The sequence below is a fragment of the Lacerta agilis genome, chromosome 1, assembly GCF_009819535.1.
Source record: "Lacerta agilis isolate rLacAgi1 chromosome 1, rLacAgi1.pri, whole genome shotgun sequence".
Lineage (NCBI taxonomy): Eukaryota > Metazoa > Chordata > Lepidosauria > Squamata > Lacertidae > Lacerta > Lacerta agilis.
Window position 1 is genome coordinate 12,081,202 of NC_046312.1, and position 72,089 is coordinate 12,153,290.

Consider the following 72,089-nt stretch of genomic DNA (forward strand, 5'->3'; position numbering starts at 1 on the left):
TCCCGCCATTCCCAAGCGCTGCCGCTCCCTCCATCACCCCAGGAGCAACAGCGCACGGCCGAGGGAGCACCCCGTCCGTGCAGCGCTGCTGCTCCCGGGGTGACCGGCAGCATGGGGAGTGGTAGGAGGGGCCGGCGCTTGTCAGCCCCACGCGCTGCCGCTGGCTCTGTCCCCCCGGGAGCAGCAGCGCACGGTGTGTGCGGTGCTGCTGCTCCTGGGACAACGGAGCGAACGGCGGCACGTGGGGGTGACAAGAGGCAGCCCCTCCCACCATTCCCACGCGCTGCCGCTCCCTCCGTCACCCTGGGAGCGGCAGCGCACGGCCCGACGACGGAGTGCGCCTGCACGCGCAGGCGCACTCTGTCATCGGATCGCCGCTTCCACAGCCTCCTTTTGAGCCGGAGAGCTTAAAAGCGAGCTCTTCGGCTTAAAAGAGGGCTGCAAAAGCGGCGCCGGCACCCCCGGAAACGCCCTGGGGGCGGAGCGTCATGACGTCACAATGTGATGTCGCGACGCCCCGCCCCCGGGGCGTTTCCTTTGCCGCCCCGGGTACCGCGGAGCCTTACTCCGCCACTGGTTATCACCCCTCTTTTATTGTCCATTCTGGGTCGCCCAACCACTGCCACAGTGTCCTTCCTTTTGGCAGATCAAGATGAGCAGGTGACAGCAAAGGTTGCAAGGTTTTTAGCTGGGGCAATCAGAATAAGATCCACTATTTGACTACTGATTCAAAATCCTAAAATGTATTTTATACAATTGACTTTTTATTTGTATTCTGTGTATATCGTATTGTTGTTTTATTGCTATGGCCGATAGCTGATGCAAATAAAGATTCATTCATTCATTCATTCATTCATTCATTCATTCATTCCTGTTCTCATAGGGCCAACCAGATAATAGAGTTATAAGACTATAGAGCCGGAAGGGATCATCTGGTCCAACCCCCTGCAATGCAGATACCGGTGGGAAACCAGCAACCAGGATTCAAGTTCTCTCCCATCCTGTGGTTTAATTCCTGCCGCCGACTGTGGAGCCAAAGCATAGCCATTGTGGCTAGTGTTCATCAATAGCCTTGTCCTCCATGGATTTGCCAAAATCTTTTTTAAAGCGCTCATCACCGACTCCTGTGGGTGTGAGTTTCACAGTTCTAACTTCCAAAATTCTCAATGCCATGCATAATCTTAGAAAGTTTCTATCCTGACTTTTCAGCAGAGGCTGGTCCATTAGGGCAAATAGGGCAGTGGCCCACCGGCCTCATTCTGCCCTCAGCCAACCCATTCTTCTTTGGCGATCACTTGTAGCCGAGTAAGATTGTCTTCCATAAACATGGTTTTAACAATGAGTCTGTAAGCGACCGTGGAGGCCAATTCTGGATCCACACGTCCTTCCACAGTGGGGACATTGGTTTCCTGGCGGGAGTTGATCCCAGTGTGGATTTGCCAAGCGTGTCTTCCTCTTAGCATGTTTCTCCCTTGCGTTCTGAGTTTGAGTGTCTTCAAAGCCCACGACACCTTTGGTAAAGGCATGTTCTGCAATTGGAGCGCACACAGGCAAGTGTTTGCCAATTGTTGGTGTTTATACTACATTTTTAAAAAATTGCCTTGAGAGAGTCTTTCAACCACTTTTGTTGACCACCAGCATTACGCTTTCCATTTTTAAGTTCGGAATAGAGTAGTTGCTTTGGAAAACTCCTGTGGGTGCGAGTTCCACAGTTTTAGCTATCCACTTTCTCAATGCCATGCTTATAACCTTAGAAAGTTTCTATCCTGGCTTTTCAGAAGTGGCTGGTCCATTAGGGCAAATAGGGCAGCGGCCCACTGGCTTCATTCTGCCCTCAGCAAACCCATACCTGCCTACTGTCAGGATGCTGTCAGCGGCTCCCGTCTGGTTGCCCAGGGAAGTATAAAGACAAGGGAAAGTTTCTTACAGTCCTTTTTTTTATTTCAAACTTTATAGAGAGAGGCTATAGAACCCAGCCTCTTGGATAATGGTGTTGTCCCAAGTGAATCTCCACCCCTCCCATCTCTCCCATTCCTAATTCGTCATCATCACCATCATCTCCTCTATGGGTGCTGCTATGTGCCCTCTGTCTTTGAGCTCTTTGCTCTCCTACTTTTTTTTTTTTTTATAAGAATTTATTGGTTTTACAACAAACAACATACAAATATAACACCCACATTAACCCACCCCCAGCTAGAAATAAACAAATACACAAATACCAATAATTCTTCTTATGCTGTAAAAAAAAAAAAAATTTCTTGGTCGAATCTTGGTACAGACTTCCCCTGCCTTTTCACCTTCGGTTCCAATCCCAAATATTACTTTCATAACATCTTATACCATCTTAATCTTAAAGATCCAAATATCTAAAAATTAAAATCAAAAGCTTCCTTTTAACAAATCTTGTTTCATAATAAACAATATTTTCCCATTCTTAACTTAACATAGATCAGATCATGTTATAACTTAATATTAATTCCATACAAGATTCTGGTTCTTATCCACTTATTTTCAAAATAAATCATAACAAATATCTTCATTCACTATAACTGCTGTTAGTAACAAAAATTTAGAATACCTCTTTTCTTTCTCTAAAAACTTAAAGTCTTGACACACCGGTTTCAGGTTACCATAATGCAATCTTTTCCTTTATACCTTAATATCATTCACCCTATCCCCCTTCTGTCCATTTTCTTTGGTCGTCTTGCTCCAGAGCTGCTCCTCGAAGTGTCCTTTTTCTTTACATAACCACAGATCCAGACTAGGTCCAAAGTAGTCCTTGCATAGAACATCAGGGTGCGCACCTTTTCCCCCAGCCTCTCCGGTTCATCATCACATTCTTCTTCTATTTGTAGATATAAACATAAAGTTCTCACCTTCACTCCCAAGCTCTCACCTCGGGAGTTAGTTATAACAATTTTCTCCGTCCTGGGTCTGCCACCCCCAAGGGACGATCCATTACTCCGGAGTAGCCATACCTTTTCATCCTGTTGTTCAATCAGTCCCTTCAGTTCTGTGCCAAGGCTCTCCTCCAATGCAGCCATTTCCTGTACAGTCTCCTCTGTGGGATATAACTTTTTTGACATATGACAGTTCAATATCTCCAATTTTCGGTTGAGCAGTTCCAGTCTCAATAAAATAGTCCTTTCTTCATGGGTCATTTCACAGTTCGTAACCAAGTCAAAAACAAAGCCGAGCATGGCAGAAGCAGGCATAGGTGTCAAATTACAGTTTCGGTTCTCAGACTTCTCCATCTTGCCAGTAACTTTCCATTCAGTCAAAGTCTTTCACGGCCATTTTCCCCGAATCCAGGGTGCAAGAGCCAAAAATTTTAAAAAGAGATACTGTCCACCAGTTTAGTCCCCAAAGGGGAAAACCATAAGTCTCACTTATCAAATTTTGAATACTTTGTTGCCATCGCTGTAACAGCAGTCTCTTAAGCTGGTTATTTTCTATCTCGCGAAGGGAAAGAGGCAGGCTCCCTTTCCAAATGTCCCCCAGGTCGTCAACAAGGCACAAAAACAAGTCCGATCCAGTACTCACGACACCGGGATTCTTAAACTCCAACTTTGACAGGTAGAACGTTAACGCACATCGCGGGGGCAACCGCCGCTTCGCGTCCCGGTTGGGGCTTGTCCCCTGAAGCCCGGCTCCATTTTTCCCTCCTTTGCTCTCCTACTTTTAAGGCTTGCTGGGTTCTGGGAGATGGAGGGTTTGGAGTGATTTCTACTGACAACATGTCAGCCACCTGTTCCTCTGGCTCTCCCATGGTTTCCCAACTTTACCCCTCATCTGCCTCTGAGCTGTGACCTCCCTCAACCCCCCTGTTGTAAATCTAGACTGTCTTCCTCCTCCTCTTCCTCCCTGGAAGGGTCAGGATGGGGAGGCGGTTTCCACCATTCCTGTCCCTGACATCTCCCTTCTTACAGCCAATTTGGGGTGTGTGTGTGTGTGATGCTGGCCATCAGCTTCCTCCTTCTCAGTCTATTTTGCCCTTGTACAACTCAGCAGGGAGGCAGCGAACAGGGACAAACCTAGAATTGGTTGGCCCCAGCTACTCTTGGCCTCTTCACCTTCCATTGCACTAGTCCCACCAGTTCCATTCCACCTGCAGTACCTACTTTTTGGAACTCCCTGTCCATTGATTTTAGGCAGGTGTCTTCACTGCATTGTTTTCAGCATCTGCTAAAAACTATTCAGGCCTGGAATTTTAACATGCCATTGTTCATACACAATATTATTGTGTATATATATATTTTAAAAGTTGCTGATTTTATTTGTTTATGTTTTGCTAAGATTGTGTGCCAGCCTCGTTTAAACATTTGCTTTTATTGTCATTGTTAGACTAATCTTTTATATAGTTCTTTGTAGACCTTTCAGAGGCAGGGACTTTAAATGTATAGTGCAGACAGGACCACAATGTGTGACAAGGAGATTTAGTAACTGTTACCAGCATTTATTCATTCTTAATCATAATTTTACAATACAGAAGGCATTTTTGCATTGTGTTCATTTTTTAAAGAGTCCTGGTGTGATTCCAGTAAGCTAAAAATGGCATCTGTCTTAAGAAACACCTTTTTATAACTAATTTGTATTAGTATTTACAATATTTTATTAAACCACGAACCAATGATAGTGGAGACTGCTGCATTCCTGTAATTTTTAATTGTGTGGTTAGACACTTGGTCGCCTATCTTTTGAAAGCTAGCAGCAACTATCCATAAGCTGACATATATGGAAAAGATTTCAAACCGTGCAATGGATAAAATGTGATGTTTATACATACCACTCACAAATACCCACATTGCTTAACCCTCACCTCAAAATATACACCAGACACAAAGGGGCTTGACTTAGCTCCAGCTAAACACTTTTACTCCCCATTGATTCCAGTGGGAGAGAGTAAAATACACACAGCTACTCTCAGTTTCATCCAAGCCAAAAATTGAGTTGAATTCAAAGGCTCCTCCCTGAAGAAACCGCTGGGGAATTTCAAAGGAAGCAAGTTTTGATAAGGTTATGCACCCTGTCTGTCCACACGTTCCTCTGTAAGCAACACCCAACATTTATCATTTAAAAATAAGTCATTTTTGAAGACTAGTCTTTTGTATGGTCTAGCTCATGGGTTTATTATTATTATTATTATTATTATTATTATTATTATTATTATTATTTTAAGACGTTTGATTGGCAATACTTTGAAATCCTGTTTGCAGCTCCCACACATCCCCAGGTTGGAAATAAAGAATATTCTCAGTACTTCAAGGCTCTTACACAATGGGCCTCTAATTGCAATTGAGATTGCTAGGAGACGATAATGGCATTATGAAAAGAAATGCAGAACCCAAGTGACAGCGATAAGAAAGGAAAAATGCCCACCGTGGGTAGCGTCGCAATTTTGCGAGAAGACAGCTGCTTCATTTTCCGTTTAATTTTTTTTTCTTAAATAAAGAAGCTCCTTTTCTCAGACACATTCGGGCGGTATCCCAGAGGAAGCGAGCCATTGTCCCCAACCCTGCGTGGTTTCCGTGCGCGTGGCTTTCTAGAGCCTCATAAACCAGGCCCAACATATCGCAGCAACGCGCCTGATCTGAAGGAAGGCGATAACAAGCTGGGTGTGGAATTCTTCCAAGACTTTGAAATCTCGCCTCACGTTGCTGTAGTAGAGACTTAAAGCCAAAAGCAGGAGCGCACAAAGGGAAATCCCCAGGAACAAAGGCAGTACGCTTGTGGGCCTCTTGTGCGCTGGGATGTAGTGGAGGAGAACAGAAAGAAGCGAGGTTAAAATTTGGTCCTCCCCAGTCATATTGAAACATCCCCCGCCTCCCCTTTTGCTGGAGAAATCTTACTTTCAGTGTCATATGATATATCACAAGTGTCCTGATTCCACACACACACACACACACACCATGAGGTTGGGGAGGCTGAGAGGTTGCAGTTGACTCAAAGTGACCAATGTAGATGTGGATGTGATGTCTTTGTGTGCAGGAGATCCAACACGGGAGAAACTGAATAGAATAGAATAGAATGTCCCTATTTTCATCTCAGAAATGTTGGAAGGTAGGGTATCACTATCCATTTCTTTTTATTTGGGGGCGATTAAGCATGCTGCTCTCAGAGGAACTCTCTCTGAGGACACTGCCTCCTCCTCCTCCTTGTGGGAATGTTGTGGATAGTAGGAGAGGATATATTGATTAAATATATTGATTAAATATTATCCTTCCTCACTCACGCTAGTGAGCTGCTAGCAGAGTACATCTCCCCTGTATATTGCAGGAAGCTAGTTGGTAAGATTTGTTTGAATCTCTTGAGTTAAGCAATCCAGCCTGGCTTGTCCAGATTGGATTTGTTCCTGGTAAATCCCCTTCGTTCCCTCTTAAAAAGAATGAAGACACAACAGTCTTCTCTTAAAAGTAATAAGAAGTTTACTTACATTCAGTTCACAGTATGATCCTGAATGTAAGTAGTTTGTAGTTACAGAAGAGAGTGTGGGTTCATCCCATATGGGGATTGAGCCCATGTGCTGCTGGCTGAGAGCCAGCAGACAGCAAAAGCATCAAGGTGGAATAAAGTGAAGAAGAAGGGTCAAGAGAGAAGGGAAGATGGCTGTGTCACCAGCCCTTTCATGGTCACCCCCCCCCCCCCCCAAGGTCATGGTACCTTTACCTTTACATGAATTTTGCCTGTTCTTTTAAAGCCATCCAAGTCGGTGGCCATCACTGCCTCTTGTGGCAGTGAGTTCCATGGTTTAACCATCCCTACACCTCAGCTTTTTGGGCAGCCAGGAGGCCTGCTTCTTGAACAGTATAAAGGCAGCACAGGAAGCAGGAGAGAGAGAGAGAGAGAGAGAGAGAGAGAGAGAGAGAGAGAGAGAGAGAGAGAGAGGAGGAGGAGGAGGAGCGTTGATCTGCACATGGAAATGCGACTCTCCCCCCCCCCCACCTCCTGTGCTTGCCCAGGATTTGCTATAAAGCGGCCCTCGCTCAGCTTCTTTGCAGCTGTGTGGCAGCAATTCCCAGGCCTGTCTCTGCCCACTGCATGTGTTCCTCTGGCCTCCTGCCCTCGAATACAGCTCTTTGGCAGGCCTAGCTCAAATAGCAACAACACACACCTCCCTCCGAAAGGGGACTGAATAACAATGATGAAATCTAATGGAGCGTTGAAAGGATTTGATTATATACAACAAGAACAGGATTACCATAATTAATGCGTGCACTTGGATACCCTCGCTGCCATCTTTGAAAAACAAAACGAAAACCTTTCAGCAAAACGTGAGCACTTAAATACTTCTGAACGCTAGGCAGCTCTGGCAAATTATTTAATGCTCATTGGCAGCTTATAAAGAAACGAGATTCCGTGCCTCCTGCCTGTAACACGAGCCCTTTATATCCAGTCCTTTCAAACTGGGAAAAAAGAGAGTTAGTTGCGCACTTGGTGCCGCATAAAATACAAGCAGGCTTAAAATGATCATCCGAGTAAACATTTGACATGTTTTAATTTTCACAGGCTGATCTAGGAAAGCTTTCTCTTTCTTTTAATGAAATGCTCTTGTGTGTGTGTTGTAAGCGTTCATCTTAATTTGTATTAATTTTGGTATTTAATGGCATTTGCAATGTTTCCATTTGCATTCCTATTTCTATTTAAGTTTTCTGTGAAGCCTTTGGGGAGGATACCACTAGTCTCAATACTCTCGTAGAATCATAGAATTGTAGAGTTGGAAGGGGTCCCGAGGGTCATCTAGTCCAACCCCCTGCAATGCTGGAATCTCAACCACCCCTGACAGATGGCCATCCAACCCCTGCTTATAAACCTCCAGGGATGGAGAGTCCATCACCTCCTAAGGGAGTCTGTTCCACTGCTGAACAGCTCTTACCCTCAGAAAGTTTTTTTTTCTGTATGTTTAGTCGGAATCTCCTTTCTTGCAACTTGAATTCATTGGATCGAGTCCTACCCTCTGGAGAAGGAGAAAACAAGCTTATTGTTCCCTCTTCCATGGGTCAGCCCTTGAGATACTAGAAGATGACCATCATATCTCCTCTCGGTCTCCTCTTCTCCTGGCTAAACCTACCCACTTCCCTCAACCGTTCCTCATATGGCATGGTTTCCAAATTCTTGACCCCTGTTGTAAAGGTAAAGGTAAAGGGACCCCTGACCATTAGGTCCAGTCGTGTCTGACTCTGGGGTTGCAGCGTACAGCTTCCGGGTCATGTGGCCAGCATGACAAAGCCGCTTCTGGCAAACCAGAGCAGCGCACGGAAATGCCGTTTACCTTCCCGCCAGAGCGGTACCTATTTATCTACTTGCACTTTGACATGCTTTCGAACTGCGAGGTTAGCAGGAGCTGGGACCCAGCAACGGGAGCTCACCCCATTGCAGGGATTCGAACCACCGACCTTCTGATCAGCAAGCCCTAGGCTCTGTGGTTTAACCCACAGCACCACCCGCGTCCCGACCCCTGTTGTAGGGACAGCCAATTCTGATGCTCACCTTCCAGATGATGATTGACTCCAGCTCTTATCAGCCCTACCCAGTGGCGGAGCTTCATGCTCTGGCACCAGGGGCGGAGAGCAGGCAAGGGCGTGGTGTGCCACATGTGGGGGCGTGGCACCCAGCACGGGGAGGGCAGCTGCGATGGCACCCCACCGGGATCGTGGTGACGGTGGCAGTACGCTCCTCCCACCCCCCTTTTCCTCTGCCAGTGGCCCTACCCAGCTTGGCTGATTGGCAGGGATGACGGAAGCTGCAATCCAGCAACACCTGGAGTGACATCCTGTCTGTGAAGACACTGCTAGTCAGTACAGACAATGGTAAAGTGGGTGAACCAGTGGTAGAAGGTAGCTGTTTATTATTATAGGCTGCGTGGGGTTTAGCCTGGATGATATACATGGGTCCTTTCCAGGCCTGTGATTGCACATCTACAGTAGTGAGGTTTGGAATCTAGCAGAAGCAGCTGTCAGAAAAGTCTCTTTGTCGGGTAATGGCCTTGGCATGGCTGGCTGGCGAAGTGCCCTCATCAGCATCTCAAAGGGTGAGCTACGTTTCCATAGAGACAAATAGGTGGGCCTTTTGCGACCTCACCTGGCTGGGTGCCATGTCATCCTGGGATGCAGAGCAATAGGCCAAGGGAGGTTGTGCGTGTGAGCGGATGTGGGGTGACGCTGGAAGCCGGAGAAACAGAGACATGCCTTGCTCTGTGCTGGATCCAAAACTGTGACCTGGGGCTTCCCTGGAGACCCAAGGGTGAAGCAAGATCTTTGAGAGTGTTGGTGCTGTGAGCCCCTTCGCCCTCTGCTTAGGTTGCATATATGTGTAAATAAAACCATATGTCCCCGAGGACACCACAATCTCTGTTGACCTTCATTAAGTGCAAACTATTTAATTATCAGGGACCCAGGTGGCACTGTGGGTTAAACCACAGAGTCTAGGGCTTGCTGATCAGAAGGTCGGTGGTTCAAATCCCTGCCACGGGGTGAGATCCCATTGCTCAGTCCCAGCTCCTGCCAACCTAGCAGTTCGAAAGCACATCAAAGTGCAAGTAGATAAATAGGTACCGCTCCGGCAGGAAGGTAAACAGCGTTTCCATGCTCTGTTCTGGTTCACCAGAAGCGGCTTAGTCATGCTGGCCACATGACCCGGAAGCTGTCTGCGGACAAATGCCAGCTCCCTCAGCCTATAGAGCGAGATGAGCGCCGCAACCCCAGAGTCGGACACGACTGGACCTGATGGTCAGGGGCCCCTTTACCTTTTACTATTTAATTATCATTTGCTGATTTAAATTTATTCTTTACTATTATATTCTAATGGTGTCAGGGAAAGAGTGCCTCCTCGTGAGGAGGAGGGGGAGAGAGGGCAACAGCCCAGAGATGGGGGGAGAGAAAGTGACTCATCAAGGGAAGAGGGTTCACTGTGTTATAGGGAACCGCAGCCAATAATCTCCATGGACACTTCATCCTCACCCAGCCCACGTCATGAGATATCTCCTGAGGAAAGGGAGGTGCCAGAGCTTGAGAGGGAAGGACAGAGACCCAGCACCGTCAGCCACAGACAGGCGGATGGTGAGATGCCAGTTCCGGAGGAGGACCGGCGGAGAGGGGGAAGAAGGCGACGCAGACATCATCTAAGAATGCCAAGGCTGTGGTGTTGGCAGGCGAACTGATACCGATTGAGCAGACATGTTTTGCAGAGCTCTTGCTGTAAATAGCTAAGGCACAATAAATAGTTATTGTTATTGCAGGTATCGGTGGTTACTCATGAGCAACACACTACAAAGGGAACGAGACCCTGACAAATGGATTATTGAATATTGCTTGATTTGCTATTACATTGTTCATTTGAAAGTTATGTTTTTATTGTGACTTTTTTGTATTGGATCAGATGGTTATTAGGTATGTGATCTTTGCTGCTTATTTTGTTGTTTCTTCAGCTTGTAAACTGCCTTGTGTGTAGCGATTTAGAAAGGTGATATCATACCCTTCAACATTTCTCCAATGGGCATAGGGACACCCCATTACATAAGGAAATTTTTTACTATTTATACCCCACACATCTTACTGGGTTGATCCAGCCACTCTGGGCAGCTTCCAACATATATAAAAACGTAATAAAACATTAAACTTCCCTATACAGGATTGCCTTCAGGTGGCTTGGGGGTTTCAAATAATTCCATACCCTCCAACATTTCTCCAGTGAAAATAGAGACATCCTAAGGAAAAGCGGGACATTCCGGGATCAAATCAGAAACCGGGATGGCTTCTCTAGATCAGGGAAGTCCTTGGAAAATAGGGACACTTGGAGGGTCTGTGGTACGCAAATAAAAAGTGAAATGAAAAAAATGAAAAATGTAATGAAATGGTGTTAAAGGCACAGGAAGGGGCAGAGCTCAATGGCAGATCATGTGATTTGCAGAGAGTTGGTCCTTGGCTCAACCTCTGGCATCTTCAGTCAGGCCAGTTGCTGGTTCTTGTACTTGTGTCCTGCTTGGTAGCTTCCTATGGCCATTGTGAGAACAGGATGCTGGACTAGATGGGCCATTGGTCTGATCCACTAGACTAGTCTCTTCTTATGTTCTACAATCCTGGAAAAGCACTGCCAGTCAGAGTAAAGGAAAAGGACCCCTGGATGGTTAAGTCCAGTCAAAGGCAACTACAGGGTTGCGGCGCTCATCTCGCTTTTAGGCCAAGGGAGCCGGCGTTTGTCCACAGACAGCTTTCCGGGTCATGTGGCCAGCATGACTAAACGGCTCCTGGCACAACGGGACAACGGGATGGAAACCAGAGCGCACAAAAATGCCATTTACCTTCCCCCGGCAGCGGTACCTATTTATCTGCTTGCACTGGTGTGCTTTCGAACTGCTAGGTTGGCAGGAGCTGGGACCGAGCAACGGGAGCTCACCCCGTCGCAGGGATTTGAACCGCCAACCTTCTGATCGGCAAGCCCAAGAGGCTCCGTGGTTTAGACCACAATCAGTGGCGTAGCAAGGGAGGGGTGATGGGGCGGGGCGCCCTGGGTTCCAGGGGAGGGGGGCGACACTCGCCGGCCCCTCCCGCCACTCCCAAAGCCGAGCCCCGCCACCCGGTACCCGGTCCATGCTGCTTTACGGACGGACGGGGCAGCCCCACCAGCCGCCGCTCGCTCGGTGGCTCGCTCGGTCGCCGCGGGAGCAGCAGCGCCGGCCCAGATGGACCACGCATGCGCGGCATTTCCGTGCATGCGCAGTGTGTCCGACATGCGCCGTGACGTCACGCGCGGCGTTTGCAAGTGGCTTCCTCTGCCCCTGACCACAGTGCCACCCGCGTCTCCAGTCAGTGTAGACTGAGCTCAATGGACCAACAGTCTGACTTGGCAGAAAGCAGCTCCCCCTGTTCTTATATGCCCTGTTGGTGATCCTGTGTGAGACACGCCGTCACACCAATGTCTACTGACAAGCTGCTGAGTGAGACAGAACATCGCTCTGACCCAGCGTGGCGATTTTTATGAGAGTTTCATTGCCACTATTTTATAACAACAGCCTTCTTTTATAAAGCTGCTTGGATACGGAAAGCGCTACCAAACGCCCGATCTATGCATCGGATAATAACCTTTTTTTAAAAAAAATACTATACAGAGTTATAACCATTTGCCTGGTATACGAGTGCACCCAGTATGGGTAAGATTAAAAATATACATATAAACGCCGCTGTGGTCTGTATCCTTATGGCTAAAGGTCCGCTGTTCGCTCTGGCCTATTTAAATTAGCTGCTATTACTGGTCCCAGAATTCATGGTAAACAATTAAGCTGTCATAAAGGCAGGCAACCCAACCCATAATAATGTATCAAAAAGTGTGTGTGTTGGGGGGGGGGAGGCAGAATGCTAAGAGCAAATCATTTTAAAGAACCCGAGAAAGCGAATCAATGTTCTCTAATAGAGTCGGGGGGAACTATTTGCAGCAAATGATTTATTCATCTCGAACGAAGCCCTCCTTTCCGCTTGCAAATTATCTCTGAACAGGCTTCCATTTTCTTTGTTAAATCGATTGCTATTTAAAATTACTCTCTTTGTGCTTTCTGTGAATAAATGTCAGCCTGTGGCTCGCTCGCTAACTCCTTCCTGTGAGGGACTGATTCAAATGTTATTGCACTTGTAGACTGAATATATATATATATATATGAATATATATATATATTCAGTCTACAAGTGCAATAACATTTGAATCAGTCCCTCACAGGAAGGAGTTAGCGAGCGAGCCACAGGCTGACATTTATTCACAGAAAGCACAAAGAGAGTAATTTTAAATAGCAATCGATTTAACAAAGAAAATGGAAGCCTGTTCAGAGATAATTTGCAAGCGGAAAGGATATATATACCCCTTCATGGATCACTGCCTTGTCGTGGCGAAGGGGCTTGAATTACTCAGGCAAGCTATGGACAGGTCAAGATGGACAGGTCATAGCGGAGAGTTTGGACCAAACGTGATCCACCTGGAGAAGGAACTGGCAAGCCGCTCCAGTATCCCTGCCAAGAAAACTCCATGGACAAAGACAACAGGCATATAAAAGATATGACGCTGGAAGATGAGCCCCTCAGGTCGGAAGGCGTCCAACTTGCTACTGGGGAAGAGCGGAGGACAAGTACAAGTAGATCCAGAGCTGATGAAGCGGCTGGGCCAAAGCCGAAAGGACGCACAGTTGCGGATATGCCTGGAAGCGAAAGGAAAGTCCAATGCTGTAAAGAAAAGTATTGCATAGGAACCTGGAATGTAAGAACCATGAACCTTGGTAAGCTGGATGTGGTAAAAAATGAGATGGCAAGAATAAACATTGACATCCTAGGCATCAGTGAACTAAAATGGACAGGAATGGGCAAATTCAGTTCGGATGACTATCATATCTACTACTGTGGGCAGGAATCCCGTAAAAGAAATGGAGTGGCCCTCATAGTCAACAAAAGAGTGGCGAAAGCTGTCCTGGGATGCAACTTCAAAAATGATAGAATGATCTCGATACGAATCCAAGGCAGTCCTTTTAACATCACAGTAATCCAAGTTTATGCACCAACTACCAGTGCTGAAGAAACCGAAATTGATCAATTCTATGAAGACTTACAACACCTTATAGAAATGACACCAAAGAAGGATGTTCTTCTCATTATAGGGGATTGGAATGCTAAAGTAGGAAGCCAAGAGATAAAAGGAACAACTGGCAAGTTTGGCCTTGGAGATCAAAATGAAGCAGGGCAAAGGCTAATAGAGTTCTGTCAAGAGAACAAGCTGGTCATCACAAACACTCTTTTCCAACAACACAAGAGACGACTCTACACATGGACATCACCAGATGGGCAACATCGAAATCAGATTGATTATATTCTCTGCAGCCAGAGATGGAGAAGCTCTATACACTCAGCAAAAACAAGACCTGGAGCTGACTGTGGCTCAGATCATCAGCTTCTTATAGCAAAATTCCAGCTTAAACTGAAGAAAGTAGGAAAAACCACTGGGCCAGTAAGATTCAATCTAAATCAAATTCCTTATGAATACACAGTTGAAGTGAAGAACAGGTTCAAGGATTTAGATTTGGTGGATAGAGTACCTGAAGAACTGTGGATGGAGGCTCGTAACATTATACAGGAGACAGCAACGAAAACCATCCCAATGGAAAAGAAATGCAAGAAAGCAAAGTGGCTGACCAATGAGGCCTTACAAATAGCGGGGGAGAGAAGACAAGCAAAATGCGAAGGAGATCGTGAAAGATACAGGAAATTGAATGCAGATTTCCAAAGAATAGCAAGGAGAGACAAGAGGGCCTTTCTAAACGAGCAATGCAAAGAAATAGAGGAAAACAACAGAATGGGAAAAACCAGAGATTTATTCAAGAAAATTGGAGATATGAAAGGAACATTTCGTACAAAGATTACCACAATTAAGGACAAAAGTGGAAAGGACCTAACAGAAGCAGAAGACATCAAGAAGAGGTGGCAAGAATACACAGAGGAATTATACCAGAAAGATATGGAGGTCTCATACACCCCAGGAAATGTGGTTGCTGACCTTGAGCCAGACATCCTGGAGAGTGAAGTCAAATGGGCCTTAGAAAGCCTTGCTAACAACAAGGCCAGTGGAAGTGATGATATTCCAGCTGAACTATTTAAAATTTTAAAAGAGGATGCTGTTAAGGTGCTGCACTCAATATGCCAGCAAGTTTGGAAAACTCAGCAGTGGCCAGAGGATTGGAGAAGATCAGTCTACATCCCAATCCCAAAGAAGGGCAGTGCCAAAGAATGCTCCAACTACCGCACAATTGCACTCATTTCACACGCTAGCAAGGTTATGCTTAAAATTCTACAAGGCAGGCTTAAGCAGTATGTGGACCGAGAACTCCCAGAAGTGCAAGCTGGATTTCGAAGGGGCAGAGGAACCAGAGACCAAATTGCAAACATGCGCTGGATTATGGAGAAAGCCAGAGAGTTCCAGAAAAACATCTACTTCTGCTTCATTGATTATGCAAAAGCATTTGACTGTGTCGACCACAGCAAACTATGGCAAGTTCTTAAAGAAATGGGAGTGCCGGATCACCTCATTTGCCTCCTGAGAAATCTCTATGTGGGACAAGAAGCTACAGTTAGAACTGGATATGGAACAACTGATTGGTTCAAAATTGGGAAAGGAGTACGACAAGGCTGTATATTGTCTCCCTGCTTATTTAACTTATATGCAGAATACATCATGCGAAAGGCTGGACTGGATGAATCCCCAACCGGAATTAAGATTGCCGGAAAAAATATCAACAACCTCAGATATGCTGATGATACTACCTTGATGGCAGAAAGTGAGGAAGAATTGAAGAACCTTTTAATGAGGGTGAAAGAAGAGAGCGCAAAATATGGTCTGAAGCTCAACATCAAAAAAACTAAGATCATGGCCACTGGTCCCATCACCTCCTGGCAAGTAGAAGGGGAAGAAATGGAGGCAGTGAGAGATTTCACTTTCTTGGGTTCCATGATCACTGCAGATGGTGACAGCAGTCACGAAATCAGAAGACGCCTGCTTCTTGGGAGAAAAGCAATGACAAACCTAGACAGCATCTTAAAAAGCAAAGACATCACCTTGCCGACAAAAGTCCGTATAGTTAAAGCTATGGTTTTCCCAGTAGTAATGTACGGAAGTGAGAGCTGGACCATAAAGAAGGCTGATCGCCGTAGAATTGATGCTTTTGAATTATGGTGCTGGAGGAGACTCTTGAGAGTCCCGTGGACTGCAAGAAGATCAAACCTATCCATTCTCAAAGAAATCAGCCCTGAGTACTCACTAGAAGGACAGATCCTGAAGTTGAGGCTCCAGTACTTTGGCCACCTCATGAGAAGAGAAGAATCCCTAGAAAAGACCCTGATGTTGGGAAAGATGGAGGGCACAAGGAGAAGGGGACGACAGAGGATGAGATGGTTGGACAGTGTTCTTGAAGCTACTAACATGAGTTTGGCCAAACTGCGAGAGGCAGTGAAGGATAGGCGTGCCTGGCGTGCTCTGGTCCATGGGGTCACGAAGAGTCGGACACGACTGAACGACTGAACAACAACAACAACAACATATATATATATCGCACTGTAGTAGATAGCATCTGAAACACACAGTGTGAAATTGCTTTTAGACACAGAAAACTGCTCCGTTCTCAATGCTGGAGCTGGGGTTGCTCAAACTGTGTCCTGGGGAACAGTTATTTTGAAGCTTATCAGGGTGGTAAATGATGAACGCTAAAAAACAGGGTGCCCAGCATGACCAACTGTCCCTTAAGATGCAAAGCTATGGGGAAGTGCTATAGGGCACATGAAGATTTGGGTAGCCAATGAAGTGCCCCCCCCCAGCATGATTGTCATGAACTGGTTGGACGCAGAGGAATGGTGGAAGGAACCAACTGAGGAACCGCCAAGGGAAGAAGGTTCAGAGCTTGGAGATTGGGGGTGGAATTACAATGAGTGGTCAGAGGGAGAAAAGGGAGAAGGCTGGGAGGAGAATGGGAAGAGGGGTTAGTAAACTGGGAGAGCCCGTGGCTGAGAGAAATCCAGAATCAGAGGCAGAAGCTGAAGCAAGAAAGTAGGAGGAAGCGCAAAAGGCAGAGTTGAGTCAGGCTGGTGAAGAGTCACGAGGGTCTTCCCCTCCTGCTGCAACAAGCTCCCCTCCCAGCTTGTCTCCCAGAACCAGAAGAGGCATGAAAAGGGCGGAGGAGAGGCTGGTTCACACAGGCGCAGTCTCTGATTGCTTGGGAAATACCCTGGAGAGGCAGGGACTTTCAGTCTCGGCAACTGATCCGTGGGGCATGGGCAAGACCTACTAGGGGTGAACTGTTGCGTTCATTGGGCCCGTCTGCCAAGTCTGTGCATATCATGTTCTTGCTAATAAAGACTTAACTTCAACTTGCACGGTGTGATTTACTGCCGGCTGGCTCCTAACAATGACCAACGGACAGGGATGATGGGAGTTGTAGTCCAGCAACATCTGGAGGGCACCAGAAGTGATGTCAGCTGCTTGACAGGTGGTTGTGGTTGGGGTGGGGGAATGGCCTCATGGGCCAAATTGGATCAACCCAGTGTGGCCCGAGATTAGCCTGCTGTCTGGAGATTAAAAACTTTAAATGAGTCCAACTAGTCCAGCATCCTGTTCTCACAATGGCCAAACAGAAGCTCATGGAAAACATACAAACAGGACCTGAGCACACAATCATTCTCCCCTCCCATGGTTTCCAGCAACTGGTATCCCCAAATATTGCTGCCTCTGACTGTGAAGGCAGAGCACAGACATCATTGCTAGTAGCCATTGATAACTCTATAAGCAACCCACCCCTAGCTAAGTGTCTTTTTTAGAACAGCAGTGCAAGTAGCTCACTATTACCACCCCCATATTATAGATGAAGTATGTCGAAGGAGACCTAATGTGAATTGCTACTCTCAGCTAATGTTTTATTCCTTTTGCAAACCTAGGCTATTAATAATCCAAGCAGCAAGCCATCATCAGTCAGTTCCACAAATGGCCCACGGTGAACACGTTAGAGATTTCAACTTACCAACTATGTAGTCACAGCAGGAAATGTCTAGATAGAAAACAGAATGAAAGGGATGTATTATTAGCACTGCAAAGAAGGAACCTCTTTGGACTAATAAAAAAGGGCAAATTTGGTAGAGGACCTAGCTGCAGGTTGGAAATTGCTCAGCTAAAAGGCAAATGCAGATTTTACACAGTTCACTTGCAAAAATAATGAGCTAGATTTTCACTGAGAAAATAATTAAAGCTGCTTCAGCTGATTCCACTTTCTTCCTATATACCAGGTTGGGTAGGGCTGCCGTATGTCCGGAATTTTTCCTGGCATAGCTGGGATTTGTCTGTCCAAAATGGTGTCCGGGCGTAATTATTGGGGCCAGAGTCAGAAGTGGGTGGGGCAACACATGCCAAAACAACAACAACAACAACAACAACAACAACAACAACAACAACAACAACAACAACGTTTGTATACTGCCCTTTGTCTCAAGGTCACAGGGTGATTTACAGCACCAAGATAGAAAATGAGAACACAAAATACAAAAACAAACCAATAAATGCCCCCCTCCCCAAACACTTTTAAAAGTGTTTAGCTGCTTTAGCTAAGATTCCTGCATTGCAAGGGTCTGGACTAGATGCAGACCCTCCAAGTGCCCCTATTTTCTAGGGACAGCCCTCGATTTACAGAAGACACCCTGGTTTATGGTTTGATCCCGGAATGTCCTGCATCTCCTCAGGATGTCCCTATGTTCATCAGAGAATACCAAAGGCCTGGTTATAGAGGAATGTTCTTGCCTGGTGCCTAAATATATGTAATAAAGGTGACAGGCGAGCCTCCCTTGGGAGAGCATTCAACAATCCGGGTGCCACCACAGAAAAGGCCCGTTCTCATGTTGCTGCCCTCCAGACCTCCCATGGAGAGGGCACACAAATAGATGATATTGCAGGGTCTGGGTCAGTTCTTACGAGGAGAAGCAATCCCTGAGGTATTGCAGCCCTGAGCTGTTTAGAGCTTAATAGGTCAAAGCCAGCACTTTGAACTGAGCCCAGAAACTAATTGGCAGCAAGTGCAGTCAGGTCAGGATTGGTGTAATATGCTCAAACCATTTTACCCTGGTGAGCAACCTGGCGCCACCCAGTTATGCACCAACTGAAGTTTCTGAACAATCTTCTGAGGCAGCCCCACATATAATACATTGCAGTCATCTAGCCTAGAGGTTACCAGAGCAGAGACACCAGGTGTTAGGCCCTCCTTGTCCAGATAGGGGCATCACTGGACCACCAGTCAAAGCTGATGGAAGGCACTCTGTGGTACAAAGGCTACCTGAGCCCCAAGCGGCAACAACGAATCCAAGAGTGTTGAAGCTATATGTTTAACTTACATAAAATATTGTTTTTAATTGCATTGTCTGTAAGTTGTTGTAAAAGAAAGCTTTAGGCATATAGCCATTACTTTTCCATAGGGTGTGTTAAGTCAGGTCGGGACTCCTCTCCTGACTTTGTCACGAGTTAAATCTTAAGACAGTGGGAAGAGATGCAATCTGAGTGCCTTACAAGTGTTTGTAAATGTAGTAGTTTTTTATTATGGTCGACGACCAGCACACACACACACACACACACACACACACAAAGACGCATACAGAATCAATAATAAATGCAATTTAAAATTAATCTGAGATTTGATCTAAAAGGGGTTGGCCGTCTCAAAATTAAAGTACATTAAAATTAATAATTATTGCTTTAAAAGAATAAATTTAAAATTAATTAAAAGAATCGACAATTTAGATTATTATAATACTTAAATCGAAAGAAGGATCAGGAGCCACCTATTTGTGCAGACCGAAGCTTAATAGCGACAGCACAGAACTTTGCCACCGCAGCTGTGACCTTAGGGTTGGCATCTGAGAGGAGCCAATGAGTGTTCTTTGGGACACCCAGTAGCGGAGAGATAAGTTCATTCCGTAAAGCCCTATAAAAGCGGCAACGGAGAAGCACGTGGTCTGTAGTCTCTACTTCTCCGGAGTTGCATGGACAGAGTCTGTCACCCAAAGGAACCCACCTATACCTCCCATCCAATACGGCAGATGGCAGAACATGATTTCGGGCCAGTGTGAATGCCCTTCTGTGGGATGGGACCTCGAGCTGAGTAAAATACCTAGCTGGGAGTTGTAAGTATCTCTGCTCCTCCGGGGTTTGTAAATGTAAATGAGGTTGCATGCAACACAGAGCTGTACACAGTCAGTTGTACATAGTCAGGAGAAAAAGAGACAGTACAGTCGTACCTTGGATCCCAAACGCCTTGGTATTTGGACGTTTCGCCTCCCGAACGCCGCAAACCCGGAAGTGAGTGTTGCAGTTTGCGAACGTTCTTTGGAACCTGAACGTCCAACGCGGCTTCCGCGGCTTCCGCGGCTTCCGATTGGTTGCAGGAGCTTCCTGCAACCAATCAGAAGCTGCGCTTTGTGTTTTCCGAATGTTTTGGGAGTCAAAAGGACTCCCAGAACGGATTCCGTTTGACTTCCGAGGTACCACTGTATGCGATTTTCAGCAGAGAAGCTACATTTTAGTAAAGATGTTTAGAACCTCACCCTGGTATCAGTTTGTAAAACTGAAACCAGTTGCTTTTCTCTTCTTCTTTTGTGTGTGTGCAATGTATCAAATTATCCCTAGCCCCAAAATTGAGAAAAAATAGTCTTGCAAGAGGAGAATAGATGGGTATAGGAATGATTAAGCCCAGAAGTGCCATCTTGGCCCCCACAACTGTGGGTGCCTGGGGCCATGGGTGCCATGCAGCATGCATGGCCCTGGCACCGAAATTTGTGCATGCCCGGCCCCTTCATGGGGAATTTTGTGGGTGTTTGGGCACCCAGGACCCCAGGGAGTTGGCACCTGTGATTAAGCCCAGGGGTCGGAAACCTAAGGCCCATGGGTCACAAGCGGCCCAGGGGGGTCATTTAACCAGCCCACAAGCCACCCCCAAACCGAGCCATCTGCGGGCTGTGCTAAACCGGCACAGCGCGGCACGGGAACTCGCTTCCGCGGCACTGGAAATCGCATCTGTGCAGATGCAGACGATGGAAATTGCGGTCGTGCATTCTCACGCTCACGCACGAGCCGGGCCACAGAGAAATCTCCGCTGGACTGAACCGTCCCAGGCTAGGTAAACCTTGCCGACCCCTGATTAAGCCTCTTCTCTTCCCACCCACCATTCTCCCTTTTCCTGTCTTATTCTGTCCCCCCCCCCCCGCCGTCTCCATCATTAACTCAGCAGCTGTGGGATTCAGACTGTGAGTTTGCTGAGTTAACATGCAGCTTGTCCTTGATGACAATCAGCAGATGTGCCGCTAAACGGAACAGTCTGTTGTGAAAGGGGAAATTCCAACACATGTGTTGGGATCTGTTCTCAGATAAACATTCTCCCGTCTCTGTTGAAGCTTTGTGATGAGACAGAACATACACACACACACGTGCAAGAAGAGCCATGACGGGTGAAACAAGGAAATGGAACTTTCTGAAAACATTACAGGGAGCAGATAATAATGTCATAGTATTTATAGCTGCAAATGGAAAGCATTCTGAGAGTTTATAGGGGTGAGAGGGCTCTTTGGTGCTGTAGGGAAGCTGAAATGTTATTTTTCATTGGAACATCTTGCACAAACACCCACAGGTCTTTGCAAAGTATCGTTTTTAGGGGGAGGGGGAATCCCAATTGTGTCCATCATATCAAAGTGTTTAGATACGTGCCATGAAGGATAGGACTGGCTGCAAGTTCATGGGAGTCGAGGAGTATCGTGCTGTAAAAAATGCCCCCCCCCCCGTCCCCACTGCAACCGATTAAAAAACTGGCGATTTGTAACCCACTTTGACCTATTCTCTCTCCGTCCCTCTGTGCTCCCAGCACAATTTTATATTTATTTTCCAATTATAATACATACACATATTTCCGACAAGACATACACAACCTACAAACATTTTTAAACATCTTAAAAACCAAACACTCCATCATACTTTCCTTATCTTCATCACACTCTACCCACCACCTTGAAAAATTATGTTGAAAAGTTAAATCTCCTATTATAATGAACAAGTTCCGTTACAACTATTGGGTATTAAATAAGTTAGACAACAAAGGGGAACTGTAAATAAACAAGAAATTGGAATAATAGTGTGTTAGAAGAAAGAAAAAAGAAATAGAAATAGAAATAGAAAGAAATTACAGCTGAGTTGACTGGAAGTCATGCACAGGGTGGGGTGTGGGGTGTTGAACGGTGGTGCCCAGCACAATTTTTATAGCATTCGCTTGCCTATGCAAACCCCACCTCCCATGCTAAAATACCAACAACAGCTGCAATTGGAAAGGCAGGAAAACATGAATTGAAAACTTTGCAAGGATATTGATATTCAGAGAATTGAGAACCCTCCCCCCTTTCCCCTCCAAAGAGATTACACGATTTAATTCCTCAGACCCTAGATTATGCATTTGTGGTAGTTATCTTAAAGCTCCGTTTCAGGATTTTAAAACATAATCATGCCCGGCGATTGGAAAGATAGGAGTTTTATTGAATGTCTCGAGCAGAGAATACTTTGGGTAAATGTTCATTTCGTCTCAAAGATGAATGGCAATGTTGATGGGTTTGCTCTTGTTGCAGAAATATAGCCCATTGCAAGAAAACAAGGACTTTGTAACCAGTCCTCTGTATTATTTCCCAAAAGAAAATGTAACACAATAAAATGCTAGGAGGTGGGTGGGTGTGAGGGGAATAAGCTCCTCTTCTTTTTTTTTAAAGCGACTCTTATTACATTGTGGATCTATCATCCAACAGTGTTTTGGAATGGCATTTGTTGATAAAAAAAAAGCACACCCACACAAGTTGAGATTTAGGAAGAAATGTACTGCAAATGGAAAAATGTCTTTGGTGCCAGAAAGTTTTTATTTCCCAATCCGTAGCTCAGCTGTATTGATGGCGTGTGTGTTAATACACAGCAAAATCACATTTGTCAGAGACTGTGTACGCTGAAGCACACAAGTGGCGGAGCTGGCAGCCAAAAAATGAGGATCCTTTACCCTGTTCCCCGCTCCCCTCCCTGTCTTACCAAAACATTTCAGGTGTGAGTTTTCCATTTTGGACTTAGGGCTCCAGATAACTCTATAACAGCTGGTGTAAATGACAGAAGGCAGAATGTGGGTTGAAAAGATGCAGTCCTAAGCATGATGTCTGCTGCTGGGAACTACTGAACTCAGCTCTGTTACTACATAGGAAGCTGCCTTACCGAGTCAGTCCTGTCAGTCCATCCAGCTGAGTATTGTCTACACCAGGGGTTGGCAACGTGCGGCCCATGGACCGGGTACAGCCCACGAAGACCGTTTTACTGGCCCCCAAGCCACCCCTGAGCTGAGCTGCCCACTCAGTGAGTCCCCCATGCGGGGACTCACCGAGTGGCGCCGGAAATCGCATCTGTGCATGCACAGATACTGGAAATCACTTCTGTGCATGCCCAGACGCCGAAAATTGCTTCTGCGCAGGCACGATTTCCATTGTCTGGGCATGCACAGAAGTGATTTCTGGTGCCGCGGACATGCGCAGACCTGATTTCTGGCGTCGCGCTGCGCTGGTCTGCCCACGGACAATCTCTACGGGAGTGATCCGGCCCATGGCCGGTAAGCCTTGCCAGCCCCTGGTCTACACTGACTGACAGTGGCTTTCCAGGGTCCCAGGCAGGAGGCATTCCCAGCCCTACCTGGAGATTCTGGGGATTGAGCCTATGACCTTCTGCATGCAAGCCAGATGTTCTATCACTAAGCTATGGCCCTTCCCAGTTGTAATGTTGAGGTGTGCTGTAGTGCTTATCTTACTGTATGCTTGTGAAACATGGACCACTTATAAAAACCATCTCCAACTCCTCGAAAGATTCCATCAACATTGTCCCCAAAAATGATTACACATCACTTGGGAAGACAGGCCAACTAATGCCAGTGTACTGGAAGAAGCAAAGATCACCAGTGTCGAAGCGATGATTCTTCAACATCAACTTCGTTGGACATGTTGTACGGATGCCTGATTATTGTCTTCCAAAGCAACTACTGTATTACCAACTTAAAAATGGAAAGCATAATGCTGGTCCAGGTCAACAAATGAGGTTCAAAGACTCTCTCAAGGCAAATCTTAAAAAAAAATGTAGTATAAACACCGACAACTGGGAAACACTGGCCTGAGAGCGCTCCAGTTGGAGAACAGCCTTTAAAGATGCTCAAACTCAAGATGAAAGGGAGAAACATGCTAAGAGGAAGACACGTTTGGCAAACCCTCACCATGGTCAACCCCAACCCAGAACCTATGTCCCCACTGTGGAAGGACATGTGAATCCAGAATTGGCTTCCACAGTCACTTACGGACCCACTGTTAAAACCGAGTTTATGGAAGACAATCTTATTTGGCCATGAGTGATTGCCAAAGAGAGAGAGAGAGAAAGAGAGAGAGAGAGAGAGAGAGAGAGAGAGAGAGAGAGAGAGAGAGAGAGAGCTTAGCATCATCTCTATCAGGCAAATTGTTGTACTAGCTTCCTTGGACTGGATGACACCAAGGTTCCTTCCCAAAGCTATGGTTCCATGGCTTACAGAAACACACTCCTGCAGATTCTGTCTCTGTGCATTTCACTCTTAACTCTGGCAGCATAAAGAGGAGAATATGAAACCCGGTCAATATTTGTGAAATTAGAGCAGGCTTTTTTTTTTTTTTTTTATAAGATTTTATTATTTTCCAATAAAACACCAAAGAACAAAATTAAACAACAACACAAGGCATAAAAACAACAATCAAAACAATAACAATAACAATACCAATAAACATAAAAAGAAAAAAGAACATATACATACCTTAACCATTACCTATCTTTGTACTTTCCTTGTTACTAACTTCTTAATTTGGGGACTTCCCCCATTCCCTCCACTGTCGTCAAAGTCAAAAACATCTTAAAGGTAGCTTTATATCTTGTTCATTTAACAATTGCTCGAATTTTTGATATGCTTAACTTTACACAATCAAGATCTTAATCAACTATAAATCTTATCTTAATATCAAAACTTAACTCCTATTTGACAAATAAATCATTCATTCAAAAATTTTCTTTTGCCAATTTTATCAAATATAACCCTACTAAAGCCTCTAATTATCTCTGCTCAAATATTCAATTTTACTGATTTAACTAAATAGTCTTTAAATTTTTTCCACTCTCGTGACACCGTCTCCTCCCTCTGGTCCCGGATTCTGCCGGTCAGTTCTGCGAGTTCCATGTATTCCATCATCTTCATCTGCCATTCTTCCACCGTTGGTATCTCTTCCCCTTTCCATGTTCTTGCCAATAATATTCTAGCTGCTGTTGTGGCATACATAAAAAACACTCTGTCCTGACTGGGTATCTCTTCGTTGGTCATGCTCAGAAGAAATGCCTCTGGTTTCTTACAAAAGGTAACTTTCATTACCTTCTTCAACTCATTGTAAATCTTATCCCAGAAAGCATTTACCGCTGGGCACAGCCACCACATATGATAAAAGGTACCTTTCGCATGTTTACATTTCCAACATACATCTGACATTTTGGTATTCATCTTAGCTATCTTAACTGGTGTCAAGTACCATCTATAAACCATTTTCATTATGTTTTCTCTTAAACTATGACAAGCAGTAAATTTGATACCTTTTTGCCACAATCTCTCCCAGTCATCCATCATGATGTTATGTCCTATATCTTTCGCCCAATCTATCATTGATGATTTAACCAGTTCATCTTTCGTATGCCACTCTAGCAAAAGATTATACATTTTGGAAAGGTTCTTAAAGTTCGATTCTATCAGTTCTGTTTCCAGTTTTGATTTTTCTACTTGAAAACCAACTTTTTTGTCCATCTTAAATGTTTCAAACACCTGATGATAGTGCAGCCAGTCGGGGACCTGGCTTTTCACCTGATCATAGCTTTTTAGCTTAAAAGAGTCCCCTTCCTGCTGCAATATGTCCATATATCTTAACCAGTTTGCAGACATGTTCGGTCTCTTATAGGCCTTGGCCTCCACTGGAGAGATCCATCTAGGGGTCTTTCTCTCTAACAAGTCTTTATATCTAGTCCAAACCTGATACAAGGATTTTCTAACTATATGAGTCTTAAAAGTTCTGTGGATCTTAACCTTGTCGTACCAAAGGTATGCGTGCCACCCAAACATATTATCATGACCTTCCAAGTCCAACACATCGACGTTCTCTAACTTAAACCAATCTTTTAGCCAGCAAAAGGCCGCTGCTTCAAAGTAAAGTCTTAAGTCCGGCAGGGCAAAGCCTCCTCTGTCTTTAGAATCTGTTAAAATCTTAAATTTTATTCTTGGCTTTTTGCCCTGCCATATAAATTTCGATAGGTCCTTTTGCCATTTCTTAAAACAGTCTAGTTTATCCAGAATTGGTATGGCTTGGAATAAAAACAGCATCCTTGGTAGGACATTCATTTTAACCACTGCTATTCTTCCCATTAACGATAGTTTAAGTCTTGTCCAGATCTCCATGTCTTTTTTTATCTCCGTCCACAATTTTTCATAATTATCCTTATACAGGTTCAAGTTCTTATTTGTGAGATTGATACCTAGATATTTTACAGATTTGACAAAATTGAGGCCTGTGGCATCTTGAATTCTTTGAATCTGTTCTGCACTCATATTTTTACCTAAAACTTTGGTTTTCTGCTTATTTAATTTGAAGCCAGCTACAAGTCCAAATTGTTCAATTAATTCCAAAGCTCTGGGGACACTGCTTTCTGGTTCTTGCAGGGATAGCATCAAATCGTCCGCGAAGGCGCGTAATTTGTATTCCTTCTCTCCCACTTTAATTCCTTTTGTCTGTTTATCTTTCCGAATCATATTTAGAAGGACTTCCAGGACCGTAATGAAAAGTAAAGGGGAAATAGGGCACCCTTGTCTTGTTCCTTTCTCTACTTCAATCTCCTCCGATATCACACTGTTCACAATGACTTTTGCTCTTTGTTCTGTATAAATGGCCTTAATGCCATTTAAGAATTTTTCTCCAACTCCCATTTTTTCCAAATTCTTTTTCATAAATATCCAAGATACTTTATCAAAAGCTTTCTCTGCATCAACAAACAATAGTGCTGCATCTGTATTTATGTCTCTCTCCAGTTTTTCTAAAATGTCCACAATAATTCTCGTATTATTACTTATTTGTCTTCCTGGTAAGAAACCTGCTTGGTCTCTATGAATATGGTCTTTCAGCACTCTTTTCAACCTTGTAGCCAAAACATTTGCAAAAATTTTATAATCCACATTCAAAAGGGATATTGGACGATAGTTTTTCATTAGAGTCTTATCAGTATCTGGTTTTAAAATCAGTGTGATAAAGGCTTCTTTCCACGTTTCTGGTGCCCTATTTCCTTCTAGTATTCCATTGCAAATTTCTCTTAACGGCTGTGATAGCCAGTCTTTCAATATCTTATAATATTTTGCTGTTAATCCATCCGGTCCTGGAGCCTTCCCCAATTGCATGTTGTTTATTGCATCTTCTATTTCTTGTGTCGTTATTGGGTGGTTGAGAGTTATTAATTTTTCCTCTGGGACCTTTTGCAGTCCATTCTTTTCCAGAAATCGGTCTATCTCTGCTTCATCTATCTTCTCCTCCTTGTACAGTTGCTTATAAAATCTCTGAAAACACCATCTGATTTCCTCCGGTTTCTCTACATTTTTTCCATTTACTACCAATTTACTGATGACATTTGCCTTTTGTCTTTTCTTTAATTGCCAAGCTAGTAGTTTTCCACATTTATTTGCAGATTCAAATGTTCTTTGTTTCATCATTTTCACTTTCCATTCGATATCTTGATTCATAATATTCGCATATTGAGATTGCAAGTATTTAATTTCTTTTTGGATTTTAACACATCTGGGATGTCCTCTTAATTCTTTTTCCTTTCCTTTGATTAATTTCAACAATCTCTCCATTTCTGCATTTTGTTGTTTCTTCTTTTTTGCCTTTTCACTAATGAGGAATCCTCTCATTACTGCTTTACTTGCATCCCAAGCAATCCTTTTCTCCACTTCTGAGTTCCAATTTATTTGAAAATATTCTTTCATCTTTTTCGCCGCTCTTTCTACTAGCTTGGTATCTCTCATCAATGCATCATCCATTCTCCACCTGAAAGAATCCTTGGAAATCATTTTTAAGTTTACCTGCACCGGATTATGGTCTGAAAGCGTTTTGGGACCGATTTCTGCTTTTTGTAGTTTTGGAGCCAATTCATTCGAGATCCAGATATAATCTATCCTCGACCATGACTTCTGCGATTCACTGAAGTACGTTGCCTCTGTTTCTGTGGGGTTTTTTAATCTCCAAGAGTCCACCAAATTCAGATTGTCCACCATTTCAAAAAAAGTCTTTGGGAGTTTCCCATCATTTGTTAGTTTTGTTCTCTGAGATCTATCCATTAATGTGGAAACTGCCCCATTAAAATCTCCGAGGCAAACTACCTTATAGTCCAAATAATCCAGCAGCAAATCATGTATTTTTTTGTAAAAAATCGACTTTCCATCATTTGGTGCATAAAGTCCCAGAATCAGAAATTTTTCGCCTTGTACGTTAATTTCAATTGCGATGTATCTCCCTTCTTCATCTTTAAATAGCTGTCTTGGGCTATATTTCTCCTTTGCATAAATCACTACTCCTCTCTTCTTGACCTTGTCCGATGATATGAACTCTTGGCCTAATTTTTTGTTCTGTAGTAGTCTTCTGTGACGCCGGACTATGTGGGTTTCCTGTAAACATATTATGTCCAAATTCTTCTTTTCTATGCTGTAAAATACTCTGCGTCTCTTTGGTCTCTGATTCAATCCCCGAACATTCCAGGTCATTAACTTGAGCGCCATTTCTTTGTTTATTCCTCTCCTCCAGTTGCCTCTCCTTTCTTTTCTTGTTCTGGATCTTGGCTTGGTCCTGGTGATCCCGACGGTGGTGGGAATACCTCTGGAAACTTGTAGAGCTGTGCTGAGTCTAATGGGGTTCCTTTAAAGAATTCCAGATGCTTGTCCAAGAACTTTTGCTTTTCCGCCAGGGACCTTATTTTTATCTTTTTCCCTTCAAACGTAAATGCCAGGCCTTCTGGAAATTCCCAACTGAAGGAGATTTTTCTTCTTCTTAGCTCCGTCACCAGGTCGTTATAAGGAGCTCTTTTTTCCAAAAAAAATCTGGGGATATCCTTATAAAAAATTACTTTGTTCTGCTGTACCACCAGGTTGTTTCTGTAGTGTAAATCCAGAAAATAATCTCTGTCGTGTCTATCATGCAGCACAATCAAACAGTCACTGACTGTTTTAGTGCTTTTCTTTCCTCTGGAGCCTCTTGGTCCAAATCTGAAGGCCTTCACTATGCGTGCTGAGACATTCACCTCTTCTAACTCCCAAAAAGTTGAAAATAGTTCCACAATATAGGCTTTTAGGTCTTCCCCCTCCAATTCTGGAAGACCCCTTATTCTTATGTTTCCTTCCCTCTGATGTAGTTGCAGAAAAGCGAGAGACTCTTCCACAGTTCTCTGCCGTGTTCCAATATTTTCTAGCTGCTCCAAATCTAAATTGTCCAATTTTTCCTCCACCTTTTTTATTTTTTCTCTGACCACTTTGATTTCCTCAGAATCCTTTTTTAACGTAGTCACCTCCTGCCCAATTTTATTAATTTCTTCTCTGTTCTTTTTTACATTTTCCTCAATTTGACCAATTGATTTTTCTAAAATCTGGGTAGAGGTTTTAATATCAGCCTTAATATCCACTTGGAGTTTTTCAATTGCAGAGTTGACTGTGGTATTTACTGATGCACCAATAGTATTCACCGATTCTTGTGTTTGCTTCAGCCCATCGGTGACACTTTTCAAACCTGCTGCGATTTCTGCAACACTTGCAACCAGTTTCTCCATTTGTTCCTGCAGGGTTAAGGAAACAGAGCCTTTCCTTTTTTCAGAGCCAGTTCCTTTAGATCTAAGTTCCATTCCCTGTGGGCTCTGTAACTGTAATCTCAAGGTCACTCCAGTTGCTGTAGTGACAATCTCAGACATTCACAGCAGAAGACCAACAGTCCCAAAAGTAAACACCAGGTGGCCTGCAGCTAGCTTCTGAGAACAAAGAGGCTGCTGAGCCAGGAATCCACAACAGTCCAGTAATCCAACTTTTAGGCAAGAGTTCAGATTTTTCAAAAGTTATAAGTTCCTTAAAGCCAAGAAGAGTCTATTTTAAATAGCCCAAGTCAGTATCTGTTTCTCACTTGCAATGTAACCACCAAGTCTATAAAATAGCTTGTATCTGGCTGCAAAAGAGTCAAAGTATCTCCACTGGTAAACAGTCACTGTAACACTGGAACACCAACAAAGAAAAAAATGGCAACAATATATCCCAGCCCGCTACTGACCCGGAATCCTAATCCAGAGGGTGAGGGGCTTCTTCTTTTGCCATATCAACTGTTTTTGGATCTTTAAACAAACTTTAAACAACTTTTAAATCACTTTTAAAAAGTTTGGCAGAGTTCGCAAAACTTTCCCGTTAGCCGCGGCTTTGGTCTTTTAGCGCTACCAAGCTCGCGCAAACAGTTCAAAGGGAACAGGCTTCCTTTTAAAGTTTCCTCTGCAAGCAGTGCTCTTTAAACTTGTAGAATAATCCAATATTTTAACTTACAGAGTTTCTTTGGAAGTTTCTGTGTAGGAAGTGCCGGGTGCTCAAGTCTGGCGGGATCGCTGCTTTGATCCTCCGCAGGCAGTCGCTTCTTCAGTCCCGTGCTGGGGCTCCGCTCACCCGATTCTCCCCCTTACGAGGGTAAATCAGGAGCGGAGACAGCACGTCTGGGACCCACGAAGCCGTCGGTCCACGGGACGCTCTTCCCGTGGCTTTAAGGGACCCGTGGCGCAGGCACGGAGATCCCTATCGCCTAACGGAGGACGGAGCCATCGGACTCCCGTCCGCCATTGACTCGGCACCTAACCGGAAGACTAGAGCAGGCTTTTTGGGTTTGTGTGGCCTCCACACAAGCCAACGGAGCCTTGACGTGCATCTGCCTTCCCAGAGTGCTCTTCTTCTCAGCCTCTAGTTATACCTTGTTCAATCCAGCAACTGATTTCTTATAATTAGTTTCTATTCCAGTCAACCATGCCTCTGGAAGTCCCAAGAGGGTCTTCAGCGTGGCTCTAGGTACAATGAAAAGGCCTCAGTGACAGTTCTAGGGTAAACAGATGGTTAGAGCTTGCAAATAAAACCTCAAAGGGACAGGGTATGAGAAAGACCAACTTGGAGTTGTTAGTGTCATATTTCAAGCATACCATGAACACGTCCAATAATTTCTTCTGGTTCCTGGAAACGAACTCTTCTCCCTACTTTTTGCTTCTGGCTGAGAGCTTTGTTCACGGACGATCTTTTCCTCAATATGGAAGGAGGGCTTTTGGTGTAGTGAGTCTAAAAAGATAAACAGTATCTATATCTATCTATGCACACATGCACACAGACGACCAGAGCTACATTGAATTATTGAACCCATCTTTTTACTGGGGCAAAACGTCTGTTTCTGAGGGGGCGGCACTCCTCAACTTCCCACTTATGGGAAAGGTTTTGTCACTATTTGGGTATGCTGCTTCAGCACCAATCCGCTCTCTTACAATCACAGGATTGCAGAGTTGGAAGGGACCTTGAGGATCATCTAGTCCAGGCCCTCAAGCTGTTTTGGGACTACAATTCTCATCATCCCTGACCACTGGTCCTGTTAACTAGGGATGATGGGAGTTGTAGTCCCAAAAGAGTTTTGCCATGCCTGATCTAGTCCAACTGAATATGCAGCTGTCCTATACGGGGATAGAACCTGCAACCTTGGCATTATCGGCGCCACGCTCTAACCAACTGAGCTATCTTCTTAGTTAAACATTTTTTCGCATTCATTCTGTGATCCCAGCCATTAAGGGATGGCGTAATGAATATGATGACCAGACAGCCAATGAGTATGGAGCATGTGGTGTCATCTCGTGAGGGCATATAAAATACTGGTACTTTGCTCTCATCCTCAATGGTGGGGGGAGAATTCATGCATATATTATTATTATATGTTGTCTCAGCAGTAGGCGAACACATTCTTCCCGCTGCCCACCAAACACTTTCATGCCCCCCATGAAACATTGCCATGGGTGGCTATTTCTGGGGAGCGGGGATGACCAAAATCATGAACCTCAACCCCATGTTTCAGCTGAGCTCCAACGGCAACCTCGCTTTCACCAATGGATACATAAACACCCAAACCCATCCAAGACAAAAGAAGAACCTGCTGGACCAGGCCAATGGCCCATCTAGTCCAGCATCCTGTTCTCACAGTGGCCGACCAGATGCCTATGAGAAGTCAAAAAGCAGGACCTGATTGCAACATCACTCTCCCCACTTGGGATTCCCAGAAGCTGGCATTCAGAGGCATGCTGCCCCTGACAGTGGGGGCAGAACATAGCCATTGTGCCTAGTAGCCTAGGCCTCTTTTTTCTAGTGAGTGTGGAGGATGAGAAAGAAAAATCTCAGATCTTCTCTGAAAAATGTCCTCTGAGCGATTGCAGCTCAGCTCAAACACAGGAAGCTGCCTTATACAGCTTCGGAGCATCGGCCCATCCAGCTCACTACTGTTTACACTGACTGGCGGCAGCTCTCCGTGGTCTTGGTTAGGGAACATTTCCAGCCCTACCTAGAGATGCCAGAGATTTAACCTGGGGCCTTTTCATACCTGCTAACTGTCCCGTTTTAAGTGGGACATCCCGGAATCAGAGAAGTCAATCCAGGCTTCTGTTTGCATCCCAGAACATCCTGTTGTTTGGTCCAAAAGATGCTCACTCTGGGGCGAGTTAGCAGGGTCAGGCCAGAGCACCAGACCAGAAGGCGCTCTGGCGCAATCCTGATGACCCTTCTGACTCATGCCAGAGTGGCAAACCTGAAGGTGCTCCGGCACTGACAAAAATGTTGCAGGGTATGCCTTTTGCATGCAAAACAAGTGTTCTCCCACTGAGTGTGGGCACTTACTCTGCTTTCAACAGTTCTCTCTCTCTCTCTCTCTCTCTCTCTCTCTCTCTCTCTCTCCCTCTCTCTCTCCCTCCCCCCAATAGAATGATTGCCCTCATTCCTTTGTCTTGGTTTTTCTCTAGGAATTAAAATAGCCCAGGGCTGCCATACTTCTGGATTTCAAAGGCGGAACTGATGTCCGGGGCAATTTCCAAAAGTTGGTGCCTTGTCCTGGATCTTAGACAAGTCAAATTGTGGGTTTTTGTTGTGTGGTTTTTTTATTGCATTTTTGTAAAAGCTCAACAACTTTCGAGGCGCCCTGGTTTTATTTACTTTTTGAAATAAAGCAACCCTAACATAGCCAGAAGACAACCTAGCTGGGAAGGGATTGTATATCTCTCCCATGCCAATATCGTTAAGGCCACATTTTATCTGTTTTACAAATTAGATCCATTATTACAGTAATAAAGCGGGATTTGAACATTAGGATTTCCTACAGATATTTCAGTAAAACTATTGATGGAATTTTAGTTGGGAAAAGGCATGATTTACTGTTGCAGAGGATTTGCTTTAAAAAGTCCTTGGTAAAACTCTGGGGATCTGCCATAATTAAACATACATCTTTCAGTCAAGATGGCTCGGCGATGATTGCTGAAATATGTTTTTTTATTATTATTGTTCCTGCCACGTCAATAGCACATGCAAGAGCTGATTCTTTTGTTTTCCTAGGGCTATTTGTCGACCCCGTTGCCTTTGTGTTCTTCCTAAGACCAGGACGAAAGCCCTATAAAAGCCTTTCAGATATGAAGCCTCTTTATTGCTGGGTGAGATGGAGAAGTCTAATGCTGATCTCGATTACCATAAAACTGCCAAGTTATGAATGCCTCAGGAATAGCTACACGGACAAAATAGTTACTGGGTCACTATAAGCTGCACAACAATGGAAGCTTTGTCCGTCATTTGGGAAGTTTGTGGGCTGCAGCCCCTTTGCAACAATATATATATGTAGTAAAGGTAAAGGTTCCCCGAACCGTTAGGTCCAGTCGCGGACGACTCTGGGGTTGCGGCGCTCATCTTGCTCTATAGGCCGAGGGAGCCTGCATTTGTCCGCAGACAGCTTCCGGGTCACGTGGCCAGCATGACTAAGCCGCTTCTGGCGAACCAGAACAGTGCATGGAAACGCCGTTTACCTTCCCGCCGGAGTGGTACCTATTTATCTACTTGCACTTTGACGTGCTTTCGAACTGCTAGGTTGGCAGGAGCTGGGACCAAACAACGGGAGCTCGCCCCGTCGCAGGGATTCAAACCGCTGATCTTCTGATCGGCAAGCCCTAGGCTCTGTGGTTTAACCCACAGTGCCACCCGCGTCCCTAAGTGCCATTTGCTCATTGTTTCTAGAATGCATACCCTGGAAGTGTCCCAGAAAACCGTGACGTCCTGTTTTTATCACGAGAGAACGGCGGCCTTTTTGGTTGATGTGATCTCGTGTGATTTCGTAGCATGACCCCCCCCCAGCAAGGTTTTCTCGTGTGATTTCGTAGCATGACCCCCCCCCCCCCAGCAATATTTTGGTTGTGGCAATTTCGCAAAATCTCGCGAAATTGCCACAACCAAAATGGCTGCCCTGCTCTTGCAATTAAAAAAATAATGGGGGGGGGGGGGGAGACGGCATCCAGAAAGATGGCGTCCCAGATTTTGACTTCAAAGTGTTGGAGAGTATGAGAAGGTTACTGAAATTTCACATTTCTTCCCTACACCATGAGGTCCCAGGGCAAGTTACAACAATTTAAAACTAAAAATTAAAAACAATGCAAAACTAGCCCATGGTTTGTTACCATTACTAGCACTTTGGACTCAGTTACATTAGTCAAACAACAGTGTTTTGGATGCGTTATAAACATGCAACACCAGATGGCGGTGTAGAGTAAAAAAAAATCTATGCGATTTTACATAATGGTTTTTTCTTTTGTTAACACGATTTAATTTCTGACTCATAGTGTGTGTGTGTTTTTTTTTTTGCTGTGTGTAGATCCACCCCCACATTTAAAAAACAGCTCATGTAACCTGGAAATTCAAATAGGTTCTCCAAGTCCCTAACTCTAGAGCCCCACATCACTGCAACTGAGCCAATCTCTGCCTATTCCTGTCCATGGACATAGTGACAGCAGCACAGGTCCATCTCTTGCCACCAGAGAATGCCCAGTGCTTCTGTGGGCTGGGAACACAATGGTAGCAACAGCTTGGAGAAGTATTCCAAGAATCCACCTTACCTTTCTTTCACAGTGCATTGGAGAATCTGCAGGAATGCCTTCATGCTGCAAAAAATGGACACCTGCGGAACTTCCGAAAGTCCTGGGAACTTTGCTGGTTCATGGCTTCTGCAAGGATTGCATAACTCAGTTAGCACAGATTGGCCAAGTTACTAGTGAGAGGCTCTTCTGCATAAGACCCACCGAAATGAATGCGAGCTGCACAGATGTTGAACCCTGCCCAGAGTAGCTGGGGAAACTCAGCCAGATGGGTGGGGTACAAATAAATTATTATTATTATTATTATTATTATTATTATTATTATTATTATTATCTGCAAAATGAGATGCTTTGGGTGGGTTGTGCACACAAAGTATTCAGGGGAAGAAGCCCTGTAGCTCAGTGGCAGAGCACATGCACTGCACCCGAATGGTCCCAGGCTCTATCTCCAGCATCTCAAGGTATGGCTGGGAAAGACTTCCATATGAAGTCCTGGGAAACCCCTGCCAGTATAGAGAATACTGAGTGAGATAGACCAAGACGGACTCTCTATAAGGCAGCTTCCTAGGTTCTTAGTCAGAACTGGCTTTATGTGGTCCTTGGCAAGGTGGTCTCTGTTGGGCCCTCTCCTACATCAGCTTGGTGGCGGCAGCAGGACGATGCCACGGGACACTGCTCCATCAGGGGCATTCTGGGAAATTAAAAATGGTGGCTTGCAGAATTAGCCATTCAGCACTGCCAGTATGCATGTCACAGGACAGGCAGTGGTATGGGCTGGCCCTATTTTTGTTATATCCCACCTTTCCTTCAAGGAGCTGAAGGTGGTGTTCATGGTTCCTCCCCTCCCCTTGCGATCCTCACCACAACCTTCTCAGGTAGGGTTCTTCTGCATATAGACTCTATATGCCAACAATACCGAACCAGCTAGACCAATGCTCAGAAATCCTAGTCCAACCACTGCAACCACGGGCTATCTAAAACTGCTGGGTACCAGGCCTGCCCAAAGTGCGATTACATGCGATTACAGAGTTTGCAGCAGTTACCTGGGCACTTATGTCCTTCCTGCTCCAGCAAAAACACGCAGCTTCCTCACAGCCACTGCCCCATGGTCACGGAGATGCTCTCAAGCAGACCTGAAGCCATGACAATCAAAAACATTGATGATGGGTATGAAAACCATTAGAGCTCAGCTCCTGGCCGAAGACATTTTGCTGCCATTGGCCATCAGCCTGGCAGTTGAATCTTACTTTGATGTGGACAACAGAACAAAAGAAGACCAATAGAGTCTGCTGGACCAAAGGGCCACCTAGTCCAAGAAAGTGCTGGGTGAGCATTTCTTCATATTTCATGTTTAGAGAGGCACAGAAAAGACTATGAAGAGGGTACCAGTTTGATACGTAACATGGGGGGAATTTGTAGGGTAGGTGCCTGGTTTCGACATCATGTGGAAAGGGGCTCTTGATCAGATGGTATCTGCATGTTGCTCTCTCCTGCAGAATGCACTGATCCATTGGGTATATAAGGGCAAGATGATATTTTTTGATACAAGCTGTATATGTGTATGTTGACTGTTTAAATGAATAGTACGTGAACAGGCACTTACAACGTTTGTTGAGTGAGCGAGAGGTCTTCTCGATCACTGCCAACTCTTCTAAAGAGGAATGTGAATCAACAGAAGCTCACAGTTCCACTCTTGCCCTTTCCAAGGGAGGAAATGGGAAGTCTAACAGTAGACATTGTGTGTGTGTGGATAGATAGATGATGATAGATACAGTGGTGCCCCGCTAGACAAAAATAATTCGTTCTATGAGTGTCTTCGTAGAGCGATTTTTTCGTCTAGCGAAGTACCAATACAAGTAGCGGTTTTTTGCTTAAAAAATCGTCTTGCGAGGCAGCCCCATTGACATTTTCGTCTTGCGGGGCAGCCTTCCGCTAGCGAATGCCATTCGTCTAGTGAGTTTTTCATCTAGCGAGGCATTCGTCTAGCGGGGCACCACTGTAGATGATACATAGATAGATAGAGAGAGGATACATAGATAGATAGATGATAGATATAGATAAAGACAGAGAATGCACATAGGAAAACAGCATAAACAATATGAACTCTTCTTCCCCCCCATTTCCTTCTGCAGGAATAAATACTTGAGACAAGCAAAGTACTTTGTAAATGATGCCTTTGTACGGGTTCATGCAGCCTGGTTCAATTATTCCAAAACCCAGCAATTTTCTCATATCATTGAATCTGGTTTTATTGCAAATAGGGTCATAGAAATAGTCATTCCCAGTGATAATGGACTTAGTTTATCTTAACTATTAACACTTCCAGAGGCTGTGTGCTCCGGCACAGATACAACATTTATGTATATATATGTGTGCAGTTGTGCATATATTAATAATGAAGTAACCTTATCTCGTACAATCTGAAAACAAAATCGTGTAATAGCAGGCAGCAAAGTGTGCTGGTGTAACTGGAAGCCGGTGTATCAGGCTCGCCCAACGGGCTGATAATGAATTAATCAGGAAGGATGCTTCCACTGTTCTGCTAGCTTCCCACGCGTCAACCGATCCTCCGTTCAACGTTCCAGCTCTAATGTTCTGGACGCATTTGGTAAATAATAGGGTATAGCCTCTTTTCGCAGCAAGAGCAAAGGATGGGGTTCCCCTTTGTCAGGTGCAATTATACAGAGCCATGTAAAACAACCACAAACATCATGTCCCATTGCAACCCAATTAAGAGAGGGAGGAAAAACTTTTCTCTGTCCACTTTCTCCGTGCCACACATAATTTTATAGATTTCTACAATGTCACCTCTTATATGCCTTTTCTCCAAACTAAAAAAATCTCAAATGTTGCAACCTTCCTTCATAGGGAACCCTGCCCTTGATCATTTCGATAATAATAATAATAATAATAATAATAATAATAATAATAATAAATATGCTACTCATCTGACTGGGTAGCCCAAGCCACTCTGGGTGACTTCCAATAAATGATGAGACCACAGTTAAACATCAAACATTAAAAATGTTCCTATGCAGGGCTTCCTTCGGATGTCTTATCTACTTGACATCTGGTGGGAGGGCGTTCCACAGGGTGGGTGCCACTACTGAGAAGGCCCTCTGCCTGCTTCCCTGTAACTTGGCTTCTCGCAGTGAGGGAACCGCCAGAAGGCCCTCAGAGCTGGACCCCAGTGTCTGGGCTGAACGATTGGGGTGGAGATGCTCCTTCAGGTATACTGGGCTGAGGCCATTTAGAGCACCTACACTTTCAATTGTGCTCAGAAACATGCTGGCAGCCAATGTAGATATTTTCCAACTCATTAATATCCTGTTTGAAGTGAGCTCGACAGAACTGTACGCAATATTAGCGGGCTGCTACAAAGTTAGTGGTTTGGGCTGTGTGGGAACATCTCTCCAAAGGCAGATATAAAATTAGTTGAACACCCATGGAAGCCGATACAGAAGGAAGGTCCCCCACCACCGCTGCTGCTGCTTTTCATGCAAGGCGATATACAGCGGTACCTCTGGTTACGTACTTAATCCGTTCCGGAGTTCCGTTCTCAACCTGAAACTGTTCTTAACCTGAAGCACCTCTTTAGCTCATGGGACCTTCCTCTCCCGCTGTGCCGCCAGAGCACGATTTCTGTTCTTATCCTGAAGCAAAGTTCTTAACCTGAAGCGTTATTTATGGATTAGCGGAGTATGTAACCAGAAGCGTATGTAACCTGAGGTACCACTGTACCCTTAAGGCTATGTGAGTGTTCTATTCAACTGTACCACATTTCCTTCACAATATGGGATCCTTCTTAAAAAGCATTGGGGGGAAATGGGGTTGCATCCAATACCGTGAATTTGTCATGAACTGCCCTGAGATCTGACAATGAAGGGTGGTATACAAATTTTAATAATAATAATAATAATAAGAAGAAGTAGTGCTAAGTGAAAGTCACTTAGTGGGACACTTGTTGCACCGACAGGAAGTTGTTGCAGAAGGGAATTTACAAGTATTGTACTGGCAGTTGTGTAACAGTTGCACAAGAAGAATGAGCTGTTGAGCACCTATCATCCACTCAACAGCTGTTTGCTATTGGAGGGGGAGATTTTTTTTAAAGCACATTGCATTAAAAATAAACAGCAGGATGGCTGACTTTCAAAGGACGCCCCCCCCCCGCAAATATGTGTTTCTGTCCATTACAAGACTTTGTTTCAAGGTCAAAGCTGAAAGATTGTATGGCGAAGGGCTGTAGCTCAGTGACAGAGCATCTGGTTTGCTTGCAGAAGGTCCCAAATTCTCCAGGTAGAACTGAGAGACACCTCCATGTGAAGCCCTGGAAAGTGCAGCCAGTATTGAGCTAGATGGACCAATGTTCAGCCTCAATATAAGGCAGTTTCTTATTTTACTGAAAGACAAAACTGGGGACACACACACACACACACACACACACACACACACCTGGCTGAGGTTTGTACCTTTTCCTTGCAGGGCAAGGTGTACTCTGAAGTCTCCGGCAGGTGCATCAAACTTTGGAGTCCCGGCTCCCAAACCTTCACGGGAGCCACCGCTGTTCTCCTTTCCCCTTGTGCAAATTCCTTTAAAGCTGTCAAAGATGTAATCAGACGAGGTGATCAAATCCAGTCCTCTTGAGACCTGGAAACAAGATCCAGAGATGAGCCGTTCAGCTGCAGACCGGCCAGGGCTTAAAACACTAAAGTTTCCATTGAAATTAAATGAAGGGACTTGAATTGCTCAGAAAGGGAGAAGGCTTCAGCGAAGACTGGCAGGCCAAAAGACTGGCAGGCCGCTTCTCAGACCAATGAGGGATCTATGCAGCTCATAACGGAATCTGAAAGCAGAACCAAACACTTTGCTGTTGAAGCAGACTTTGCCAACAGAGCGTTTAGCTGTGCGATTTTCCTAGATTTTTTTTTTTTTACTCCTACGGCTGAGTAGTTTTATTGCTGGATCAAATTAAAAGGAGAGGAGGAGGAGGAGGAAGGGCATAAAGTCACAGAGAAATTGATTCTTCTTTTGCTTCATGATGTCTGCAAACACGAAAGCCATAGAAAGTTGCGGTGTGGATTTTGCATGAAAAATGTTGCGTCCTTTTTACTTTCTGCAGGGAAAGGAGGGCTTAGGATATGAGAGACAGACCTAGAGGCAGATCTAGAAGAGGCTGTACTATCCTCAGCTGCATTGGTCTGAGCTAGATGGAGTCTTCTTTATTGGCTTGGGCACAAATAATAGATGTCATTTGGTATTTGCAAGGGGTTGGGCTAGATGACTCTCACGGTCCCTTCCAACTCTACAATTCTATGATGGGCAATAAAGAGTTCTGTTCAGGCATTCACAGGGCATGTGGAAGAATCAAGCATGGAGCGGGCATGGCATGTACAGCCCTGCCCCAACTCATAGCTGGCCCGAGACTTTTTGCTGCCTGAGGCAAAGGACAAGATGGCTCCCCTTCCCATGTTCAGAAAGTGAATGGACTGAGAGCTGACTCACACTGGCAACAAGCTAGCAGCATCCGCCAGCACACCGAAGGGCTGCTGGCTAGTTTATGTCACTCTCATGCTTCTACCTTCCAACAGAGGGCAACATCCAGGGAGGTGCTGCAACCCAGAGGTGGTTGTCTCCCTCTGCCCAATGGTTGCGCCGGACCTGCCTACCCCAATATCCCTGTTCCCACCACAGTGATTCCCCCCCCCTCCACTTGGATGGCTTGAAAAGAGGGTTAAACAAGTTCATGGAGGTAAAGACTGTGTTCTGCCTCCATAGTTGGATGCAGCAATACTTCTGAATACCAATGGCTGGAGACCCCAGGAGGGAAGAGTGCTGCTCTCTGACATGGCATTTGAAAGCTTCCTCCGTTCCTACGATGGAGGCTGAAATCAGCTTTCGGCCTGGGTGGATGTACACAGCAAAAGAGACTGTTTGCCTTTAGCCAGGGGAAAAAAATTCAATTTGGCCAGGGAAATAAATTTCCAGTTCTGCATCTAGTTGTCAAGAAGCAGCTGTTTCTTTGAGAAGGGGTGGATGTTGTTTCAGGAACTGCAGGTCTGTTACTTCTCTGCTCAGCCTGTACATTTTGGGGACGGAGGAGGCAGTTTCTCTGACTGGTGGCACAATCAAAGTAGGTCTTTGGGACAGAAGCCCAGGGCCTTGCTCAGCCACAGGAGCAGGAGAAGCCCAGATGCAGTGGCTCTGGCTTACAATGTTTTTAAGTATGTGAAGCAATATCATCTAAAAAAGGGACTCCACCATAAAATTACAACTGGATGTGTAGAATATCTTTCCATCAGTAGGCTAGTTTCCACACACATTCACCTCTGCCCTCTAGCCTCCAGCCTGGTGATAGCAGGCTGATTGGCATTGTGGTCTAAACCACACTGAGCCTCTTGGGCTTGCCAATTGGAAGCTCGGCGGTTCGAATCCCCACGATGGAATGAGCTCCCGTTGCTCTGTCCTAGCTCCTGCCAACCTAGCATTTCAAAAGCACACCAGTGCAAGTAGATAAATAGGTACCACTGTGGTGGGAAGGTAAACGGCGTTTCCGTGCGCTCTGGTTTCCGTCACGGTGTTCCGTTGTGCCAGGAGCAGTTTAGTCATGCTGGCCACATGCAGGGCCGGTGCTAGGGTGTTTTGCGCCCTAGGCGAGATCCCCTTCTGGCGCCTCCCCCCCGCCAATTCCTAACACCGGCCCTGCGGAGAAGCCCGATTTTGGGCTGCTCCCCCCTCCCCCGCCACTCTGTCGCTGGCGGAGGGGTGGGAAGGTGAGAACGACCACTTTTTTGTTGTTGTTTGCTTTTGAAATGTTAGAACCTGAGCAGCCTCGACCTATCAGCGCTCGGTGCCGTTTCAGCTCCAAACGAGCGGCGTCTCCATGAGCATTTTTAAAAAATGTTCCATCTCTCAGCAAGGGCAGGCTCTGAAAAGGGGCAGCGGGGGGTGAAAACAAGAGGCAGGCTGTTCCAGAAAGGTGTCCGACTGCTCCTCCCTCCCTGCCTTCTTCCTTGGAACCGGGTTTCCCCTAAACGTATACTGAGCCTGAGCAGGCTGTTCCCGGGGACTTTCCAGACATGTGTCTGTGGTCATTCTCACCTGCTCGAGTTTCTGCCACGGCCCAGAGAAGGAAAAGCCCCCAAGAGCAGGACCACCACCGGCTGGAGGAGGAAGAGGAAGAGTGGCCCACATGATGCAAAAAGCTGTCTGTGGACAAACGCCGGCTCCCTTGGCCTGAAAGTGAGATGAGTGCCGCAACCCCATTGGCTGGACTTAACCATCCAGGGGTCCTTTACTCCCCTCTTTTTTTTACCTTGGCAGAAGTAACTGGACCACAACTATCTTGCCCTTGAAACAATTCCAGCTGGTCCAGTCATGGACTGCCCAGGTGTGTGCAGGGCTGCAAGGATGAACCTTGGAGAAGATTGTGACCTTGCAGAAAAAATACTGCCCAAGGTTGCAACACTGCAACCTCCTTGCACAAGACACTGCCTTGACTCCTGACTCCAACCCCTGCGTCAGTTGGTACTAGGCCAAGAACTTGAACTCTAAATCCTCTCTCCTTAAGACCAACATTCAACTTGGATTGAAAGAGGGTTTGTTTGTTTTTTGCCACCAACACACTCAATCAACATAATGTTCTGTTTTCAACTCTGCTCAGGGAAGGGCTGCAGCCTCGCAGCAAAGGATCTGTGTTTCATGAAGAAGGTCTCACTTATAATCCCCTAGATTCTAACAACAAATTCAGAACAAATCTCATCGAAAGGAGAACCCCCTCAGTGCATATCTCTAGCATACCTTTTTTTTTTTAATGTTCAGCACAGCAGAAACATAAGGAGAAGAGTCAGATTACTGGACGTTTCTAGAAAGTCACTTACTTTCCGGAGCTTCCATGGATGATGGTGCCGCTTGCCAGGAGCTCCATCTGCAAATGAGCTACATACAGAGTTTTTCCGCCTGTGTATATTGGAGCAGCATGTTTAACACTCCTGTCATTTGTCCGAAGATCAAGTGAGGGGAAACGTCAGTGCCAAGAAGCAGCAGCAGCAGCAGAACAGCTACAGCCTGTGGAATAGATACAGGCTCCTCTTGACCTATGAAAGCTTTCGTTTGTATCTCTTCGTTTGTATCTCGGTCTCCACTTCCTCCTGTTGCTCTTGAAAACTGAAATACTGTAGACTCATGCTTTTGAACCTGCAGCCCTCGCACCTCAAAAGGTTTTCCTTGTACAGTGGTACCTCGGGTTACAGACGCTTCAGGTTACAGACTCCACTAACCCAGAAATAGTAGCTCGGGTTAAGAACTTTGCTTCAGGATGAGAACAGAAATCGGGCAGTGGCAGTGCGGCAGCAGCGGGAGGCCCCATTAGCTAAAGTGGTACCTCAGGTTAAGAACAGTTTCAGTTTAAGAACAGACCTCCAGAGCAAATTAAGTTCTTAACGTGAGGCATACCACTGTATGTGTTTGCACAGTCAAAAAGTCATCTCTCAGTCAGCTTTAAGGATGCTTTTTCTTCTGGGTCATAAATAAAGTAAAAAGGCATCAAGCTGAAAGCAAGGGTTGGACTGATATTCAGAAAAATTGTGGTTTCCCCAAATTATTACAAAAAACACATATAAATTGAGGACACTTCCAGACAGTATAAATTCAATGCATGCACACACACATGAAGTGTTAAAGGGTGGTTGGAATTCTAGATCTGTGAGGGGTAAACTACATTTCCCAGGATTCTTTGGGGTGGGGAATGTGCTTTGCATGTATGGAGTGTTTGCAACCTAAGTCATTGTTTTGCAGGAAGGAGTCAATCTCAAACTGACAAAGTCACATGGCAAAATTAAAAGTGCTTTTTGGCACTATTGCAGCCCACATCAAGAAAGGAAAGAGAGAAAGAGTTTCTGCGGTAAGGAAAGTGATGGGGAAATGCACTACAGAGCATGGGATAGTGGCTGAAACAACATTGTAGAAACCCCCAAACAAATCAGAATGGATACTTAATAAACAGCCGGTGTCATGTAAATTCTCTGCAAGCAAATCAGGATGAGTGCTTGATAAATAACCAGTCTGGAAGCAACTTTGCTCTCCAGCTCCCAAAAGGCAGGGCCGAACACTATGTACAGTCTCTGAAAGAACCAGCGCTTTTGTCTCAGCTTCTTTAACGCTCTGGCATGTTTATGAACATTCCAGCTGCTCAGCTTTTTCCTTTAAAAAGTCTACAGATGAGGTTTAGGGATAAATGGAGATCAGGGCTAATTCCCTAAAAGGAAAACCACTGCTGGGCTGCTGGGGAAAACATCACCATGATTTATCTAAAGTTAAGCACTACTTTCTAAGCTGCAGTGAACTAGGCTAGAACGACAGAAGGATGAAAGCTGCAACCAGAATGGAGCCACAGAATGGGCGCTCAGCAGTACATAATACAGTAGTATTTCTTAAAATAAATTAGAATTACCTCATCGTCGTCGTCCCCAGGTTAGACATATATTACAGCAGGGTGGGAAACTGCACGTTTGTTACATCTTTGATCTGCCAATGGGATTGGTTCCTGAATCAAGCTTGCTGTGGAACAGATGATTGAGGTGGTAGAAGATTTTGCTTCCTTGTGGTCCACCAATACCAGCAACCTCTCCATTGGCGCTGTACTGGACAAGCAAATTGGCAAGGCAGCTACAGCAATGGCTCACTTCTCCAGAAGGGTGTGGGAGAATGTGATGCTCACATCTAATACCAAGATGAAGATAGGAGTATAGCATCTAGATCAAGGGAAGTAATAGTACCACTGTATTCCGCTCTGGTCAGACCTCACCTGGAATACTGTGTCCAGTTCTGGGCACCACAGTTCAAGAAGGATACTGACAAGCTGGAACGTGTCCAGAGGAGGGTAACCAAAATGGTCAAAGGCCTGGAAACGATGCCTTATGAGGAACGGCTTAGGGAGCTGGGTATGTTTAGCCTGGAGAAGAGAAGGTTAAGGGGTGATATGATAGCCATGTTCAAATATATCAAAGGATGTCATATAGAGGAGGGAGAAAGGTTGTTTTCTGCTGCTCCAGAGAAGCGGACACAGGGCAATGGATTCAAACTACAAGAAAGAAGATTCCACCTAAACATTAGGAAGAACTTCCTGACAGTAAGAGCTGTTCGGCAGTGGAATTTGCTGCCAAGGAGTGTGGTGGAGTCTCTTTCTCTGGAGGTCTTTAAGCAAAGACTTGACAGCCATCTGTCAAGAATGCTTTGATGGTGTTTCCTGCTTGGCAGGGGGTTGGACTGGATGGCCCTTGTGGTCTCTTCCAACTCTATGATTCTATGAAATGTGTCCTCTTTTTTGCTCTTCAACATATGGCAACCTTACCCATGCACCCTATGCTGCCTGAGTAGAACTCTCAAATACTCAGAAAAGAGGGCCACCCATCAAGGCAACTTTTAGGGCGTGGAAGATGTCACCTTCTATCTGCAAGCATGCATCCACCATGTTTATGACATTTTCAGCAAGAAAGCAAAAACCTTTGCTTGTCAGTGTTTAAATTTTATTTCAGATGTGAGAGTTTCGAAATGTAGCTTTAAAGCAAAAACGCAACCTGAGATTTTCAGATTTCTTTCCTTCAGCCCAGCTCCACAATTTAATGTTCTGTGGAGTTGAAGATGCTGCAGAAGAGCCAACAGATGGAACCCTGGATTCTATGATTCTATGATCCACCAGGCTTGCGTGCTGAGTCGCGAGTAACTAACTTGCCATCAGGAGCAATGCCTGAACGCCTTCCACATGCACTGCACCAGGAAGATTTTGGGCATCACATGGCAAGACAGAATTCCAAGCAAAGATGTGCTCTCCCAAGCCCACATTCCCAGCATGTTCACACTCCTGTCTCAGCAACGTTTATGCTGGCTTGGTCATGTCCACAGAATGGAAGATGAAAGGATCGCCACTCACAAGTTTCCCGGTTCCAGGCTATTTTTTGTTGGTGGGCAAGTGAGATGGCAACACTGGTCCTGAACATAACAAGAGTCTGCTGGTTCAGGCCAATGGTCCATCTGGTCCACCATTCTGTTCTCGCGGTGGCCAACCAGATCATGCATATGGGAAACCCACAAGCATGTTTAGAAAGCCTCCCACCCGCTCTTGAAGTTCCTGTCAGGCGCCTCTGCACATCACAGTTCCTCCATCTCATGCACAAGTTTTGCAAATTGATGTTCCGTTGCTTATTTAGAAGACAATCCCATCCAATCAACCTTTTGACAGCTGTAGCAGGTGCTGATGGGTAATCAGCAGTTTTCAGCTCGCTTGGCATGTTCCCAGGGCAGTGGGCACCTGCTGATTTCGTCAGAAGTACACCAGTCCTGGTGGCAATTTGCCCATGTTTTTTTCCCCTCAGTTAATAAACACAAAACAGCAGGGGGCCAGGGGGCTGTGAGCAGAGATAGCGGCGTGCTTAACGTAGGGGGTCTGTTCCTATTGTTCACTGGGAGAAATGGAAGCTCAAATTCTATCAGACCCAGGCAGAAATGGCTACATTGAAAACTTTATTTTTTTAAAAAACAAACAGATTCCACGCGGGTCTTCTCTGTGTAGTGTAAATTGTACTGTGCTGCTGTTTGTTGATATGGAGCATATGATAAGTAATGTGGGGATCTGCCTGGTAGAGAGTAGCTATTTATGTGAACAGCAGGACGGGAAATTAGAAGGGCATATCTGAGCCTCAAAAACAGAATGTGTCCATTAGGATGAGCATTTGGCTTTTCTCTCCTTGGACATCTCTCCACTCCCTCACCGTATGGACGGAAAACAGTAAAAGTGTCTAAGAGTCCACACCAACACTGGACTGGTTCAGTTCAGTTCTCTCCATTTCTCTTTTTTCCCCAAGCTCAAATTCAGTTTTCAACATTTACACAGCAAAATCTTCATGGAAATGCACCAGCATTTTAGTGTGAATTTCTCCTAATAAATACAACTTTGCATGCAGTTTCGAATATCGAACACATTTTTTTGTTTTGCATGTAATGCGTTTCGCACGTTATTTTCACTAACATATTCATTTCTAGGCACACTTTCTCTTGTGCCTTTTTTTTGTAAACATTGCTTGACTGGAGAACTGCTTCACAAAATTTGGGTAGGTGCAAATTTTGACAGACAGCAGTGTTTTGTTTATTTATTTATTTTTATAAAGATTTTATTATTTTCCATTAAAACAAAGAAAAACATAGCATAGACATACACATAAACACCATAAAAAACACAATACATAAACACAATAAAAACAATAACAATATAAGCGAACGTAAAGAAAAACATATACTAACCTTAACCAACACTTATCTTTGTAATTTACTTATTGCATTCTTCTCTATTCAGGGGACTTCCCCTGTTCCCTCCACTGTCTTCCAAATCATATATATGTCATAGGTAGCTTTATATCTTATTCCATTAACATTTACCATATTTCTTGATGCACTTAGCTTTACTTAATCAAATATAGATCATAACTTAAACATAAAAATCTTAAGATACTTTTTTTAAGCATTGAATCATTCATACAAAAAATTTCTTCTAACCAGTTTTTACTAACATAACCCTGCTAAAGCCAATCTTCTGCTTAATTCTGCTCAAATGTTCAATTTTACAGATTTAACTAAATAGTCTTTAAATTTTTTCCAATCCTGCGACACCTTCTCCTCCCTCTGGTCTCGGATTCTGGCGGTCAGTTCTGCGAGTTCCATGTAGTCCATCAGCTTCATCTGCCATTCTTCCACTGTTGGGATAGCAGTGTTTTGTTTAACCTCTTGTGGAAAGTGTGAATTTAATGGATTTATCTTTTAAATGCAAACTGAATCCAAATTATTTATCTCTAAAGGTAAAGGGACCCCTGACCATTAGGTCGTGGATGACTCTGGGGTTGTGGCGCTCATCTCACTTTACTGGCTGAGGGAGCCAGCATACAGCCACAGTCATGTGGCCAGCATGACTAAGCCGCTTCTGGTGAACCAGAGCAGCGCACGAAAATGCCATTTACCTTCCCACCGGAGCGGTACCTATTTATCTACTTGCACTTTGACGTGCTTTCAAACTGCTAGGTTGGCAGGAGCTGAAACCAAGCAACGGGAGCTCACCCCGTCGCAGGGATTCGAACCGCTGACCTTCTGATCGGCAAGCCCTAGGCTCTGTGGTTTAACCCACAGCGCCACCCGTGTCCCTATCATTTATCTGTACCAGTAGCTAAACAGCATGCAGATGTGCTAACATTATGACTTGTAGAAGAACTTGGGAAGTGGGCAGACACAAATCTGAGTGTTCCTTAAACTGGGGGCAGATATTCTTCCTCTCTCATAAAATGAGAAGTTGATGACACCCAATGAAGCTGAACATTGGAAGATTCAGGATTGACAAAACAAAGCTAATCTCCATGTAACAAATTCATGATTGAGGCTGTTTGGTTATGTGGCGGCACTCGCTTCTGAGCATCGGAAATAGAGGAAGTGATTATTCCATTGTGGATTGTTTAACTGCAAATCATGTCCAGGCACTTGTAGAAACACAACAACGATGTCTTGGCCTCTGTATTCCCTCGTCTGGGCACCAGGGAAAACATTTGCTATTCCCCCTCCCTGGGTGGACATCCCCCCATTCCCTGCCGCAGAGATTCAGGGCTCTCATAAACCTATGAGCTCTGTGGCATTTACTGGAAAATAAAAACCACTGGAAGATGGTTAATTTTTTTACGGCAATTGCTCGGGCCTCTAAGGCTTCCACCGTATATATTTTCCTGTCAGGGTTTAGGAGTTTAATGACCATCTTTGCTGGGGTGTTTGAGCCATGAGCGGTCCCTGGGGTCACTGCGCCTTGCTGGCTGTGACCATCACACATTGCAATGACTTATAAAAAGTCCCTTTCCACCCAGCCCTGTCCCTTTGATTGCTTCCCCTATCTAAGTAATTTCTGCGCCTGCCATGCACTACTAATGGGTAGGGAGGAGGTCCGTGACTGTGATGGGAGGCAGAGTTGTCCATTAGAGGCAACTTGTCTGTTAGGATCTGTCACTCAGGTGGAAAAGGGCAGGAGACCCCTGACTTCCAAAACACGCCTCATTTGCTTGGCTTCCAAACAGTGAAAGCAGGACCTAATGATCACAGTGGCAGAAATCCCCCCCCCCTCTCACTCTCTCCGCTTCACCTCTCGGACAGAGAGATGCTGCTTGATTGACCGTGCAGAGAAGATGTCTTTGTGTATCCAACAGTGTTTAATTTCTGACTTTTGTTTTCAAAAGGATGGCTGTTGATGTGACCTTGTCAAAAACGGTTTGCGAAGCCAAGGAAGAAGCGAAGCCTCAACTCCCCTTACCGGGGGCTGATTGTAACTGCAACGATGTGACTTACCTGTTTCGGATGGATATGATTTCGAAACCGTACGAGTCTAAATTTGGAAATGTCAGCAGCGTGGCTAGGGGTGGGGGAGGGGAGAGGAATTTGATTCGGTTTATGTTTAAAGGCGCATCTGCATAATTTGCACTTTCCAACACTGTGCACAAACTGAAACACAGCCATCCTTCAAAATGTGAATCTTGCAATGCTGTTCTTCAACAAACTAATGTGTGCAAAAATGCATATAATAGTGTGCATACAAATTTGTATATTGGTGAAAACTGTATACAAAATTGCATTATATTGGGGAAGTTAGCTTTTCAAAACACATGTACATTAGGCAATATTGCATGCAAATATGTATATTAGGAGAGATCTGCACTAAAATGCTAGTGAATTTTTCATGAAGCCACTCGCATAGAATCATAGAGTAATTCGAAGGGACCACAAGGATCATCTAGTCCAATCTTCTGCAACACAGGAATATTTCACCCCAAGTGGGGCTTGAACTCATGACCCTCAGATTAAGAGCTCTGTCGTGCTCTTCCAGCTAAGCTATCCATAGCTCCCTCAATGAACTCATATAGGTTTGCAAGACAGGACTTACCTTCTGTGAGATAAATTTGGTGAAACCACTACAGGATTTCTGTGTTAGGCTAGAGTCACTGGAATTCTGCTACCCTAGGAAATTGCCTAGATCATTGGTTCTCCAGGCCTTGCACCCCGATGCACTGCAAACTTGGTGATGGAGAGGCAGGAAGGAGGGAAAACGAAAACCTTTCCCCTCTCTCTGTGCTGTTGGTGCTTCTACTGCAGCAGCTGTCCCACTACCCTCCACATGTTGAGGGCTGAAGGTCTGCAGTTGCTCCACTGAGTGCCCCCTCCAGTAGACCCGTGGAGGATGGTGACAAGGCAGAGAGAGGCATTTTCAGTGGTGGTCCCTCATTCATGGAAAACTCTCCCCAAGAAGACTCACCTGGCAACCAACATTAACATCTTTCCAGCCCTAGGCGAAGACTTTCCTTTTCTCCCAGGCAATGTTCTGGCTAGTCTCGGAGGCAAATTTAGAGGAGTGTCACCAATTCAGTCACACTAGGCATGGAGCCTCAGGGGCACTGCCAGTGACACCACAACTATTATTATTTAGAATGGAGTGCGAGAGGCAGAGGGGTGCAAATTTTTGGCATTGCACAGGGCACAGATGATATTTGAGACCCCAAGATCCGCCACTGGCTATTTTTCATTTCTGCACCTCGGTGGCTATTTGAACATAAGAGGAACCTGCTGGATCAAAGCCATTGGCCCATCTAGTCCAGCATCCTGTTCTCACAGTGGCCGACCAGATGCCTATGGGAAGTTTGCAAGCAGGACCCGGGTGCAACAACACTCTTCCCCCCTCCAGCAGTTTCCAGCAATGAGTATTCAGAAGCATACGGCCTCTGACTGTGGAAGCAGAGCTCTCATGGCTGGCAACCATTGATAGCAGCCTTTACCTGCAAGAATTTGCCAAATCCCTTTTGTGTGAGTGTCTCGTCCTCCTTTAAATCCACCCAGGTTAGTGGCCATCACTGACTCCTGCAGCAATGGGTTTCAGACTTTTGTGTTGTGGTGTTTTGTGGTGGTGCGTTGGCAGGGAGGTGCAGGAGTCCTCTGGCCGCCACCACCAACTTTTACCACTATAGGTGCAGAAGTTCTGTGATCTTTACCATCTGGCCATCTACTAATCCCATTGAAGGTGAGAGGACAGGAATAGATGGGAAGGTAAAGTTGAGAATTCTCCTTTGGCTGGGCTTTCGATCTCACCCGGAGAAGAATTTGGGACCTTTCAAAGCTTCCCTCTAATTCAGGTGGTTTTTGAAAGATCCCTAAAGCTCTCATTGAGCCTGGCTGAGGAGAATGGTAACGGCATCTCCTGTTCTGTAAGATGCCCATCATTTCATTACCGCGTCAACAATGAAAAACTACACCCAAGCGCCGGGGGAGAACAGTGGAGGCGGTGAGACTGCCAAGCCATTGCAATTCTAAAAGTGAAAAGGTATTAAAAGCTGTTGATGCAAAGGGGCAAAGCAGAGTGGGGAAGAGGTTGAATGAATTTGAGTGCTGGCTTCTCTGGTGACTATTTCACTCCATTTGCTATAAAACCTGGTAAAACGAATTGGGTAATTGATGTAATTACAGCCCCCCCCCTTTTAATCCAATATCTTAGCATAGTCAAGTTGCTATTTTATAAGCAGCTGATAAAAGGCAACCGCTGTGCCTTCTGATCTGCCTTAATCAGGATGATGGAGATAAGAGAGGCAACCCATATAAATGGGCCCCACCCTGCTGCATTCCACATTGGGGTGGGGGACCCATTTACAATCCTCAGGACTCGGTTAAATTTTATTTACTAAGCATGTTCTCCCCTTGCCGCAGTTATTTCCCAGTGACCCTAATAGTGTAATGGATTTTAATGCTTCCCATTGATGTGATTTTGGTCTACGAATCCCATTGCAATGAATGGCGGTCAGGCAGTTCCTTCTTGCATTCCTAGCAACAGGGTTTCCACAGAAGTTCTTTGTGCATGGTGCCCTTTGGTTCTTGGCTAAGCCTGGCCCCAAACTGCTCACAGGAATGGTCTGCAAAACTTTCAGCGGTGCTGAAAAATTTGGGCACACATTCTGAATACTTCTCCCCCCCCCCTTCCCAAAATTCAGCTGCTTTTCATTGCTTTCCGTTTGCTCTTACTCTGAATTGATTTAGCGACACAATCACACAGCCAAATCTAATTCCCTATGTACCGTCACCATATAATTCTATTTATGACACAACCCCTTACTGGCTTTCCCAATATTACTCTCACTGTCAATTGCCCTCATTTACCAAGAGTGATATCATTATATCATTATATAGTCAAATCTGTTGGGTTAGACGGCACCACTTCCTCCTCCTTCATCCCAGCAGCACTTGCAGAAATAAACTCCTCCCCTTCCACTTCCAGCATCCCATCCCTCCGTCACCATGGCAACCTACTTCTTAAGACCATTTCAAAAGGCATTTTTCGCTTGTTGCTTATATCAGGCCAATGCGAATCCTACCCTACAAGCTACTGGGCAGAGGGTCTTATGCTTTGCCAGTGGCTTGCCATTATCAAAAAACCCAGGCCCTTCTCATTCTTTTGTTTCTCCAAGACCCACACCATAGCCTCCAACGCTCCTCAGATGAAGATAGGGAGATTCTATTCCACATCAGCATCACTGCATGAGCATTTCCTCCAGGTTGAGTTATTAGAGGAAGTACGCAAAACTGCAGCATTTTAAGCACAGGAATCATTAACAGGTAGGTAGCCATGTTGGTCTGCCATAGACAAAACAAACAAACAAACAAAAAAATCCTTCCAGTAGCACCTTAGAGACCAACTAAGAAGAAACCAGCCCTGAGTGCTCACTAGAAGGACAGATCCTGAAGTTGAGGCTCCAGTACTTTGGCCACCTCATGAGAAGGGAAGACTGCCTGGAAAAGACCCTGATGTTGGGAAAGATGGAGGGCACAAGGAGAAGGGGACGACAGAGGATGAGATGGTTGGACAGTGTTCTCGAAGCTGCTAACATGAGTTTGGCCAAACTGCGAGAGGCAGTGAAGGATAGGCGTGCCTGGCGTGCTCTGGTCCATGCTGTGTAGGTTTGTCATTGCTTTTCTCCCAAGAAGCAGGTGTCTTCTAATTTCATGACTGCTGTCACCATCTGCAGTGATCATGGAACCCAAGAAAGTGAAATCCTACTACAGCGGAGAAACTGCTGCTTGCCTCTCCACCACCCCCACCTCCCGCTAAAGCAGGCTTTGGTGGGGTGGGCTGGGGGGGCGCCAGAAGGTTGTCTCGCCTAGGGCGCAAGAAGCCTTAGCACCGGTCCTGCATAGGGTTTGGCCTGTTTGTCCAATATAGAGAGCTGAGGGGCACTGTTGGCATTTGATTGCATATACAATGTTAGAAGATGAGCAATTAAATAGTCCTGAGATGGTACGTTTGATGTTTAAATTCATGTATTGCATTTAGGGGAGCTGGAGGGGGAACCCCCCCAATCAATAAATACAACAAACTAGCAGTGATGTTGGTATAGAATAGAATGTCCTTATTTTCATATGAGGAATGTTGGGGGATATGCCATCCTCGGTGAGTGGCTTCATTAGGAAGCTAGCCTGTATTTTCCCAGCCCTCGCTAAATTCATGAATATATGAGTTTTCTCAAATTCTAACCCTTCACTGAATGTAGAGGTTATGGGGCCTGCCCCCCCCCCCAGCATAATAATACAATTGAAAGAAAGAAGTATTTTGGGCACTGTTTTTTTTATTTTAAAGAGAATATTTGGCACTTTTCTTCTCAGCACGATTTGCCAGCCTCTGTAGTTCTTTGACAGGTAAATTATCCTGTGCGTTGGGTAAGGATGTTTCCTCCCACCCACCTGACAGATAACCAAATTCCCATTACATGGCCCTCTAATTGAAGCATCAGGTCAGGGAAGTCTTTAATAAAAATATCCAAATGGGTGGTTATTTCCTATCTGGGATGATGGATGCTTTGAAGGCATTAGGGAACCACCAACTTCTGACCGTGTAATGACACAAGAAATATAGGCAGTAGCTTTACAAGTCCCTGGTTCAATCACTGCAGCCTTGGAAAGCAGGCAAAGGGAAAACACAGCAGTAAATTTACCCATGGCTTTCTAACCCCTGGGATTGAGTGCCAAGACATCATTTAAAGGGTAAAGACATTTGAGCCCCAAACTTGAACAGGAAGGAATAGACCTGGTGATGACCTACAAAGCCCCCAAGGAGCCTCGGCCCAATATATCCAGGGGCAGATTCCATGTTAACTCAACTAAGGATCATCTTCCTGTGCTTACAACATGACATGTGACCTATACATTGAGACTCAAAGGGTCAGGATGTCTCTCTCTATAATAAAAATGGAAGACTGTCATCAGATGACGCTCATTGCAGGATTTGTAGAGCATCAGTATGAATGAACACATTAAATTGGCACAGACCAGGAACAGGGTCATCTGTACTCCCCTACTTTAGCTGAGGTCTGACTGAGGCTGATGTGAGTGTAATCCAAAACATTTAGGGCCAGATACAACTAACTGGTCCTCCTAGAGGAAACCTACACAAGGACTTCTGCAAGTGCAACGGCACTTCCCTCCTCTTCTCCCTGATGCTCCCCATTGGCTTGAAGGGGGATTGGGAGAACCTTCAGGACAGCATGCAGAGGGCGTGAGATATGGGTTTCTTTCCATCACTGCGATCAGAAATGCTTGCACAGATGGAACGATCTCCTAAGTGATCCGTTGAGTTCTTCCCAGTTGGTTCCATTCAACTATACCCTGCTCAAAGTGACCCATTAAATCAAGGAACTTATATTTGTCAGCTTCAGTGGGCCTACTCTGAGCAGGACCTGCATCAAATGCCACCCCTTGAGGGCTCCAGTTTTCAGAATGCTGCTCAAGTGACTTGCACACATCCAATTAAAGGTGTTTTCTGGAAGGTGTGTCAGACCTTTTATTTTGGTAGTCTGAATCTGAATCAGTGTTCTTGGAAGTATCTTGGAAGATACTGTACTATCATTCAGCTAACAACCTAGGAAAAGATAAAAATGAAACTGAAAAAACAGTATGCTAATTGCATACTAGGCTAAGTTCAAGGTATTGGTTTTGCTGTATAAAGCCCTATATAGCTTGGGACCAGGATACCCAAACATTGTCTCACCCAGTTGATCACTACACTCTGCAGGTATGGGCCTCCTGCAGAGTCCGTCTTATCAGAAGGTTTGTTCCATATACAGTGGTACAAATTTTTTCGTCTAGCGGGTTTTTCGTCTAGCGAAGCAGCAATGACAGCCGCGCTTTCGCTAGACGAAAAAAAAAGACCAAAAAAAATCGTCTTGTGAGGCAGCCCCATAGACTTTTTCGTCTAGCGGGGCAGCCTCCCGCTAGACGAATGCCTTCGTCTAGCGAGTTTTTCGTCTAGTGAGGCATTCGTCTAGTGGGGCACCACTGTAGTGTAGGAATTGGGTATTTAGTGTTGTGTCACCAGCCCTTTGGAACTCCCTCCTCCTGAATATTAGACAGGCACTGCTTATGGAAGCCCTTTGAGCTGAGATCTTCTCCAGTCTATACCTGCACTGGAATTGTCTTAAAATACGTTTTAAGGATATATTTTGTTGTCATATCACTTTTTTCTGCCCCGGGCTCCTTTAGGAGGAAAGGTGGAATATAAATTTAAATCACCCTATCTATCTATCTATCTATCTATCTATCTATCTATCTATCTAATCATCTCTCTCTCTCTCTCTCTCTCTCTCTCTCTCTCTCTCTCTCTCTCTCTCTCTCTCTCTCTCCAGTGCTTTTTTCGGGGGAGGGGGCGCATTTTGTGAATCTTTGTACTTTTGTCTGTTTACTGTATTTATTTTTCCCGATTTGAACTATAAAATTGTGATTTTCTTGAGTCAAAATTAGAGTACCCCTAAACATTTTTTTAAGAAAAAGCACTCTATCATCTCTCTCTCTCTCTCTCTCTCTCTCTCTCTCTCTCTCTCTCTCTCTCTCTCTCTCTCTCTCTCTCTCCCCCTCTCCCTCTCCCTCTCCCTCTCCCTCTCCCTCTCTCTCTGAAATATCCAATCCTGAAACCAAATATTATTGGAGAAGTATAATCTGCCAGTCCATGCAGCATGGAATCTTCATCAGTGGCCAAGGATGGGTGAATCGGCCATTTCCGGCAGCAAAGGCAACAGATTAATATAGTCAAAGAGTAAGCAAATAAGTAGAGGTTGTTTCTGGGATAAAAACACCTGCTTCCTCCACAAAGAAAGGGTTGCCAGTGTTTTGTCTTCAAAGACGAAATGTCTATCCAGGCCTGTAAGGTGTTCTGCTATGGTGCTTTTCAAGTGAGATGTCCTTAGAGACCGTATTAAAATAACCTAGCCAAGTCCTTACATCTCTGTGTCCTATTGATCTGTCTTTTAGCAAAGCCATAAAAGAAGTTAAATTAATCACAAAGCACACCGAGAGTGGCCATTTTACAGCTTGTACTTATGATAAAATGACTGCGCTATTAAAATGAAATACCAATTTGACGCATTAAAAAGAGAGCTTTGCAGATAAATATTTCCTAGTGCTTCCCATTTGCTGCACTAAGATATTCTTTTGTCTAGGTGCATATTGTGCTTTTCTATTTGTTTTTTTTTTTTTAAAAAAAAATTATATATATGCCATGTTGTGGCGCTTTAACAAGAGGTGTAAAGAACTCAGTTTAAGCTGATTTTCAGCATGGATGGGGAAGCACAGGCCTAAAATGGCCAGTTACGCATGGCCCCAACAGAGTGTGGGATGTAAAACGCAAGAGCAGTCAAACACAACATTGCTAGAGTGGACATAGAAAGGGAACTCTAGGCCAGCCAGTCGGAACTTGCTGTTTCCCCTGGGCTGGGATGGACTTCCTCTGTGTAACTGGAGATGGGTGTGGTCTCACCTGGGCAGGTTAACACAAAACCACAGGGGCGAGACTCCATCTTTCTCTCTTTTGGACCACGCTCTCAAGGAAGAAGCTGCTTTGCTAAGATGCTCCAAGAGAGGACAAAGGAACTGTTTTCCCTTATGGAACAGTCTCCCGAGTAAATGTTACTTTTACTAAGCTTAAGTCTGCCGTCTGGGATCCAATTGTGAACACATGATTTCTCGTGAGTAAATGTTTTATACTTTTATAGAAGACTGTGTAGTGTCTTATTTTGAGAGGGATTAATGGGGGAAATACCAGGACATTTATTACAGAGGTTTTAACAAACCTGAGCAAGCTATCTGCTGCGTGTGTGTATAAAAGGGGAATGAGAACTCTGCTAATTTCTGGGATTTGTAAACACAAGTTGGAATAGGATATCTTAAACAATATATCCTCTCCTGCATCCCAAAACATTCCCACACAGAGGACATGCATTGCCCCCCAAAAGGGCACAGATATGCATACGATTTGCACGTGCTACTCTATTTGTATAGATGCAACTTTAGAAATAATTACTCTAACTTCCCTTCAAACAGAGGACACTTCAAACAGATGACTGTGAATTCATAAAAACATATGAAGAGCCCTACTGGATCAGGCCAATGGCCCATCTAGTCCAGCATCCTGTTCTCACTGTGGCCAACCAGATACCCTCAAACAGAATCCAAGTAGGATTCAAGCCCAAGAAAACTCTCCCCTTCTGTGGTTTCCAGCAACCGGTAAAATTGACTAGAGGACCATTTCTCAGTCTCCCATCTGCAACATGGGCATAAAACAATACTGACGCTGCAAAAGTTACTGAATAAATGTGTGTATTTTTTTTTTCCTTTTTGATACTTCAAAGAGACAATATAAAAGCTAAGCCTTCTGAATATGGTATGGAGAGCATAAAAGCCAGTTTTAAACTGAATGTGCATCCTGGTCAACGAAGAGTTTTTTTCTCTCTCCCATGAACAAATGTGGGACATTCAAAAGAACCATCTAAGCATCACTTGTGAAAATGGCCATTAAAATTATTGTGGTTTCTATTGTGCTTCGGGGCTTATAGCCTTGCTGCTTCAGATTTAATATCCCTTCCCATTATGAGTTAATTGCTACTAAACTGGTATGGCTGTTGTAATAAGTCTAATATGCTTGCATGAAATTCTTTGGGATGTTGCTATTTCACAAAGATGATCATGAGAAGTGCGGAAGGTAACAAGTATGATCAACCATTAGGCTATAGTTGCTATGGATAATAGTCTGCAGAAAGGAGACTGCTGTTTTTATCTGATTAGGAGGGTGGTGCAGACCACCTCATGAGAAGAGAAGACTCCCTGGAAAAGACCCTGATGTTGGGAAAGATGGAGGGCACAAGGAGAAGGGGGCAAGAGAGGATGAGATGGTTGGACAGTGTTCTCGAAGCGACTGGCATGAGTTTGGCCAAACTGTGGGAAGCAGTGGAGGATAGGCATGCCTGGCGTGCTCTGGTCCATGGGGTCATGAAGTCGGACACGACTGAATGACTGAACAACAACAAGCAGCACCAGGGACATTTCAGCTGTTGCCCTAAAGATATAGGCCTTGGTTCATCTGTAAGTGCTCAAGCAGCAAGGACTGACTCTTGTAGCCTTGTAACAGACTCCTCAGTACACCCAGCCTCCCTGTCAGTTTAAGTTGAACCAGTGTCATTTGACCCCTCCATTCCATCCTGGCAGAGGGGTCATGGTGAGCCAGTGTGGTGTAGTGGTTAAGAGCGGTGGACTCGTAATCTGGTGAACTGGGTTTGCTTCCCTGCTCCTCCACATGCAGCTGCTGGGTGACCTTGGGCTAGTCACACTTCTTTGAAGTCTCTCAGCCCCACTCACCTCACAGAGTGTTTGTTGTGGGGGAGGAAGGGAAAGGAGAATGTTAGCCGCTCCTTCGGGTAGTGATAAAGTGGGATATCAAATCCAAACTCCTCCTCCTCCTCCTCCTCCTCCTCCTCCTCCTCCTCCTCCTCCTCCTCCTCCTCCTCCTCTTCTTCTCCTTCTCCTTCTTCTTCTTCTTCTTCTTCTTCTTCTTCTTCTTCTTCTTCTTCTTCTTCTTCTTCCCGCAAAGTTCCTAATGCACATGCTAAAGAAAGGTAGCTGTAGAGATAAAAGAAAGTACCACACTTCTTCATGCAGGTACAATGGTAAAGGACCCCTGGGCAGTTAAGTCCAGTCAAAGGGAAATATGGGGCTGCGGTGCTCATCTCACTTTTCAGGCCGAGGGAGCTGGCCTTTGTCCACAGACAGCTCTCCGGGTCATTTGGCCAGCATGACTTAACCACTTCTGGCGCAATGGAAACCAGAGTGCATGGAAATGCTGTTTACCTTCCCGCCGCAGCGGTACCTATTTATCTACTTTCACTGGCCTGCTTTCGAACTGCTAGGTTGGCAGGAGCTGGGACTGAGCAACGGGAGCTCACCCCATCGTGGGGATTCAAACCACCGACCTTCTGATCGGCAAGCCCAAGAGGCTCGGTCGTTGAGACCGCAGCGCCACCCGCTGCCTACTTCTTCGTGCAGCGCCTAGTCAAACTATGGAACTTGCTCCACCAGGAGGCAGTGACGGCTACCAGTTTGGATGGCTTTAAGAGAGGATTAGACAAGTTCAGGGAAGAGAGGGCTATCACTGGTTCTCCACAGCTGGAGCCAGCAATGTTTCTGAATACTAGTTGCTGGAAACCATGCGATGGAGTACTCCAACCAAACAACGTTTACATAAATGTTTATGTTAGGGGGAAGTGTGCATTGAAATCAGAGTATTGATGAAAAGAGCTTATAAACTTGCATTTATATTCAGGGAACATATGCAGGGAAATTGCATGCGAAAAATGTGCCAGCTAGTCAAAACTGCAGATAAAAAAAGGGATAGCTGTGCGATAAACCCCTCTTGAACTTTCGGGAGGATTACAAAATGCAGAGAGGTGAATTTAAGATGGGGAAAATGAGAAACTGAGCGAACCAAAATGGACAGATCCTTCCAGTGCAGAAGCCTCTGGGTTTTACGTGGCTGGAATGCAGCTTGATGTAAAAAGGTAAGAGTCATACTGTTGCTCCGCCTACTTTTTGCCTCAGCTCCACCCACCACATGCAGGCAGTCCTGGTAAAATTATCCACAAGGGACTGTGGCCCTTGAGCTGAAAAAAATTGTTCTTAACCATTGGGCTAAAGCCCTGGTAGCAATAATACAGGACCAAAACGGAGGCATGACAGATAGCTCGGGACACATCTAGGAGCTCAAGGAACAAAACATGCCATTGGTATTTATTAACATAGCACTGTAAATCAAAGGGGCCTGCATGTCTGCCGTCTTGTCTAAAATTATTGGTTCATTCATCTTAGCCTTATTAAGCCAGCCGCATCTATCAAGGTCACATAAAAGGAAATACATACGGACGTCAGTTGCCCAGTAGTTAAATGCAGGTATAACGCTTCTGGCAACCCTTCCATTCATATTAATAAAGCCTTAGCTTGCAATCACTGCAAGAGCTTTAAGAAATGTGGGATACAGGAGCACTTGCAATTTCCTGAGGCAGAAAGCGAGGGAAGCCAGTCGGAGAACAGAGAGAGTGTCTACGTGTGTAAAACCATATTTACATCCAAGGAGATGTGAAGTGCTCTCTGTCTGCTGGCACGGGGAAAATCTTTGGATCTGCACTTCAGCAATGCAGTGAGAGGCTTTGTTCTCCCTTCTACACAATATGTGCACACACATTGATGAATATAGAAATTCAGCATAATAAAATTAACTGTGTAAACAAGCATTGCAGGACGTGAGCATCATTATTACATTGTGAGATCACGTTTCCAAAGGAAAGCTTGGTCCACTGTTCCTCGATGTTATCAGGGAACTCTGAAAGCGGGTGGTCCTTAAGAGTCGTTTGGAAGCAGTCCCGCTTAATAGGACCTTGAAGGGCTTGAGTGTTCATTTTGCACCTTGGTTTCCTTCCTTGAAGCCTGCGTTGAGGTATAATCTTGATAGCCATTCAATCTGTTGTTGTTGTTGTTCAGTCGTTCAGTCGTGTCCGACTCTTCATGACCCCATGGACCAGAGCACGCCAGGCACGCCTATCCTTCACTGCCTCTCGCAGTTTGGCCAAACTCATGTTAGTCGCTTCGAGAACACTGTCCAACCATCTCATCCTCTGTCGCCCCCTTCTCCTTGTGCCCTCCATCTTTCCCAACACCAGGGTCTTTTCTAGGGAGTCTTCTCTTCTCATGAGGTGGCCAAAGTACTGGAGCCTCAACTTCAGGACCTGTCCTTCTAGTGAGCACTCAGGGCTGATTTCTGTAAGAATGGATAGGTTTGATCTTCTTGCAGTCCATGGGACTCTCAAGAGTCTCCTCCAGCACCATCTGTGGTCTGGGGCTATTGGGAAAGAAGGAATTGGCAACAGCAGCCAGAATGGAATCTTGCTTTTGACTATATGTGCAGTGCACAACCTTGTTATTGCCAACACACTCTTTCGACAAAAATAAATAAATTGAAAACATCATGGAGGCACCCTCGGTCGAACCACTGGCACCTCTTAGACTATGTCCAAGCTGAAGATTGCTGTGATGTGCTCCTTACCAGAGCTATGATGTGTGCCGACGACTTCTGGACAGATCACCAATTAATATGGGGCATCCATATTGCAGGCTCTGGATGTAACAGAAGCTACTTTTGCATTCAGGTTCAGCTCCGCCGAAGACTTAAGGTGTGAGAATATGTGTCTCTGATGGGCTGCAGTTCACATCTTCTGCAAACGGAAGGATCCTCTCCGGATCCAGCCCCTGGAACTTGCTGAGTTGATATCTAAGTTGATAGAGTGGGAATTGGTAATTAAAACTGAAACCATTTGGTATAAAACATGTAGAACTAAAACTCCCTTTCATTAGGCATGCAAGGCTAATTGCAATATCCTGGGGTGAACAAATAGCATTGTAATCACTCGATAGTTACACGCGGGTTCATTAGAAGAAGCTGATAGGAATTTGAAGAGAAAAAGAGATTCTGCTTTCAAGTGATGCATTCCCCCTGTTATAAATTTTCTGCCCATGTTCCCAATGGTGTGAGATGCATTGTAAGCATATAGAGTGGAGGGGCCGACAGAGGCAACAACCTCTCCTAGCCTGCCCACAATTGGCCAATTTGTGGACAGGCTACAATCTGACTTCCTGAAGGCCCATCTAGGGATCTCAGTGGCCAGGAAAGCCCCATGACAATCGCTCCCTCGTCGGATCCAGCCGGGGGCAGAAGGTGCCGTCTCACAATGCCGCCTGACCTCAAAAGGGGTAAGCGGATTTGCAAAACATTCTGCCTTTTGGGGCAAGTGGATCCATTGCGCAACACCTCTCAGTCAAGTACAGTTGCACAACCTGAATGCGCTGGCATGTGATTGAATCCCACGTGACAATGGTGACAGTCTGGAAGCGCCCCTGATATCTGACAGAGTTTCCTGGGAACAGCGAAATATTGTTAATGTTAGAGATTTCAAAGTGCCTACGTGCAGAAAGAAGAAGAAGAAGCAGAAGAAGAGTTTGGATTTGATATCCCGCTTTTCACTACCCGAAGGAGTCTCAAAGCGGCTCACATTCTCCTTTCCCTTCCTCCCCCACAGCAAACACTCTGTCTATCTATCTTTTGGCAATTAACTGTTGGCTCAAAGCCAAGATCTGCTCTCTCTCCAGACCCTTAGCAACAACTTGTGATTGGTTAAGGAGTTCCTAAATAATGAGCTCTGTGTGAGAGCTGTGTGGTGTGGTGTGTGCAGTTTTGGTTAATGAAGGTTGAGAGAGAGAGAAAGAGACAGAGAGGAGAGGTTTTACTTTTGTTTCTTTTATTTCCAAAGTCTGTACATAGTAACTTATGGATACTAGTTGCTTCAATAAATACTGTATATAGTTATCCAAGTGAGTTGCTGAGTTCCTGCGTTGTGCTGTCCAGTCAATGCTCTACAGCCAGAAGCTTCCAGAAAACCTGCGTTCGTTCATTCTGCTGTGTCCAGGACTACGTTATTTCCTGACACTAAATCTTAATAGTTAAACTGCTCTGGGCATTGTGGTTCAACAAGTGATTCAGTGTGGTCTAGTCAGCACAGCTGATCAGGAATTGCAAGTGTTGTCAGAGCTGTTTTTAGGGTTGGAAGCTGTCCAGAGTGGCTGGGGCAACCCAGCCAGATGGACAGGGTATAAATAGTAACTGGTTTAGGTACACGGGGTGCCACGTTGCAGGGGGCACCACAACAATGCTGCAAAATGGAGCCAAAAGGCTGGGGGGGGGGAGGTGCCACTGGATTTTAGCATTGCACAGGTTGCTGCTGAATTTTAAGAGCCCAGGGTCTGCCACTGGAACATCTGCAGGGCCACAGATTCCCCATGCCTGATTTAGAGTTTGAAGAATCTCCAAGAAATATGAACTTGCTATTAAAAAAAGTGTGAGGTGTGTGAGATGGTGGGTTTTGTTGTTGTTGCAAATAGTCAGAGAAATTGTCAGGCACTGCATACTGCTCCTCTGAGACTAGCAACAGTCTTTTCACACTGAAATGTTCTTTGTAAATTTCCAGAGTAATCTTGTTTATTGCATGCTTGAAAGAAAAGTCTCGGAGTCCGTTGTTGCTCTCTCATTGAATTTTTATGGGAGTTTCGTCATGATTAGAAAACCATTGAATATGACAGTGACTGTTCTGCTGTGAATTGTTGTGTTATTTCCACCTGAGGGAAATATGAAAGGACATTTAGAATAAGTCAGGAAAGAAGAGTTTCTTCATTTGTTCGCCAACAGCATCTAGAGGCCTACAGGTTCCCCTTTCCTGTTTTGCTCTGGTGGGTTATGGTTTTGCTGGTCTGCAGAGGGAAAAAAGTCCATTTGCAGGCATGGTTTGAATCCATACCTCACCTGTGAATGGACAACAATGGCTCAGTGTCAGTGCCAATTGGATGTTTGGCTGATTCGAAGGGACCAAGTTCAGCACCGATTAGCGGGTCAGTACTGACAGCAAGCCCCTTTGATATTATCACCTGATGTTATAATGAGTCAGCTGACTGGCAGCAAGGCAGCTCTGTCTATCTGTCAGTATTGGCCCACATAGAGTGGGTCACCTTTTCATCTTACCATTGGGCTGAAAATGGTTCCTCACCTCAGACTGAGAGCTCTCAGAACTGATGCAAGAACTTCATGCATTTCAGAAGAGGTAACAGCCTTGCAATGCACATGCATTATGGTATGTCTTCTCCAGTTAAGTGATCAGGGGTGCTCTTCTGGGTGGGATCCCCCTGTGAGCACCTCAGAGAGCCCAGCCCCACAAGAGATCTCCGGATCAAACCATTCAGCAGCAACCTAAGATTTATACATGCCCATGGAAGAATTGTGTCAGTTTCAGAGCACAATTTGTCTAAGCACTGAAAGCAGAATTATTGTTTCATATCCCATAGAACAAGGCAGTAAATCATTTGACAACAGGTTGGACGTTAAAGATAAATGTGTTTGACCCATTGGGCCTGATCCATCCATTTTGCTCATGCTAAATAGCTCTGCATTTTCCACTGTGAATTCCATTGATTTCCCCCCCCCCATCTCTCTCTCTCTCTCTCTCTCTCTCTCTCTCTCTCTCTCTCTCTCCATAGGATGACTTACAGAAGGCATCAAAACATGGTTTCTGCTAAAGGAAAAGCAGACCAACTCTTTGGCCATCCAATCTTCTTTTATAAGATACAGAGATATAATGTTAAGAATAAATATTTGAGCATTTTAAGCAATAGATGAGAATTCACTCCAGAACTTGAAGATTAAACCACTTTTTTTTGCCTTTATCAACCAGGTGATCAGTTGAGAGATGGGAGATGGTGGCTGGACACTCTCTAGTTATCTCCCCCCCCCCCATTTTTTTGGGATGCAATCTACGTCTGTGCGACTCAGCCATTGCTTTCCTTCTGGGTGAGGTGCTGAGCAAGATGTTACACTAGCAGCTCTATTGGAGCCACCAGAGGAAGTTTTGACAAGGATCCCGATCCTGCTGCATGCACTCAAATATGATGCCAGGGACATTGGGATGTAGATGGATCTGTGAAACCAACAAGCATAGTATGAAGGCAGAAAGGCTCTCCCATTAGTGCTGTCTAGCTACTGGTATTCTAAGGCATCCTGCTTCTCAACATGACACTGAAGTGGAAAATAACTCCATATGTGTTTTTGAATGTGTATTGCTGAAGGTTTTAACATTGGAAATCGCCCTTGGGCTATACTAAAGTGAAGTAGAGTTCTCTGAGCACCCAAACAGGCTGATAATTAACTGTTGATGTTCTCCGCATTTCACCAGGCAAGGCCTTCTTCCACCTGCATTGCCCCACCCTCCAGTCTCTGCTTCTCAATTTGTATTGTGTTATTTTTATGCACTGTGGTTTGCTGTTGTTTTGTTGATTGTAGTTTAGAAATTATTTATTGCAGGGGTGGCCAACTCCCAAGAGACTGCGATCTACTCACAGAGTTAAAAACTGGCAGTGATCTACCCCATTTTGGGGGGGTTCAGGTCAAAGTTGTAGAGCTTTTTTTTAGGAGGGGAAGCCCTGTTTCTTTGGGGTTCAGGTGAAAGTTGCTGAGCTTCTTTGAGGTGAGCCAATGATCTACCAGTGATCTACCACAGATGTCCAGTGATCTACCGGTAGATCACGATCTACCTGTTGGACGTGCCTGATTTATTGTAATTGTTAAGAGTAGATTTCTGTTTAATTTTTATATGCTGATATTTAATATTATTCTATACTATTCTAATGATTGTTGAATGCTACTTTAATTGATGTAGGTTGTGTATTTTAAAGTTATGTTTTATTATCACATTTTTGTATTGCATTAGATTGTTGTAAGGTGTACATTCTTTGTTTCTTCAGCTTGTAAACCACCTTGGGTATTGTAAGATAGAAAGACAGTATACAAATTAAAAGTGATGATAATGATGATGATCATGTGGGAGAGGTTATTTACTTGAAATCACCATCTTTGGGAGTTGGTCTTTTGAGTCTTTCTCTGGAAGCCACACAGAACAAACGATGTGATAATGAGGTCTCTTCTGAAGAGAAAACAGCTCCAGGCTGATGGAGGCTGTGGGGAGAAACAGACTTCTTACGACTGTTCTCACAGTGGCCAACCAGATAGCATATGTAGCATATGCTGGTGGTCAACAAAAGAGGTTTAAAGATTGTCTCAAGGCAAATCTTTAAAAAGTAGTATAAACACTAACAATTGGGAAACACTTGCCTGCGAGCGCTCAAACTGGAAAACAGCCTTTACTAAAGGTGTCATGGGCTTTGAAGACGCTCAAACTCAGGATGCAAGGGAGAAACATGCTAAGAGGTAGGCACTCTTGGCAAACCCACACTGTGATCAACTCCTGCCTGGAAACCAATGTCCCCACTGTGGAAGGATCCAGAATTTGCCTCCAGAGTCACTTACGGACTCATTGTTAAAACTGCGTTTATGGAAGACAATCTTACTTGGCTACGAGTGATTGCAGAAGAAGAAGAAGAAGAAGAAGAAGAAGAAGAAGAAGAAGAAGAAGAAATGTAGCATACTATTTATACCTCATATTAACATTAGCAAATTTATTACGATAGGGCAAATACTAGTCAACACTTCTCCTTTTTAAAAAAATGAAGGAATGAATAACTAGCACTAGTTTGTAACAAGGATCCCCCCCCCCCCGCCCAAACTCTGTTCTGACGATAGGGCTATTATAGTTTATTTACTGCATTTTTAGGTGCCAAATAGCTTCCACACTCTGAGCACAGGACAAAGAGAAAGTGACTAGTGGCTTGAGCAATCATGTCCTCGTTGAGATTTCACCAGAACTCATCTTTTTTCCCTGACTTGGAAATATGAGCTTTGGGGGTCCCCTAATGTTCACCTCAAGTACATGGAATCCATTACTGTGATTTCCTTGGGGTACTTTGGAGAGTCCTTATCCTGACACCCCAAGGGGTCACTAGGTAAGCTGAATTTGAAGAATATCCCGTTACTCTTTACCACTGGGATTACAGTCACTTTGATAATGGTCCAACGAATCACCAGCTGCCACCATTTATTGAGTCAAATGGCAATAGGACTGTCAAGCAGGAAAGGGAAAGAAATCTAACTGGGCTGAGATACCGGCTAACAACTCTGTCAATTTCCAGTCTCCGTTTGCCCATCGCCCCCAGCACACTCTTTTGTCATAACTGGGTTGAGAGGAGCAAGAGAGCTAACATGAGGTAAGACAATATTTGCCAGAATGTTTCCCAGATCAGAACACACTTGTTTAATTAAACAAAAAGTTAGGTTTATGAATAGACACAAATGAAGTTTATTATGAAGAGGCACGGAAGTACAGTCCGGGCAGTAAACAACGAAACCAGGAAAACGTTGTCCTAAGCTAATTGCCTGGGGAATGGGAATGTGTTAACCCATCCCCTCAGAGGCGTAGCAAGCCCAGGTGGTACCCGGTGTGGAATTTATTTTGTCAACCCCCCCCCATGCTGCTTTGCCAGGGTGCTGGCAAAGCTGTGCCATCTTGGGAGCCATGGCTCCTGCCCGTCCCCCTCCCTCTCTCCCCAGCTCGCTGTGAAGCACCCCCCGTTGCGACACCACAGCATCCCCTTAGGACAATGATGGCCAGACTTGGCCCTCCAGCTGTTTTTGGACTACAACTCCCATCATCCCTAGCTAACAGGACCAGTGGTGAGGGGTGATGGGAATTGTAGTTCCAAAACAGCTGGAGGGCCAAGTTTGGCCATCACTGCCTTAGGAGAAGCATTTTGGGAAAGGATGGCTGAGAAAGGCACCACAGATCCACAAAATCTGTGGATGGTGGATGTTGATGGTGTTTCCTGCTTGGCAGGGGGTTGGACTGGATGGCCCTTGTGGTCTCTTCCAACTCTATGATTCTATGAAAAGACTGGTAGTTCTTAAAAGACCTACATTGGTCCCAGAATGTTTCCAAGCACAATTCAAAGTGTTGGTGCTGAACTTTAAAGCCCTAAATGGCCTCAGCCCAGTATACCTGAAGGAGCGTCTCCACCCCCATCATTCAGCCCGGACACTGAGGTCCAGCACCGAGGGTCTTCTGGTGGTTCCCTCACTGCGAGAAGTGAAGCTACAGGGAACTAGGTGGAGGGCCTCCTCGGTAGTGGCACCTACCCTGTGGAACGCCCTCCCATCAGATGTCAAGGAAATAAACAACTATCTGACTTTTAGAAGACACCTGAAGGCAACCCTGTTTAGGGAAGTTTTTAATGTTTGAATTTAATATTCAAATATTAAATTTTTAATATTCTGTTGGGAGCCGCCCAGAGTGGCTGGGAAAACCCAGTCAGATGAGCGGGGTATAAATAAATTATGATGAGGATGAGGATGATATATCAGTACCCCCCAAATGGAGAATTTCACAGCGGAGAGAACACCTCATGAATACACAGTAGAGCTCATTAGAAAGCACAAGGAGAGCCTGTTGGATCAGGCCCATCTAGTTCAACAACCTCTCCTCACCGTGGCCAACCATATGACTGTGGAAGAGATTTCCTGGAGTATCAGCAAAGGCTGTTTGTTCTTCTTTTTTGTTTTAATATAGAATTTGAAAGAAAACAACAACAACATCAAAGGCTTAGCTTGGCTCATTGAGAGAATATGATTAATTCACCCATTCACAAAACAGCCCACACTGACAATGATCTATTGTTATTATTACAATCATTGCAATTTATTACCTGCCCTTCACCCTAAGGTCCCAGATCGGGCTACAAGAATTAGAACACAACATTACTATCGGAACACAGTATTGCACAATATTTAAAACATCAACTGGCTGCTGTCACCATGCATTTAGCAGCTGATTGCTATGCAAAACTCAGGAAGCTGCCCATGGCATGGAGATATGCTAATGTCTACACATCAAACAACTGTCAAAGGGACAACTTTGGTTGAAAAGTTGGCAACCCCTACTTGTGTTTACACAACGTTTTGCATTTGGGGATCTGCAGAAAACGGGCAACCTTTTCTGACTATCCTTTGTGCATTTCCTCTTAATGCATCCACTTTGTTTCATCTAATAAACAGCAATTTGTCAGCTCTATGCCAAGGAATTAATCTTGTCTATTAACTGATGCATCTGTGGAAGTCTATCTGATTGCCCAGTAATTGTGACCTCATCAGAGGGGCTTTCCAATTAAGCTGCAATTTGGCGGGGTGGTTAATTGTGTTTTATTTTTCCCGATCTGCTTTGTTGATAGTCGAGAGAAAACCAAATTATAGAGAACAGCCCAGGGAGAGGAGGGAACACCATCACCACCAAAGCCTTCAAAGAACACTGCAGGTGTCCTGCTTTAGTGTGAAAGATGTAATTAAGGTGGAAGCCAGCTAATGGGGACCAGGCGAAGGTCGCAGAGCGTGTGAAGGATTTTAGGTCTCTGAAATGGCACGCGGAAAAATACCAACCAGATGGACTGAGGATTGCACAAGGCTTTTGTAATGCTGGGTGTGGCAGTATTATATTGCATCACAGTTTCTGATGGGGATGGTTTTAACTCACACTTAGTTCATCTGTCAAATGAGGTTTAGATACTGGAGCAAATGGCCTGGAAATGGCAAGCTCTCAGAGGTGGGGTTGGGACTAGGGGTGGAAGCAGGGAATGATCTGTCAATTTTGCTTCTCTCCATTCCTCATTTTTCCTATCTGAAAATTTCTGCAGCAATTTTCAATTAAAAAAAACACAAACAAACCTCATGAATATTCTTCAGTATTATAGTGTGAAGTTTTGCCGGTAAACACATTTTTTGTGCGCATGGTTTGATTAGTGTACACATTTTTGCAAGCAATTGAGCCCACAATCATGTCTTTTTGTGTTATTTTCATTAATATGTTCATTTTAATGCACCCTCCTGCCCTAATATATGCAACCCCCCCCAAAAAAAACATTGTTTTACTTGAAGAACTGCATCACAAAATTTGAATAGGTACAAATTTGGGAGGATGGCTGTGTTTTGGTTCTCGAATTGTTTTAGAAAGTGCAGGTTTTTCTAGATTCAGCTTTAAGTGCAAACTGAATCCATCCCTACCTGAGTGTCAGAGTCTTTCCCATAGTGATGCCTGGGAAGTGGAATTCCACCTAGTCCAGGGAATGGGGAACTTGTAGCTCTCCAGCTGCATCCTATCCATTCTTAAGTGTGGGGATAACCAACTTCTGGGATAACCAGTAATCCTGGAGAGCCTGCTCCCACTGGTTATGATGGGTCCGCTGGTTATGAGGTTTTACTGAAGGTCGTGAGAAGTTTTCTGGAGTTCCGAAGGTTGTTCCGAAGGTTCCGAAGAGGAAAGGACAGGCAGCGAAAAGAATAGCAAAAGGTGCGGCCAAAAGCAGGAAAGAGGCCAAAATAAGAAATAAGAAATAAGAGACTGCAGTCAATGGTTGGGGTGCGCTCTCCCAACTACTCTCTGTGCGCGTTCTTTCTCTTCCTCTTTCTCTCTCTTTGTTACACGTGTTCTCTCTATGCTTGTCTCGAGTTTCTGAACACTGCTAGCAGAGAGCAGGGGCCATTTATTAACAAACCGAACAGCGTCATCATGCACACATAAACCAATCATAACATTGCATTTGTCAGTGTTTCCGGGCGAGAAACAAGTCTCCGACCGTTACTAGGAGGCTTCCTGGCGCGCTCTCTAGCAAGCGCGGAGGGATCCAGGCAGCAGTTACCAGCCGGATCTCATTTCTTCCGTGCAGCAGCGCGGAAGGTTTTTGTGAAGCAGAAAAGTGCGGGACGTCCCAAAAACGTATTCCCACACTTAAGGAAGTCAGGCCTGAGTGCTCACTGGAAGGACAGATCCTGAAGCTGAGGCTCCAATACTTTGGCCACCTCATAGGAAGAGAAGACTCCCTGGAAAAGACCCTGATGTTGGGAAAGATGGAGGGCACAAGGAGAAGGGGACGACAGAGGACGAGATGGTTGGACAGTGTTCTCGAGGCTACCAACATGAGTCTGACCAAACTGCAGGAGGCAGTGGAAGACAGGAGTGCCTGGCGTGCTCTGGTCCATGGGGTCACGAAGAGTCGGACACGACTAAACGACTGAACAACAACAACAGCTCTCCAGATATTTGTTGGACTACAACTCTCATCATGCTTGACCATCAGGCATGCTGGCTGGAGCTGATGGGAGTCGGAGTCCAGCTAGGGGGGGCTAAAAGTGCCCCACCCTGATCTAGCCTCTGCATTGCAAGCCTTTCATTGGGCTTTTTTAACCTGTTTTGATTGTTTCCCTGATTTATCTTAACAGCTCTTGCTTTTCTGGTTTCATTGTATTCTAATTGCTATTTGCAATTTAGCTGCTTTGGGGGCCTTCGGGCAGAAAGAAGGCCAATAAATAAATAAGTAGAAGCTAGATGAGTCTGCAGTCTGAGCTATTTATTCACTGTTTCTCGTGTGTATCCCACCCCCCTCTGGTATCACACAGCTATCCATTTGGAATCCAATGCATTAATATTAATTGCTCTTCAACTTTCAACAATCACTTTGTTTTAATATAGAATCTGAAAGCCGCTGGATCATCTAGTCCTGGGAAGACCAATTTCCTCAGTCTGCAATGGGTGGGCAGATCTTTACCTGACCAAGTTACTCAGAGGTTGCCTGGACGCCGCCCCACCCCCCAACCTGGGACATGAAGGCATAGGAAGAAGTGGAACGCCTTGTATGAAGGAAACAAAATAAAAAAGAGTCTGCTGGATCAGGACAATGGCCCATCGAGTCCAGCATTCTGTTCTCAAAGTGGCCAACCAGATGCCTGTAGAATGCATGTAAGGATTCGTTAGGTCACTGTGAGAACAGGATCCTGCACTATACAGAAGCATAGTGCCCAGATCAAGGAAAGGAATAGTACCATCCCATTCTGCCTTGGTCAGAACACATCTGGAATGCTGTGTCCAATTCTGGGCACCACAATTTAAGAAGGATGTTGACAAGCTGGAAGGTGTGTAGAGGAGGGCAACCAAGAAGATCAAGGATCTGGAAACCAAGCCTTATGAGGAACGGTTGAAGGAGCTGGGTATGTTTAACCTGGAAAAGAGGCAATTGAGAAGAGATGGGATAGCCATCTTCAAATATCTTAAGGGCAGGGACGCACGAGGGCGGGGGAGGAGGGGGGCTGCCCCGGGCACCACTCGATGTGTATGTGTGACAAGATGGCCTGCTGCCCCCCAGCTGTAGAGTGGCTGAGGGCGCATGCACAGTTAGTATGGGCGCCGCTCGCATGGCATCCGTACAGGCTGCCGCGCATGCATAGTCCGTACAGATGTTGCATGTGCACTGCCGGGCGGTTCACCCCGCCCCTCGGCGTCCTGCTCTGGGTGCCATAGAGGATTCCTCCGCCACCGCTTAAGGGCTGTTACATGGAGGAGGGAGCATGC

General features: G+C 45.0%; 1 protein-coding gene across 1 annotated transcript; it reads right to left on the reverse strand.

The window, feature by feature from the left end:
- Positions 1-5,542: 5,542 nt before the first annotated feature.
- C1H14orf180 (chromosome 1 C14orf180 homolog) lies at positions 5,543-34,959 on the reverse strand. The gene is made up of 4 exons (XM_033172838.1): positions 34,819-34,959; positions 30,847-30,979; positions 17,531-17,557; positions 5,543-5,745 (listed from the first exon to the last, which is right to left on the reverse strand). Exons 1-4 carry the CDS (start codon positions 34,834-34,836, stop codon positions 5,543-5,545), a joined length of 381 nt encoding a protein of 126 aa, XP_033028729.1. The 5' UTR covers positions 34,837-34,959.
- Positions 34,960-72,089: the final 37,130 nt, after the last annotated feature.

Excerpts from the sequence above, each read along its gene's own strand:
- C1H14orf180 (XM_033172838.1), bottom strand. Across the intron at positions 17,558-30,846 it reads AATTATTGGACGTGTTCATG|ACATTTCCTGCTGTGACTAC; the intron begins GTATGCTTGAAA and ends TTTTCTATCTAG. Across the intron at positions 5,746-17,530 it reads CTGCTGTGACTACATAGTTG|CGCACAAGAGGCCCACAAGC; the intron begins GTAAGTTGAAAT and ends ACTACATCCCAG.